Source organism: Carassius carassius, chromosome 46, assembly GCF_963082965.1.
Source record: "Carassius carassius chromosome 46, fCarCar2.1, whole genome shotgun sequence".
Taxonomy (NCBI): domain Eukaryota; kingdom Metazoa; phylum Chordata; class Actinopteri; order Cypriniformes; family Cyprinidae; genus Carassius; species Carassius carassius.
In genome coordinates this window covers 15,506,483-15,578,571 of record NC_081800.1, presented here as the reverse complement: position 1 = coordinate 15,578,571, position 72,089 = coordinate 15,506,483, and the positions used below count along the sequence as shown (strand labels likewise).

The 72,089-nt window shown below is 38.3% G+C and overlaps 2 protein-coding genes and 1 long non-coding RNA gene across 5 annotated transcripts; 2 read left to right on the top strand and 1 right to left on the bottom strand.

Moving 5' to 3' along the window:
* The first annotated feature begins 11,932 nt into the window (after positions 1 to 11,932).
* Positions 11,933 to 36,732, top strand: LOC132128835 (ephrin type-A receptor 2-like). Its single transcript, XM_059540198.1, has 17 exons — positions 11,933 to 12,075; positions 12,708 to 12,775; positions 14,047 to 14,695; positions 23,521 to 23,676; positions 23,848 to 24,183; positions 24,776 to 24,900; positions 25,012 to 25,195; positions 26,046 to 26,145; positions 26,630 to 26,685; positions 26,780 to 26,905; positions 27,687 to 27,872; positions 29,017 to 29,078; positions 29,235 to 29,444; positions 29,588 to 29,737; positions 29,828 to 30,021; positions 30,388 to 30,543; positions 34,283 to 36,732. Exons 1-17 carry the CDS (start codon positions 11,994 to 11,996, stop codon positions 34,389 to 34,391), a joined length of 2,949 nt encoding a protein of 982 aa, XP_059396181.1. The 5' UTR covers positions 11,933 to 11,993; the 3' UTR covers positions 34,392 to 36,732.
* Positions 36,733 to 52,700: 15,968 nt separating this feature from the next.
* Positions 52,701 to 62,926, top strand: LOC132129278 (protein FAM131C-like). The gene is made up of 7 exons (XM_059540806.1): positions 52,701 to 52,856; positions 52,956 to 53,023; positions 55,316 to 55,386; positions 55,638 to 55,728; positions 58,818 to 59,051; positions 61,498 to 61,596; positions 62,395 to 62,926. Exons 2-7 carry the CDS (start codon positions 52,993 to 52,995, stop codon positions 62,658 to 62,660), a joined length of 792 nt encoding a protein of 263 aa, XP_059396789.1. The 5' UTR covers positions 52,701 to 52,856; positions 52,956 to 52,992; the 3' UTR covers positions 62,661 to 62,926.
* LOC132129280 (uncharacterized) lies at positions 61,027 to 70,882 on the bottom strand. 3 transcript variants are annotated; one of them, XR_009428474.1, is made up of 5 exons: positions 70,816 to 70,882; positions 70,370 to 70,555; positions 65,929 to 66,077; positions 62,373 to 62,604; positions 61,027 to 61,557 (listed from the first exon to the last, which is right to left on the bottom strand). It is a non-coding gene; the product is annotated as an uncharacterized LOC132129280 (long non-coding RNA). The 3 variants fall into 3 exon arrangements; XR_009428472.1 differs by lacking the exon at positions 61,027 to 61,557 and having other exon boundaries at positions 61,603 to 62,604; XR_009428473.1 differs by lacking the exons at positions 61,027 to 61,557; positions 70,370 to 70,555 and having other exon boundaries at positions 61,603 to 62,604; positions 65,929 to 66,015.
* Between the last annotated feature and the right edge of the window lie 1,207 nt (positions 70,883 to 72,089).

Sequence of the window (72,089 nt, the reverse complement as noted above, 5' to 3'; positions counted from 1 at the left end):
CTTCTTTTGTGTTCTGCATAAGAATGAAATGTTTACAGGTGTGGAATGACATGACGTTATGTAAAATGACAGGACTTTTAATGGAACAATCCCTTTAAGGGCATTACTTTTATAGATACAGTTATTTTAATGTTTTGCTGCTTTCCAAAAAGTTAGCAAAATGTTGGCCAAGTATGCTTGTATGTAAGATGAATATAAACAATTAAGAATACATGTTTGTGCATTTGTAGGCCTATTTAGGTGTGTGTGATAGAGAGTAGGAAAGAGTTTTTTTTTTTTTTTTGTCCTGACCAGCTCTTGGTTTGATTTGCCTGATCCCGTATCAAATTTACAAACCCGCATGATGTTCCAAAGGGAATTCATAGAATTCCCAGGGGCCGTGTTTTGTGGTCATGCTGGCATGACCCTGAAGATCAGGAAATTTGTGAATGCTGTGAGCTGGAAGATGCATCACAGAGAAAATAGACTTAATTTATCTAATGATCCAAATGTTTTCCATCCCGACCACAGTGCACATTATTCAGGAATACTATCTTGCTCCAAAGCTGTGGCTTTTATGTCAGGTTTAATCATAGAATATATACATATTTTCAAATGTACTTTGGAATGGGAATGAAAGAAAGTTTAGCTGCATGTAAATCTGATAAACTTTGTACTATCTATAAATCTGAAAGACAAAATGAGGGGAAAGTTGGAGACAGGTTATGCCAAAGCCCTCAGACATATCACTCCGCTCATCTTTCTTTTCATCCCAGTAGGAAGAGGGTGTGATCATGAGGATAAAAAAAAGGTGAAGTATATAAGATTTACAATGCCATGACAGACCAGGAATGCTAATTGACACCCACTCCCAGCAAGCAGTGATGCATTTGCAGTAAGTGTGAATCTGGAGGGCCCAAAATAATGAAAGGATAGAAGCATCATCTATATTGTTCCTTTCCAGTTATAAACCTGGCCGATGGCAAATGTAACAGTAGAAAGTTAGGTATGTAGTAAAAACCACAGTTGGAGGACATTGCAACAAGAACAGGCATGTGAATATCTAGTTCATTCAAATTGCTGGGAGGGTTTTAAACTGCTTTATTGAGGCCATATGTCGGCGGCCGAGTACATGTGATATGATACTTAGATGGTATTTTTATAAACACATCAGATCACTTTAGAAAGATCTGTTTTGCATTTCTCCCTAAGCCTTTACTCATGAAAATCGGAGTACAAAAATATGAGAAGTATTCGCTTAGGACCACTATACAGTTATCCAGTTATACATAAATGCTTTTATTATTTTGTACTTATGGTACATGTAGGCATATATGTCTGTATACAGGTGCAGGAATGAATTGCAAAAATGTCTCTTCATGGCACGTGTTTGTACTGTCCTTCCTCTTTCTAGCTCTCTGTAATTCTATGGGGATGAACCACACTGACTTGGCTCCAAAAGACGAAATTAGAAAGAGAAGGAAAATGTTAAGAATGCTGAAAATACTGGGGTTGGCTTTTCTTTTTCTGATAAGTGTCCACTTTCCACTAGTCATCTGGGCACGCTAAACATCCTTGCGATTTAAATTATCTCACAAGCTGCTGAGCTGATGCATTCCTTATCAGAAATAGATTTACACGTGCAGTGTGTGCACACTCCTTTTGTTTCTTGAAAACCTATGCAATCATATATTTATTAACTATAACCTTCACATTTCAAATGAGATAACAGGGTGGGAGTTGATTGTGGAGAAATGTAACTTGCTCAAATGGTAGGCTAGGACTGAAACATGAAGGCATTCTGAGAATGTAACTGAGTTACTAGGTTTAGATACAATAAGAGTTCCCTGAAGCCCTAATGCAGAATATGCTATATAAATTGTATGTAACAGATCATTTACAGTCAGGCGGTCTAAAATAAAAACAAAAAACCTGAAAAATAAAGCACCACTCGCACAGCAGTCACTTACAGACTAAGCAGCTTTCGCCAACTTGAACACGAGCAACATCTGTGCAGGGAACAGGGAGTTTGATTGACAGGCGATCTGATCATAACGACGAATCTGCCATTTTTGTCCGACAATCAAACCAGACAGGAGAGTAGATTTGCATCGGTGGACTTGAACTTGAAAAATGGTGTGTATTTACGTTTTTCCGCGATTTAAACAAGTGACCTTCTGGTGTGCATTCATGCTTATTTTTTGCTGTAACTAGTAGTCTCAGCCTCAGCCGTCATGTCCACGGTCCGGTGGCTGAACGTCTAATGCGGCCAAAGTCCTTTTAGGCAAGTCATGCCACTCGGCCGCCATCTTGGCAACGCCTCCGGGCAGCTATTTCAGACTAACAAGACCAGGCTCCTATCTAAATGAATGGGCATAGAGTCAGAACTGCACTTTCACTGTTAACTGGGACATAAAAACTACATGTATAGAAACAGCAGTAAAATATGATAAAAGAGGCTGAAAAATGTTAATGACTTTCCCCAAAATGAGGTTTAAAACGCCTTTTTCCCCACATCTTATACTTTTACTACGCATGCGCAAGGGTTCCTCAACTGTGCGCATACATCAGTGGAACCAGACTATAGGCTTAAATGTTTCCCGGCTTGAGTGTTAAAAGCAGATGGTTGGCTTTCCAGCGGGAGGGGCAGGACATGTGAGGGACGGGACATGGGCATGTCTCTTATAAATTGTCTCTAATATGGCACACAAAAGTCATCGGATTGGTTGAATTCTACAGGATTTCCGGGCAATGAAAGCTGCCATAGATTCCAGACATTCAGTCTGAAGGTCTGGCTACGCGAGACTCTGTAACTTTGAACATTAAAGAGGAAGAGATCGGTTCACATATGAGGCGCTACAATGATTTGTCACTACATGTAAAATGCCACAAAACGTTTTCTATTGTTCGAATTTCTTACAAAATAACAAGATTTTAAAAGCTAAGACTTTAATACAGAAAAAAATAACCTGTTCTGTGTTGCCTGTTGGCGCGTTGTCAGTTTCCTCTTTGCTCCGCGAATCATTATTCACTGCGTGAGAAGAACATGATGTATGACGTGAGAGGCCATGGCTTGTCGGGCCTAGCAACAGTAACGAAGGGGGTCTTTGCGATGTGTTTGTGAAATTTTTTGTACTACTTTCACATTTCTCATATCGCTCCGCAATCAGTCACAGTTTAGGTGGTTTATTGAACATTCAAGTTGCCAAAGTCATGGCCTAATGGTTGGAGAGTCAGACTAGTAACCCAGAGGTTGCGGGTTCGAGTCTCAGGGAATGTAGGTGGAGGGATTGAATAACCAGTGCTCTCTTCCACTTTCAGTACCACAACTGAGGTGAGACCAAATCTCCAACTGCTATTTATTTTAAAAAAAAAATTTGTTAGACCCCCTCAGTGACAGGAGAGGTAAAAGCAATTTTATTGATATTGACAAATACACAAACATTGACAAATACACAAACATTGATATATTACATATCATTTAAAATATCTTTTACAGAGAAGAAAAGCTGCCGAAGACACTTTTGGACGATTAAACCTCTCTTTACAGTATTCCTCTTTTAATGTCACTCTTCTTACATCATGCTTAGACATTTGATAACATAAATATAGGCTGCTTTTATATAATCGCTTCACTTCAATGACATACTGTGTTTATCTGATATGAACCTCTTGCGTGATGGTAAATTCAAACCAGACGTCTTTTTGGGGCCCACTAAAGCTTCGTGTGAAGCTTCAACACAGTTTACTGTGAATAGCTGAATCAAAACAAAGCGACAATAAAATGTGTGAATATGAGCTCCTTCTGACCTTTCAGTTAGGGAAGACTCAAAAGAATCAGTTTGAATGGGCGATGTTCCATTTTTATCTCTGAATTAGTCATAAGAAAAAGGAGACCTCGCTGAAGATCACGCGAAAATGCTCTAACAGGTGACGTATGTCCAGAAGCCATGCTGTTGTGTCCCACTTGCTGGTAGAATAGTTTGAAGAAAGCTTTAGGATTTGATGCAGCTCTTCTTTTCATACCCAACACAATGGCCAGGATGTGTTCAGTGCTGGATCAAATAGCACTGGGGTCAGCTTGCTGTTTGCGTAGCAAAAGACTGGAAAAGGTCACTGCTGCTGTCATAGGATTCACCTGGTGACTAAAACCATGAAAACGTGTTACCTCCTCCTCCGCCTCCTCCGTGACATCATCTTCTCTTCTCTCAGGCAGAAATATAATCTCAGATTCAAGTAAAGATGGTCCTTGCACATAATTATATCTCACTGCAAAAATGTTTCTCTTTGGGTCAGTTTGGGCAGAGCTGGCATCAGATCAAGAAGGTATAGTGTTGGCTGGGATCTGGTTGTACTTTTTGAGATTGGTTTGGTTTTGCATCTCTCAGTTTGTGCCAGTCGTGATAACCACATGATATAATTTCGACTTGTTCCTTGTTTTTCTTTGAAAAATAGAAAAACCGAGGTTTCTGTAAGGTTCTTACAATGGAAGCGAATGCGAATGTTTTTGTTTAGTTTAGAGCATGCATGGATTCAACAAATCCAGAACTCCCACAATGCCTGCATGGGTTTTGGGTGAGGCAGTATTTGGGCATATCTGTTTGCCTGTGAATTTAATCCATTAAAGTCAATGGATTACACCAAGTTTGACTTGTTGAAATTGTTGAAACAACATAAGATGAATGCAGTCCCAGCAAGGATGTTTTATTTAGAGCGCTTGATTGATGTAGGCACATTTATCTGACTGGATGTTTTGATTAAAGGGAGTGAATTTCATGGCATACACTGTCAAGCGTTATTATTTATTATTTTTTGTCAAAATTGAAAATTGAATTTTGCATTTTTATATTATTAACTGCTGTATTGACAACAGCATTGCTGTTTCTTTATTTTTTTTCTCTAGTCATCTCAGTAGCAAAAAAACTTACAAAATACAATAAAAAATAAATAATGTATATATATATATATATATATATATATATATATATAAGAACGGTTCCTTGACTATCAAAATTAGCAACTAGCTGTTCGGGTGCAGTGGGCATTTGTGGTCTTGAAAGAATCATGCATGCAGGACGACAATGCAGCATTTCATATTGCATAAGTTGTTCCTGCCTATTGGAAGTCTCTCACACACACCCTACCAACACACCTGATTTATTTGTGGTTAAGGTGGAACTTTAGGGACATGTAAGAGCAAGCAGACGGAGCAGAGAAAAAGAAATATGGCATGAAAAAGAGGAAGAGAGATGCAGTATAGGAGTGCTGCAGTACTGGCACAAATTTAACTCTCACATGTACCGCACCATTGCCTAAAGCACTCCTAAGAGAAAGAGACACTTTCTGTAATATGACATAGTCTCTTCAGCTCCACACATTTGACAATCTGCATACTTATGTTCAGTGAGATACGTTTCGGTAAAACACTTTTGAAATGTTCTGAATCATCATAACCGATAGTCACTATGTCCAAACTAATTCAACAGACTGAAATAGAATAATGATTCAATATTAAAGTGCTCTCTTTTAGTGATTAATGGTTGAAGTAAACTGTTTTTGTTCACCTGTGGATTTTAGTGTGTACTTGTTGGGAAGGGGGTTGGGAGAGAGAGCATCTGTATCTTTAAATGGTCACCATGTGCCAATGTGTTTAAATTGAAGAGGGCTGCTGTCATCTGGAAAATCATTCCGAGGGTGGTGTTTAAGCCGGGCCATCAAGGACAGACATGTTCTCGTAAGCCCCCCATGAGAAGATTATGGGTCACAGATTCACAGCAGCGTGTAAGATGTGACACCTGTCAGCAAATTAAATGATTTGCAGTCTTTCTTTCCAAACCTTTTCTTACCTGTCAAAATAGAGGAGCTTTCTCTCTGCCCACCTGTCAGTGTGATAGGACTTCTTGTCTCAGTGAATTTATTTATCGTACTACTTACTAATTTATTAAACATTTAACCTTTATTAAAAATGCAGTTCATTAAAACAATGAATAGACCTTTTCTATGATGTATGTTTTAAATGTCTTTATTCTATTTGTACTTTTTTTTCCTGAGTGTGGAGTGACTCTCCAGAAATCAGCATTTTTGAATGAATAACTCATATTTATAAAACAAAAATTTGTTTTTACCTCGGAAAATATAAGTTTTTGAAAATGAATGAATAAGATTGGCTAATGTACTTATGACTTAGTAGCACATGAATTCAAGGTATAAGAAAATCGTATTTTTTGTAGGATGGTTACGACACATTACTTTTTTTTCTTTTTTTTTTTTTTAGAATCGCTAAATTAACATTTTCTTGAAAATGGTATAAAACATTTTCAAAGCCATATGAAACCAACGTAAATACAAAGAATACATTTCTAAAAACCTAGCATGTACTGTGTTTTAAACATCAAAAAAATGTAAAATTTCAACTTTATTTATTTTATTTAAATGTCATTGACTTTTAAAAGCTTCCCAGAACAAATATTTGCGTTGAAATTTTTTTGCTCATTTTTGTTTTGGGATTGGTTTTGTAAAAAAAGACGAAGTATTACTGACTTACAGTTTTTGTTTCAGCTTTGTGCACGACACACTACACAGTTCTTTGCTACACACCCAAACTGTCTCTCATTTGTTTTTGATTGTTATCGTTCCATTGATAATGAGGCTTATGTGACCTACATATCCATGCATCAAATCATGCCTAAGCTGCTACTTTGAAAATTAGGATCCCTCATTCTTATCAAGAAAATAACACATTTCCATCTGTTGTAATCCTTTTTATCTCATTTTTGACTAATTTCCACTTTGATCCTCCTCTTTCCTCCTTTTCCTTATGTGATACCACTACATTGTGAGTTTCCCCCTCCGTCAGTATTTGACACAGCTGCCTTCGACTCTCTCTTGGCTCTGGCCCCTTTGTAGGGCGAGGGAGGAAGGAAGGGCCAGTCAGCTGGTTTTGGGTGACATGCCTGACGTTCCTAATGCTTACCTCAATAAACCAATGTTAACCTCCTGGGGCTCAGACTGCTGGAACAGGTGCCTTATTGCCGTCTGCTCACTTATGACAGAGCAGTGAAGCTGTAACCCATTAACCACTAAGAATTCAATCACGCGGTTAGGTCACACAAACCTGTGCATATTATAAACTGCTCTTTTACTGCTGCCATGCTCATCTGATAGGACGCATGACTGAATACACTCAGTGTTGGGTGGGTCGTGAGCACTGAATCAACAGGTGGCCATTCAACAAGATTGGCATTAATACAGTAAGTAAGCCATGATGTAATTTATGCCAACTTAGTTTGAGTAAGTAAAACAAACCACTAAACTAACGATATTTGTATTCTCTCTCCATTTCTTAAGCACATACAAGTCTTCTCGCATAGATAACTTTGCTGAAGGATGAATTCCCCACTGACAAGGTCATTCACCTTCAATGAGCATCTAAAACATCGCTTTTGCTGGTCTTGTGTTAACTGAGCCTTGAGCATATCTAATTAAACAGGAGGTATATTGTTGTAAGTCAGAGCATTGGAATGTTGTTAAAAAAGGCCCTTGGTGCCCAGAGAGCATTTATTCATTCAAGTGAATATATGCTCTGCTTTAGGTAGTCTTATTATCACATGATTGCCCGGCTATCGGTGGCTGCTCATTTCCCTGCCGGTCTCGACTATTTGGTCTGTTTGTGTTAGGGTGTGTCAGTGAAATGATAAATGAGATTTATGATATCAAGAGCAATAATTAAAATTGCTGTAATTCACATGAATGTTGCATCAGGTTATCTATACTGTATCATATATAAAAGCATAATATAAAAAGCATAGTTCTGACTCTCAATTCAGATTGGATAAGACATATTCCTAGTTGGGAGATGACAGTACATGTGACAGCACATTCTATATTAAAGGGATAGTTCACTCCAAAATGAGAATTCTATGGTCATTTACTTAACTTAATGTCATTCCAAACCAGCATGACTTGCTTTCTTCTGTCAAACATAAAATAAGATTTTTTTTTAAAAACTCAACCATATTTTAAATCCAAACCATCTTGGTTACCATTGTTATCTATTGTAAAAAAAAAATAAAAAATAAAAAATAAACACTGACACATGCTTTTGTGTTCCACAGAAGACAAAATGAATCATAATGAGATAAATTACACCCACACACACACACACACACACACACAATTTGGTGTATAGAAACAGGAATGAAAATGAATGACAAGTAACACATTGAATTGAACAGGAAAAAGGTTTGAAGTAGAAAGACTGAAATAGTATTTTCTTGTAAAACAGTTCAATGATCTTCGTTTTATTTACAACTGAAAAATATTTTTTTACATTTAGTCTAAATCAGTCAACATTTATTTGTCATCTTGTTTACAGTATAAATAAGTGAAATGTTGGATAGTTATGCATTAAATATGTTTTTTTTTTTGTTGTTTGTTTTTTTACTTGTAAACACTCTTTACTGTATGCAGCTCTTTATTGAACATTGGTGTTTTTTATATGGTGCTGTTGCCACAATGAGTCTGTGTTTGCGTAATATCTTTTCATGGTTAAGGTAGTTTTAGGCGTTCTGTTTTGTTTAAAATCACTGTAATGCATCTCTCATGGCTTATTACTTTAATATAACCTGATTAGTTATAATCATTTAATTGTCTTGATTACACAGTTGTGACTCTCTCTCTATACATTTGAAAATAAACATATGATCCACGAAGAAGATGTGATGCAAAGGAAAGCGTGAAGACCCCAACAGAACGGACTGCATTTCAGAGATGCTGAAGCATCGGAAAATTGGTCAGTGGAGTGGAATTTCTTTTTATGTCTCTTTCTTTTTCGGCCACACAGTTTTGCAGTAATTTTAGGGTTAGGGCTGCAGTGGCATCTCCTCTATTCCCATCATTATCTGTTTCTGCAACCACATACGGTAGAGTCTACACTGCAGCTCAACCAAAGATGCTGAAACTACATTTAAAGTGTTGGCTGTGTGAACTACATACAGTGAATACTCTCACTCCAGTTCAATCATTCAAACGTAGACTAGTCGTTGATCTGACTACCTAATTCTGTCTATCTTTAAGAGCTAAAGTGACCACACCTTATGTTTAGTGCCCTTCGTAGTTATCCTCATTCAAATTCTCTGTTTTATGATTACGTATGTTATCACTGAAGTCGCTTCATAAACATTCTGTGGTGATGGTTCCCAAGCGAAATCTCTGTTCAAGCCCCTTCATGTGGCTGTACTGTGTGTGTGTGGTCTTTCAGAATTGTGGCCCATGGTCTGTGATAGTCTGTTACAGTAAAATGAACTCTGACCATGATCAAAGTAATTATACTGCCAAGCACTTTGGGTCGCAATAAAAAAAAAAAAAAAAAGTAATTTGAACTTTTAACCACTTATGTTAATTTACCTGCTGATGACCCTTATCTTGTGGTGCAGTGTGCCGCTTCAATCGTTACCATAACAAACTGAAAGCCATATAAAATTCATACCCTATTCATTGTCAGTTTCAGTGTTGAAACGGAATATTCATTTAGGATTTCCCTTCATTATTAAGATATCACTGACAATGTTATTTTAGAGTGTTTGACATACTATTACAGCATATCCATTTTTCACTAATTATTTTTATATAATTTTTTTCTATTATTATTTGAATTTTAGTTAACGTTTAGTTGTTTTTTGTCATTTTTATACTATTACTAATTATTATTTGAATTATTCAGTTATAAAATTGTGCAATTTTTTTGTCATTTTTATTAAATATTTTATCAGATTATTTTACATATCTTTTTTAAATTTCAGTTTTATTTTAATCCGTTAAACGAAACAAATACAAATAATGTTGCCTTGTCAGCTAGCTGAAATAAATGTTTATTTTGTTTTAGGAGTATACATCATTAGCAAGACTTTAAAGGGATATTTAACACAAAAATAAAGATTCTGTCGATTTACGCACCCCCAGTCTTCAAAAAGAATATAAGTGTTTTTTATTTAGAAAAATGTACTTCTTTTGTTTTCTCCAGAGGAAAGGAAGTCCTAGGTTTGGAATGACGTGAGGGTGAGTATTTGATAGCAGATTTTTCATTATTGGGTGAACTGTTCCTTTAAGAGCAGGAAGTCCCAGTGTTTCCACAGAGGTGATACACTGAGATATACATTAGCTCACACATGCGTCCTTGAGCAACACTTGCTGCTGTATGTTGATGGGCTAAGTAACAAAAGACCTGTTGTTTAAGTGGACTACCACCTGTCCTCCAACAGCACTCTGATCAACTTCCCCCACACTTTCAAACCACTCTCCATCCATTCAGGACTTAAGTTTCAAGATTTACAAAGTTATTTCCACCTGGGTAACTAGTGTAGTTTAAGTGCTTTACATTTTAATCTCAAATTACTCTCATGTAAGAAAATAAACAGTTAAAAAGAATACAAAAGAAGAATACTGCTCTCATCATTCACATAAAGGCCTTAAAATTTAATAAATATAACTATATTCCAAAATATGTTGCAAAAGAAGTGCAAGAGTAGCTAGTTCTACATTTTAATTCTGCATTTGCTTTTTCAAATCAATCTCTTCAATTCATATGCATGTGTGACAATGGGTGTGAGGTGAGAATAGTGCTGTGGGGAAGTTCATGAGATGCCATTGTTAACTAATCAAATCTGTGAAATGTTGGGAGCAGCCCCTGGTGTGAAAGATTCTGTGGATATGGTGTCGTCAGAGGTGTGGAAAGTGGATATTTTCACAAGAGCAGTGCAATGCAGCAATGTACTCCCCAAAAAGGGGTTGCACATAATTTTCAGCGTTTGTTCATTTCAGTAAGAAAGACGGTTTGAAAAACAGATCTCTATTTATGAGTTTGAGTAATTTTGAAAATAATATATCAGTTATGTGCAAAGAAAAAAATAAAAAATCCCTATTATAGCCATTTGTTGCTGTTTTTAATGAATTGTACAGAAAGTAGGGTGATTGTCATAAACTGTTCTCTGTCAAATTAACTGTGCGGCTGTCAGTGGAGCAGCTAAGGGGTCTCAAACACAGGGAGCTTGACTCCTAAATTCCTAAGAGTTACTATGGGACACTTTGGGTCATGATTTAAGTATTGTACTCAAGCTCTAGTTCTGCTTTTCCAACCATACAGCAACTTTCATTATACATTTTTTAACCAATAAACATCAAATAAATGTAAAAATTTTTATTTTAGTGTTTCATATAACATTATATGTTTTATTAATATTTTGAATTCTTTTTTCTTTATATTTTCCATTATCATTTTAATTTTAGTTCACATTTTAGTAATTTTCTTTATGTTTCGGTAGTTTTTATTTTTTACTTAAGAAAAAAACTATGTATATTTTCTATTAGTTTTAGTTATTTATAACACTAAATATATTGCCTTGGAAAGTAGCCTAATAAGATAAATTACAAAATAAGTTAAGTTTTATTTCAGTCTGATTTTTATTTTTAAGGTTTCTTTTATTTCAAGTAAAATAGTTTTGGTTTTAGTTTTAATCAACAATAATACCCTGGTCCCAGATAGACTATATAACATGTCATAATTTAAAAAAGGAGATGGGGTTATTTATGAACTGAAAGTAATAAGTTTTTTTTTAAACAATAAACATGACATAAATTGTTTAAATAAATTAAAGACATTACACAGAAGTTTATTACTATAATGCATTGGAAATCAGTTTAAAATATAATGTAAAATGATGGCATTTGTTGTATGGTTTTAATTTGATGTATTAAAAGTTAAACATTTGGCCTAAGTTACTGTAAACTTTACAGGTAATCTACACTCTGAAAGAAAGGTCCGAGGCGGGGTCCCAACAGGGAACTCATACATGTGTGTGCCCCCTGACCACCTCCTTCCTATAAAGACGTCGATCAGCTTCCAGCAGGCGGGGTTCATGAAGCTCCGCTCTTCTCAATGAGTCTGACTCTGTCGAGAGCGCAGCTGGAACAGCAACTGGCTTGAGTGTGGAGCAGCCGACATCACTGTCCACTCCAAAATGGATTACAGACGGATTAAGCGTACTTTATTTGTCAGTGTATTTATGAACTTTGTATTTATTTCTCTTCAGAAAAAGGAAGGTAGGCTACGTGGAATTTACCCTTCGAACCTTTCTAAAACTTAAATCTCAGGTTCACACACACATGGTTTAAACTGTGTTAAAGTTCTGTGCTAAATGTCTCTGTGGAGATAACGTGCGTTGTTTTATTGCCAATGTTTGGCATCGTGTTAAATCAATCTGCGCGAGAGAAAAAAAAGTGATTTACTAACTAGACTACTAGCTTCGTCGATCTGGTGTAAGTTTGTGCATCGAATTTCATTTTAAATGTGACTATGCTACCTCGTATCGTTAAAATTATTAAAAATATATTGCATGGCTTAAATAGGCTGTTTTAGATATAAATTTAATAACATTTGATGCAGCCTATCACACGCGAACGTAAAACAAACTCTAGTTTTGAAGTAAATATATAAGCGAAGTGTGAAAGTTACTTAGCGACGAAACAACTGGACCAGGTCTTTCTATGAATTGTTAATTTTTATTTAATTATTATTATTATGGATATTTTTTAAATGAGTAGTATCAGACATAATTTCCACGTTTGTTTCTAATATAAATGTTCTTGAATGAATCATTGGTTATAAATTTCTGCTATGTATCCTGACAAAAATATTTAATATGCATTTTTTTATTTGTTGCGTTATGTCACAGAGGTGCTGTTGGATATGGTGGCTTCGGGAGCAGAGCTGGGTTGGTTGACATCTCCTGTTGAGCACGCGGTGAGTTTACTGTAGCCTACTTCTAGTTCTACCGTAAGAACCTTCGAAGTTCTGCTGGCTGTATGTCGTTTCGTTTGTTTCAAGCGATTTTTGAATAAATAGGTTTTTCGTTATTGGATACGGATAATTCCGTGTTTACACTCAAAACATTCCTGGAAAAGTTTATAGCATTGCACATACTTTGCCTGCTGAACACTTGTAGTCCCGTGCGATTTTAAAGCCCCGTGTTAGCGACTGTAAAAGTGCGGGTGCAACTTTTAAAGGACGGCGCATATGGTGCTTTTTGTGACGTGAGCTGAGGCTATAATGTTAACTAGAATTTAGAAGCGTAATTGGTTTTGAAATCAAAAGGATGTGTTTTAAAATATGGTAGCCGGTTTCTAACTGGTAGACAAATTTGGACCAGCAAAAAACTATACTGGTCATAGAATCTTAGGGTAGTCAAGCTGGGTATTGAAGAATTATAGCTGGTTGACAAGTTTAGATCAGCTATGTATTTTTAAACTATGTTCCAAAAGAGTTACTGGGTTTTCCAGCAGGGAATGATCTGGATGGCAAGTACAGACTTAAGTATATATATATATATATATATATATATATATATATATATATATATATATATATATATATATAACCTACCAATACCTACCAATGTCCAGTCTAAAACCGAAGATGTTTTATCTACCTTAATATGTGGAAAAAGTAAATGTTCAAAGTAATTCAATCTAAAGCATTTTACTTCAGACCGTAATGGAAAAAGCTGAGATATTAAGAATGTGAACAAAATGTCAGCATGCTCAGCTTTATAGAAAGTTAACTGAAGCCTTAATGAGCTGCTGTTTATTTAAAGAGTTCAATGTCTTTCAAATGTATGCAATGCTTTAAACCACAAAGTTCCTTTTTTATGGAAGCATTAGTTGCAGATACAGTTTTACTGCTGTGCCACACACTACGAAAACAATGCACCTCTCCTGTAATTAATATCATGGTGCACATGAAATTAGAGCTAAGAACACACATGTACACTGCATGTGAACAGATATGTTTCAGCGTACATCAGTCATGCAAAAGAAAGACTGCTGCATTGTTCCTTGCCAGAAGTTGGTACATGGGTAATTGACCAGCATCCTTACTACTACTTAAAATTCCACGGTCAGGACATTTTGTGTTATTTTTGTCCTCGGCATTCACTGGCATCTTTTATTGAATTGTTTTTGTCCACAATCTTGGTTTTGACTTTTTTGCTAACATCCTTTTTTTTCACATTGTAGTGGGAGATAGGCCAGTGGGCTGTGAATGGCTCTCTGTTGTATAACTATTATATATGTAACGTGGAGGAACGAGAACAAGACAACTGGCTTCGTACTACGTTCATCCAGCGCAACCCCACCGCTTCTCGGGTCTTCGTGGAGCTGCAATTCGTAGTCCGTGACTGCAACTCTTTCAATGCAGACTCGCTTACCTGCAAGGAGACCTTTAACTTGTATGCCTCTGAGGCTGATGCAGACATTGGCACAGCTTTCCGCAAGGGCCAGTTCCGCAAAGTGGCCACCATTGCTCCAGATGAAATATCCAGCCTTGGGGAAATGAAGATGAACATTGAGACAAAAGTAGTGGATAATCTTTCTCACAAGGGCTTCTACTTGGCCTTCCAGGACATTGGGGCCTGCGTTGCCATCTACTCAGTCAGGGTTTACTATAAAACATGTCCAGCAACAGTGAAGAGCTTGGCAAAGTTCCCTGAGACTGTAGCAGGGGGAGAGAATCAAGCCCTGCGGGAGGTGACTGGAAGTTGCGTCTCAAATGCTGTAAGTGAGGACCAACCTCGCATTTATTGCACCACAGATGGGGAATGGGTCGTGCCTATGAGCCAGTGCCAGTGCAGACCTGGGTTTGAAGCAATGAACAATGCATGCCGAGGTAAGACATAAGTTTCTTTGTTTGGTTTCCACAGATTGAGGCCAGCACCAGCTGTTGTCACTTAAGATCTCTGGTTTAAGTCAGGAATTTGAATATTGATTAGACTTCCACAAAGATTATGATTAGCAATTTGGTTGTAGGATATCATTATTAGGGATGGGATGGTGTGAAAATGTAATATCACGATTATAGTGACTAAAATTATCACGATTATCAATATTATCACGGTTTTGTTGAAACAAGATGAAAGTGTTCAAAAATAGTTGATGCTCACACTGAAAACATTTCAGCAAGTTTTATATTTAATAATCAACAAACAACTAATAAAACAAGCAAATATATGCACTTAATTTAAAGAAAGATTAATTCCTTCCATTCCTTCTCGAAAAAAAAAACAAAAAAACATTGTGTGCTGCGCTTGCGTCAGACTGTTGCTGGCTGGACATGATTTAATAGCGAGTTATTAAAACCGCGTGTACAAACACGGTTTTAATGATACTTCATTTTTAAACGATATTACTAACCTTCAGCACATTTTATCACGGTTATCAATAAAACCGGTTATCGTCCCATCCCTAATCATTATATGAATTACAGATTTTTTTTGTGAATTTTGTTTATCCTTACCATACATGCTTGTGGCTTGCGATAATTTTTTTTGCGTTATATATAATATATATATATAATTTTTTACCTTTATACCTCTATATTTTACACATTTTAAGTTGCTCGTCAGCTGTTTTATAAATGCTGTTACTTTTAAAATTTCACGTGCTTTGAAACCTGTTTACTTTTCTACACTGTACTTTTGACTCCCATAACCCCCAGCATTCTTTAAAACACCAGTTTAGACATCAACGACTTTTGCAAACCTACTGTGCTTAAGGCAGAACGTTTCAATGACTGCTTTAAATCTCACATTGAGGATGTGACAATTTTGTATGTCACAGTCACCTGTTTTTCTTATCTTCTTCTCTTGTGTTCTCGTCCCTGCCACACCAGAGCAAGATCAGTCACGTGACAGTCCTAAAGTGCTTTGCGATTATAGAAATGAGAGAACTGGCATGTTGGGGCTTGTTTAGAGTAGGCCTAATTCTGTTTTAAACGTCCTCTAACCTCAACACTTTAACATATTTCCACAATTCAGCCACATGCAGTGACAGGTAAAATACAGGCAAATGAAACTCAAAAAAAGCAAAGGCAAAGCGATTACACATTACAGTTGCCAAGCTCATGCCCATGCATTTTTTTGGTTTGCTCACATTCCTTGTTTTACAGACCTGGAATTGTGGGAATAGGTGTGTATGTGGATGGTTTAGAATGGGAAAAGATAAAGTGTCAGACTTTGGAGAGGGAGGAGATTGTATTGGAAAGGTGGAGAATGGCATGTAAAGGTAGCAGAACAATGTAGTGCTGTGTTCAGAGACAAACCCCCCTCCGCATTCCCCCCCCAAGCACCTCTTTCACTTGGCTGATGCATTCTTGCTAGGTTTATTAAGGAGCCTTCCCAACTACTGCCGGCCTGAGGAATCCCCTGAGGAGAGCTCCAGGCAAAAGCTGACTCACGTTGATGGATGTACTGTTGATTAAAGGCAATCATTGTCAAATAGCCAGATCAGGGAACTTTGAGTTAACCGTTCATTCTCTAAAAAGGATGGCAAAGTATCCTTCGGTGGTGAAATTTTTAACAATATGTATATTAGACATGTACGCAGCACTGCACTTTAACCGGTATTGATGCTGACACAGTTTTCCAATAATAAAACACAAAATTTTTCAGACATAATGAATAAAAGAGTGCATACCTTTGTTGACCACACAGAGACGTGCTGCCTGACCTATGCTAGATTGCACTAGGAATTCATGCCCACACCCTGTCACTCGCAGTGAACCGAGGTTGCCAGAGTTGGATAGCTATAGTTTCTGGAATGTATCAAAGTGCTATTGGCCTCCCTATTGTTGATCTATAGGAACAATATGACACTGATGATGAAGCCGGATGGTCTTGAATCTTTTACAGTTGCATATTTCAGGACAAAAATCCTTGTGCTTTTCCTGCACTGGAACATGTTAAGCCGAGAGTTATGGGTGACAAAGTTAGAGTTTTGTGCATATAATGTGTGGTGAGTGACTGGCTGGGTAGTAATTGACTTGGGTGTGTGTCCTCAAGAGCCATAAGTACTGGTTTTGGATAGATCTTCTTCCTATCCTGTTACTCTTGTCTTTTCTTTCTTTTTTGCTTTCTTGTTTTCTTGTTCTTAGTTTCACAGTTTTATATGCACTCCCAAACTGATCGTGATCCCTAGAGTTTTCCCAAATTAAACCAACTAGGCATGGGTTTTTTATTTATTGTCATTAACTGTTGCAATGACAATATGTTGTCTTTGGCATTGACTGCAGGTCTTGGAAGTGATATGTACTAAAAAAAGTTTAAACATCCACTTTCACACGGCCCTGTAAACACTGTTGAAGCTCTTCTTGGAGATTTCAATTGGTGTCTTGTAAATAAACAAGTTTCTTATCCCCATCTGTCACCCAGAGACAAATAGATGCTTTTAGGTCATCCCTAGTTTACATGCAAAAACATTTTGAATAAACGTTAGCTCTGACTCACATACATGTATGTTTACGATCAAAAGGTTGTCAAATTTTGGATTTCCTTGCTTGAGAAAGTGCACAGAGCACTCGGATACCTCAAGTCATTGGGTGACAGTGCAGAAAGGGAATAAAGAAATCATCCAAAAGTGAGATATCAGAGTTTGCTGGGCTACAAGTAAACAAAATGAAAAATTAGACGTTTAGCTAAAATATGAGCAGTTGAACAAGCTTAAAATTAGCGCTTAAATAGTTCAGCAGTATTCCACCAGAATAGAGCTGATGAAAGCTGTGATAATCTGTACCCTGAGGTGTAATTATTCTCTGCTTTATGTGATGCTAATGCCCTCTTCTTTTGGCTTATTTAATTCTTGTATACCCGTTAAGCCACAGAAACCATTTATCTCCACCTATGGAATTCTTAATCTTACTTAACTAGCAAGCAAACACAACAATTCATTACCGGTTCTTTCCATTGCGGTACCATTTGCCTGGGCAAGTTTAGATAATGATGAGCACTTCCAAATGGGTTTGGTTGACTTAGATCCTCTGTCAACCTCATGTGCCAACATCAGATGAAACGAGAGTGGATGACGTGTTTGTTCTGATCATTTCAGGATAATGACTGCTGAAACATACAGATTAAATTAAACTATGCTCACTGGGACTCAAAATGTTTGCGTTGTCATGTAGGAGGAGGTGAGCAAATGATAAAGTGAGTCACCATATAAGGAGGGATTTCTGTGGCCATTTTTGCGTATATAATTTTGTTACTTTTTTGAGTTCACTGACATATTCGGTCCACCAGTGAGGTGGAATATTTAGATTTGACGCTCCAAATACACTGCGGCTCATACATGACAGGAAATAAGTTTAGGATTGTGTGCATGTGCTGAGTGTATTGTGCCGCTAGTATGTGAGATCAGCAGTTTCCTGACTCCGAATCAGCAATGTGTCCCCCGAAACAGGACAAGCTATAGCGGAAACCGGAGGCCTGCTAATCCTTGCTGACCCTTCAATTCATCCGCTCAGGGATTTCTATGGTCACTCTCAGTCACTGGCTCCATTAATTTATTCACTTCCCACTTAAGGAATGTTGTTTATGCCTTTGCTTAACATTTTTGGCCTTAACCAGACATTTCCCATCTGTGTTGCCATCTCAAAGTTTGGACAATGGGCTGATGTTTTGTAAAGGCCAGAGCAAGAGCAAACCCGAGCACTAGTTGTGCTCATTCAGTGGAGAGCTTGTTTTTGGGGTTTTATCATAGTGTTTTTAGGTTTCTTAGTTAACTCCTTTCTTAATGAACAAATATTTCTGGATGAGTCTCAGTGTTTGTGTCCTTTTGGGTTCTGTCATCTCTTCCTCTTGCCCTCTTTCCTTTAGAATGAGTGAAAGGTGTGAAAAGAGAGGGATTAGAGCATTTATTGTGCGTGTTAAGGACTAGATGAAAGAGTGAGTGCAATTGTAAAGCGTAGATGTAATTCTCTTACAACTTTTCCATTGGGTTGATAATCCCTTGCACTAATGCTCTCACCACACCTAGAGACCATTCTCTCCCCGCTGGCTTCATGTTACCACTGCATCCCCCCTATACATACAAACACACACACACAAACACACTCACAGCTCTGGCTTTGTCCTGTCTGACCATAAGAACCATTCCACTGACCATTCAGAGATCTTTTAATATGCACAATCCTTCCAGCACACCTCAAATCTGGTAAAATCAAAAATATTTAGAATTGAACTGATTTTAAAACACTAGCCGATAATAACAACCTGAATTTATTTTAATATTTAGTATTTTATTTTCATGTCTGATAGTACTGACTATTTTAGTTTTTAGCTGGTGTCTTTTTTTGACATTAAATCAATGTTATGTTAAGTGAATTAAGTAATCCCAAAATATAAATTACATTTGTGTATGTATTTCAAAAATAAGTACTCCTGAAAACTGACAGAAAATCTAATAAAATCTAATAATGCATCCCTTAAAAAAAAGTTAATTTTGTTTATTTGTTAAAAATGAAACAATTACCCTGTGTATACATAAATATATAAACACACACCTATAAATAAATGTTTTTATACATAAATATATAAACATTTACACACAAACATGTTAATATATATACTTTTTACACTGTTTATAATATACATCCTTTTTATAATATTAATATAATATATATTGTTTATGCTTTATTTATGTATATAGATATATGTGCACACGCACATCTTCATTTTCTAATGCGTGTGGGTTGTATTTGTTCTGTGGCTCTGTGTCTGAATTGAACCTCTTCCCCTGTGAAACTATCCCCTGGCCGCTGTCCGCACTCACTCTGCTCTGGTGTTTGTTTTACTTGGCCATCAACTCCTGGCGGAGCAGCACACTTTAACTCAACTCTGCCTGGGGCTACATGTAAGCCCCTCCGTGCCTAGGTTTAAATGACTAGGCCTTTTGTTTTTCTTTCCTTTTTCTCATTTGAAACCCCCTCCGTCAAACTCTTGTCCTGGAGGGGTTTGCGCTGTCCCGCTGCCATGTAAACACTCATTCATTCAGGCCTCCTTCCCCTCCTCTGTCGACCCATCCATCCATACATCCGTCCATTAACGTCACCCTCTCATCAGTCTTCGCTTTGACCGCTCCACTCAACCCACATGGCTCACAGACCCCAGTAGGTCATCGGCGAGCAGGATCCAGCTACTCTCACAATAAACAAACAGTCACTCAGAGGCTCTTATGGCCTGGGTACTTGGTGCCAGATAGCGATACAGGGCCCATGAAAGGCGGCCGACACATCCTTGCAGCTCAGCTGGGAAATTTGTATTACATAAATGTAACCAGTGTTCCTCAAAAGCCATAAGTTGTGGTTCGCCTCTGACCTCTCGCTATGATTTTTGCGAATGAGCCTGTTTCTCCTTTCTAGAGCGTAGGGATGGGACGGTATGAAAATTTAATATCACGATTATAGTGACTAAAATTATCACGATTATCAATATTATCACGGTTTTGTTGAAACGAGATGAAAGTGTTCAAAAATAGTTGATGCTCACACTGAAAACATTTCAGCAAGTTTTATATTTAATAATCAACAAACAACTAATAAAACAAGCAACTCTATGCACTTAATTTAAAGAAAGATTAAATTCTGTGGCATTTCCTTCCTTACAATGAAAAGTGTAGAAGCATAGAAAAGCATAGAAAAGTCACTGACTTTCGCCATTCCTTCTCGAAAAAAAAACAAAAAAACATTGTGCGCTGCGCTTGCGTCAGACTGTTGCTGGCTGGACATGATTTAATAGCGAGTTATTAAAACCGCGATAATCAAACACGGTTTTAATGATAATTCATTTTTAAACGATATTACTAACCTTCAGCACATTTTATCACGGTTATCAATAAAACCGGTTATCGTCCCATCCCTACTAGAGCGTGTCTAACATTCGCCTTCTCTGTTCATGCATGCTTTGATTGGCTGCTTTAGGAAGGAAGCTACGTGTCAGCCTTGTGCTTCCTGTTGTGTCCAAAATGTGAATACAAAGCTCCTCATGCTGAACCACATTCCTGCTGTATTTTGGAAAGTGAAACGTTGGCTAAAATTACCACATAAGCTTTAGAATTCAATCAACTATTTAATTCAGTGTGTTACTTGCATTTTCTTTGTAACCAATTTAGTTTTTTTTCATTAATTTAATGCAGATAAATAAAAAATCAATACTATTTTTTTCTGAAAAACAAACAAACAAACAAACAGTTGATCTTAGTTCTGAGTTTTTGTGTCAAGTCAATGTTGTTAAGTGAATTTAGGAATCACAAAACAACCACAACATTTATTAGTTATTTTGTTGATTAAAAAAAATCTAAAAATGGGAAGAAACACACCATCCTAAATTATATATCCATTTTTTTTATTAGTGAAATATCCTAGCAATTTTTAAGTGAAAGTAGTTCCAAAGTAAATCCTACACCACATTTATTTCAGTGTGACTTGAAAAGTTTGATTCGTTATACACCAAGTATTTTGAATAAGTTTTGAGTCTTTTGTAAACTTTTTGTATAAAAGGATTAAAGCAGCCCTGCAAACACTGTCAGGTTTTTGTCTGTGGCTGTTAAGAAGCCAGCCAGCGGATTAATGTGTCATGTGGCATCTACACTGTTCAAAACAAGTGTTTTCTCTCTCGCTGCCCTGAGTGGCATTCCGTGCCTGTTGTCCAGACTAAATGGGCCGTCCAATGTTGTGCTAGACGCTTGCATGTGGCAATGCGGCAAGCAAGGGGACTTAAGAATTTGGAGATTACGAGTGGCGAGCCGAGAGGGGGGCGATATGAAATGGGGTTCGCAGCAGCAGCTGTTTGGCCCCCTTTGCTGTGAATAGGACAATTCTTTTTCTTCCCCTACTCCCCCCTTTCCTTTCAAATCCCACCAGGACTCGTTATCCCTCGCTGTCTCTCCCTCAGTCCCCCTGTCTCTCGCACTATCCCCACCTCCGCAGAGGGGCGCGTTAATGAGTTGCAGTAAAGTCCCCACAACAGCTGGCACAGAAACAAGACGAGGAGTCAACTTGAAAGAAGGAATAAATAACACATTGGCCCAATCTTCGCTGCCACGCTGAATTCTTTTCATGCTGCGAGTTTTCTTTTGAAATAAGAGAATGCATGCTCTCAAATATTAGAGGTAATGGATACTACCGTTAACCCCCTTCCTGTGAGGGAGAGCAAGTGGCTCAACCCAAAACAAGGCCTCAATTGATACAAAGCATTCAGGAAGAAGGAAGCACCCTACTCTGTAATTATAACTGTTTGGCAAATCTTCGGATAACAAACCATTACAAAATGGAAACAATGATTTGGTATGTGGTCACTGTGCTACTGAAATACAATGACTGCAAAAAGTGTTTTTTTTTTCTTAATTTTATTATAATTCTATATTTATTGTCTTAGTCTGTTTTTATCTACATTATTTTCTAATATGATTATAATGATTACAAATAAATATAGATATATTTTAAAATTATTATTTTTTTAATATTATATTATAACAGTATATCTAATAACGTGACTTATTTTACGCTAAGTTATAACAATAATAGTATTAAAATCTTATTAAGAAAAAAAAATACAATTAAGAAAAAAACGTGGAGAAACTTCAAAAACAATCAATTCAGAAAATCAAATGCAGTACCATATGTCATTATACTGATAGACTTCCTCAACATAGGTATATGTTTTGCACTTCTTTGAAATGTCCTAATACTGAATTATTTTTTTTTTTGGCAAATATCTATAATCATCTCTCTACTAGTATTACACAATCTTTAACTCACACAGATACAGATATTTCTCCTGATCAGACACTTGGTGTACATGGTTGTGTAATGTTGCAACCAATAATCTAAGCCTTGCGTGTGTCTGAGCTTGTCTGTTGACTGATAAAGCTTGCACTTGAAACTGAAAACGAGATATCACAGCACATCATTGTGAAGATGAATAAATGGTCCTGTATATGGCTGCTCCAAGAAATGAAAGAGCCAGATTCAGAACGGAAGCAGTGTCTGTTTGTGTGTGCTTAGGGTGGTGGTGGATTGTGAATGGATAGTGGAAGGACATGAGCTGGGCATGTTAGAATGTTTCTAGACAGATTCCTAGGACAAAAATCTTTTTCTTAATGTTTTTTTTTTATTAATCACCAATATTTTGTTAAATAATGCAAAGATTTTCTTGTATTTTTAAGTGTGGCTTAGTGGTCCAAAGACATTTAGGGACCATTGTATGTCTATATGTATAATGTCTGTATGTATAATATCTACTGGACTTAGTTGACAGCAACATTCTTCTTCTTTACTGAATTCTTAGTTAGATGTAGCAATCAACTTGTATGTTGTTTTTATGCATTTTGTTCTGTTTTCTCTCGTGGTGGAATTTTGAGAGCCAGAGGTCCCGTGCTGGAATGTGGGATGACTGGTCTTGTTTGTAGAGAATTGGGGGGATGGTTCACACAGGATGAGTAGGAGTGTGCTTAGTCTTGCTCTGTCAACTTTGCGCACTCTTGCACAGGCCTTCAAAAAAAAAAAGAAAAAGAAAAAAAAAAGCTGTACAGAGAGAGAGGGGGAAAAAACATCTTCAAAGGAGTTTAATTTAGTGCTTTCATATGTAGATGATCACTTGATATATATACTGTGAGCAGTTTAATGGCACAGTTTGCTAATCTTACATGTGCTTTTGTATGCAGAATGTCAGCCTGGCTTCTTCAAACCTTCAGTGTCTAGTGAGACCTGCAAACCCTGTCCAGAAAACACCCAGCCCTCGGGTTCTGGCGCCATCAGCTGCACCTGCAAGGACGGCTTTTATCGAGCACCTGAAGACCCCGAAACAGCCGCTTGCTCTGGTGAGAAGCTGCCTCCCTTAAACTTGTACATCTCACCTGTCATGAGCTAGTTGCTGTCATTTTGTATTTACATACAACATACTTTCTCAGTCACTCTTTTCTGTCGGGATTAACTGAACCAGTACAGGTGAATGGGTTAATAAAAGGCTTTTCTGCTCTTTGTCTGTTCAGGTTTACCCTCCGCTCCTCAGGATCTGGTGGCCACCACAGCTCAGATGTCAATAGGCAGGCTTCAATTGTCATGGAAGCCCTCTGCAGACACCGGTGGGCGCAGTGATATCAGATACACTGTGGTTTGCGAACGGTGCGAGGGGAGCGCATGTCAGCCTTGTGGCGAGAAAGTGCGTTTCGATCCAAGCAACACTGACCTGAAGGAGACCAGAGTCACTGTTAGTGAACTGGAGCCCCATTTGAACTACACCTTCACCGTGGAGGCACGGAGCGGAGTGTCCCAGTTCAGCAATAAGAGAGCCACGAACAGCATCATCACTGCTCTACCCTATACAAGTCAGTGCTCTAACTGATCACTATAATTACAATATTACTGTTTTTACTGTATTCTTTTGATCAAATAAATGCCGCCTTGATGAGAAACCTTTAAACAATAGTGCTTTTTTAATTCTCATTTCATTTTCAATCTCTCATTTTCAGCTCTCTTTCATTTCATTTTCACATTTTTTTTGGGGGGGGGGGGGGGGGTGAATTGTATCAGTAGGCTTTAATATAGGCATTGTTTAAACATGGAACAGAAATCAAATCCTTTTAGTTTTTGCAGTATAAACAGCAAATACACAATCACAAAGATGTTTACCAACCTGATTCAAACCGCATCCATTTGTGGTTTGAAATCCAATTAAATCTGATATTTTGAGAATTATAATCTGTACGGTGATTACAGTCAGATCATATTTCAGTTTTTTTTTTACCTCAAAGAAAGTACAGTGTTTACTGGGACGGTTTCCAATTACACTCAATTTTCCTCTCACTCTAGTGAACCATGTGACATTCACAAAAGATTGGATTTAAAACTTTTGGGTCTACAATATTAACAAACTCATATACTTCAGAGACTCAAACTTAACTGCTGTTTTACCTCCAGGTCCCATAAAAGTGACTGCCATGTATGTTGTGGACAGGAGCTCCACCAGTCTGTCGCTTCAGTGGTCTGTTTCTCATCTTTCCAAGCCAGTTGCCACACGTTATGAATTGATGTTTCGCAAAAAGGTCAGTTGCAATATCCATTTCAGCCTTAATACGTAACTGCAAATCTTGATCCATGATAGTGGCGCTGTTATTCTCCATTTCATCATCTTCCCTTCATTGTCATGTCTACAGGAAAATGATGAGGAGATCACTGGAAAGGTCACTACCTACACTGTGCTGGTGCTGGAAAAGAACTCTGTTCAGATCAGTGATCTGTCTCCTTCCACCGTCTACTTGTTTAAAGTTCAAGCTCTCAACCCAGAGGAAAACCCAGGGAGCTACAGCTTGGAAAAGGAGTTTTCAACACTCCCCGAAGGTGAACAAAGTTAAAATGTTTGCTTTTATTTTAAGACCCTACAAAATCAAAATGATATTTTTATGGGTTTCAGTTCTCTGGTTTTAAGGCCATTTATATGCTCACACACACCTAAACATTGACAAAATTTACTATTAAAAATCTACAGCCTATTTTTAATACTGATGATGACTCATTCTGCACTACACAGATATTTGTACATAGTCCAATCAAATGTTCTCTAGAATTAGAATGTCCCGCCCCTAATACCACCAGCAAGACAAGTTCATGGCTGTTTAAAATCAGTGTCAGAATGTGTTTTTCTTTGTAATAACCTATTTGTTGTGAAGTAACAGATAATGTTTCTTTGCTATGGAAGCCCGTTTCCGCCACTGAATAATTATTATTATTATTTTCTTTTCTAAAAAAAATTCACAAACAAAATTGCGAGTTATAAAGTCAGAATTGCGAGATTTAAACTCGCAATTCTGAGAAAAAAAGTAAAAAAAAAAGTTTTATTCTTTATTCAGTGGCAGACATAAAATTTTTAAGTTCATATCTTGCAATTCTGACTTTATAACATGCAATTGAGAGTAATAAAGTCAAAATTGCGAGTTATCAAGTCAGAATTGAGAGATATAACCTCGCAATTCTTACTGTTTCTCATAATTGCAAGTTTATATCTCGTAATTTTGACTTTTCTCAGAACTTGGAGTTATAAAGTCAGAATGGTGATATAAAAATTTGCAATTACCTTGTTTATTTTTTATTTAGTGGCAGAAAGGGGCTTCCGTCCTTTGCTCTTTTTAGTTATGTTGTGTGTTTTATTCTTGAATGACTTATTTGCTTGGCTGTGTTGTTGTTTTCCCAGCTTCTCAAAAAACAGGAAACACAGCAGTGATCCTCGGGGCCGCGATCGGAGGAGGCATCATGCTTTTCATCGTGGTAGTGGTCCTGCTTCTGCGAAAACGGTTAGGAACAAGCACTTCACACACACACACCCGGCTTTGTACCTCTCCCCCATTCAGTCCTTCAAGCCAATCCTTTTCTTTCTCCTTAAAAACCATTCAGTGCTTCCTTTTCACCGCTCTCACACTCTTTCTGAAACGGCGCCTTACCACTTTTGAGGAAGAATCGATTCGCTGACTGTCCACTGACTGCTCACTAAGTGTATCTTAACAAGAGGCATGTTTGAAAGGAGATGAATCAGAGAGGCATTTTGTGTATAAGATAAGAAGCAAAAGGATTGTAAGAGGTTCTGTGAGGGCGACGTGAGCCCCTCATGGTTCCCTGTGATAACCCAGACCTCTGTCACCACTTGGCAAACACGGATGCTTTTTTTTTTCTCTAAGCACTCCTCAACTACTCAACCTCACTCTTCAAATTCAAGTCTCAAAAGAAATGTGTCGGTTTGCTGAAAAGTAGAGTACTCATTGAGTTGTTTTTCTTCTACAGGCGAAGAAACTCTCACACCAGACAAGGGCCAGAGGACACCTATTTCTCCAGCCCAGGTTAGTGGCGTTGAATTTCATTTGGTGGCGCTCTTCTTTTACAACCCTGTCCCTTTCCTTCTCTTAAATCCTCCCTGAATTCTCTTCATTCCAGACCAGTTGAAGCCATTGAAGACCTACGTTGATCCTCACACGTATGAAGACCCCAACACGGCAGTGCTCAAGTTTGCCAGCGAGATCCATCCTAGTCACATCACCAAGCAGAAGGTCATCGGAGCAGGTTGGTAGATCCATGGCAGTTTGACAAGCCACTGTGGGGCTGTTTTGAATTCATTCTGGGGGAAGGGAGTTTCAACACTCATTGATTTGAAGTTATGTTACAGTTCATTGAAAGTGACAGCTTTTTTACAGTTCATTGGAGTGACAGCTTAAAAAAGGCACACACCAGAAATTATCTGATTCGAGCTTTACATGTTAGAGCTGGAATATTTTTAGTGTAGTGATTCTTTCCCTCCAGAGATGTTTTTTTCCCCTCCCAATGTCATTCAAATTGAATTAGTGTTGTTTTCTTAACCCGCTCTGGAGCATTATTTCATGTCCCACATGGAGGAGTACTGCTTTAAAAAAACCTGAGTTAATTAATCATGACTGAAAAATAAAGCAAACAACCGCTAAATTAGTTCTAAGTCCTAAAGTGTTTATAGGCTGTATATCAAACGGCAAATTTAAATGAGAAGATCAGTGCACCGTGGTTGTGTTTCCCCTCTCAAAACGCCCACAGGACATGGCCCTTGTCTACTTTCTGTCTGCTTGTTGTACACAGATTCTCATGCCCCCTCTGACCCCACACACACATGAATCAACTCAATAACGTTCATAGGCTTCTCCATGCCATAGCACCAGATGCATGCTGCTTATCATTTCAAAGCACCTCCTTCATGTTTTTAAATAACCCATATATGACATGAGGCACGATTAAAGCATTGTCATTTGGTATGTGGCTTATCTGATCTGATGCCTGTATGCCTCTACCTTTGGTGGTTTGTGTTGCTGTGCTGTAGGTGAGTTTGGAGAGGTGTATCGAGGAATTCTGAAAGTTTCCAGTCGGAAGGAAACAGCGGTAGCAATAAAGACACTGAAGCCAGGATACACAGAGAAACAGAGGCAGGACTTCCTAAGTGAGGCCAGTATCATGGGACAGTTCTCACATCAGAACATCATCCGATTGGAGGGGGTGGTCACCAAATGTGAGTGCCCTATAAATTGTAGTCTACACCTAGTTTTATAACAAATGTGCAATTCTTCTAAAGACAAATATGTCATTGTGTATTAGATAATAAATAATTTGATTTATGATTACATAGTCAAGTAGATGTAAAAAAAAAACCAAATATATATATATGTATGAATATATATAAAATGTGCACATACACGTGTTCATGGACCTTTTTATTTGATTCAAGAAAATAAGGAATAAAATATAAACTTTATAGTATATGTAAAAAGTGTGTATATAATTTTTTTATTATAGTTTTTATTATTTTTATACAACTTTTATTTAATTCAAGAAAAAAAATAGTTTATTTATAGTATAAATAATATATTTTATAGATTTTTATAATGAAAAATATTACATTTATAGTATTCAATTATTTATAGTAATAAATATATATTTCTTTAAATACAGACATACTATATATTTTTTTTATTTAATTCGAGAAACTAAGGAATAAAATATTAATTTTGTTTTACTTTATAGTATATATGAGTGTATATATATATATACACACACACACACACACACACACACACACACACACACACACACACACACGCGCACTTATTATTATATGCCTCATTATTATTACACACTTAATTCAATAATCTAAAAATCCACCTTATTTTCTTTTTAACGCTTATTTTGTGTGAAACTTCATGTTCATTAGCTGCTGTAGTGAAATAACAAGAATAAGAATAACTCAGTAAATGGTAAAACTGTTTGCACTACAAACCAGTGTATTCATAATTAAGAAAACGCATTAAAACAATATGGTAAGACACCCCAGTTTACAATATCAAGCAGCAAAACGATCTATACAGCTAAAGATAGCTGGAAGCGGATGACACCTGAAGCCAGACACTTTAAATTTACAAATGGCCACGCCCACACTTACGGGAAATATAAAAATATTTGTATTAAATGTATAGTAATGTAAATAACCATTTAAATAAAACATGCAGTGTGTTAGTATGTGTGTGTGTGTGTATAAGAAAAAAAAAAAACTGTATATGTATTATTATATTAATAGGTGTTTTTGTTGAATGAGAACTTCTATTTATTTATACTTTTCGTTTTGTAAAGCTGCTTTGTCTTTGTCTGTTTCTTTTCAGTCAAGCATGCCATGATTATTACTGAGTACATGGAAAATGGAGCTCTTGACAAATACCTGAAGGTAGGTTTGTCAAATTCATTGCTCAGGCAGAAAAATGATGACAGATGATACTGACATACTTGCATAGTGATTTAACATAGCAAATCATTTACTCAAGAATTCCCTTGTGCGGTTTTCCTTTCACTAGAAAAACTTGAAACTCTTACTTCTTCACAGGACCATGACGGTGAGATGTCATCCTTCCAGTTGGTTGGTATGCTCCGTGGCATTGCGGCTGGAATGAAGTATCTCTCAGACATGAGCTATGTACACAGGGATCTGGCTGCCAGAAACATCTTGGTCAACAGCAATCTGGAGTGCAAGGTGTCTGACTTTGGTTTGTCGCGTGTTTTGGAAGATGACCCTGAAGGAACCTACACCACCAGCGTAAGTTTGCATAGCAAATAAATGTGCGGTTAACTCCAGATCTCTTTATTTTACCATTACTACAACCTGGTTATTATTTCAGGATTTTCGGAAATTACATGGGATTGCCTGACACTTGTTTAAATGTTCTTTTATTCCTACAGGGAGGTAAAATTCCTATTCGCTGGACTGCTCCAGAGGCCATAGCTTACAGGAAATTCACGTCAGCAAGTGATGTGTGGAGTTTTGGCATTGTCATGTGGGAAGTCATGGCCTTTGGAGAGAGGCCTTATTGGGACATGAGTAACCATGAGGTATGGACTGGCCTCACCACATCGGCTATGAATGATTACTCTGCTGTCCTTTGAGCAGAATGTCTTATCTGACTACTTTTGTCTCTCTAGGTAATGAAGGCCATTAATGAGGCTTTCCGCCTTCCTGCTCCAATGGACTGCCCCTCTGCCATCTATCAGCTGATGTTACAGTGCTGGCTGCAAGATCGCTCCAAACGGCCCCGCTTTGGTGACATTGTCAGCATAATAGACAAACTCCTCAAGAGCCCAGATTCTCTGAAGGCCATTGCAGATTTTGACCCTCGGTAAGAGCTCAACACATACTTTGAATTCTTAAAAGGCTCGTATGAAGCATCACAAGACGTGAACGGCAGAGAGAAGTCGAGGCATGTACTGTCTGTTACAGAGTTTTGCACAAGAATGTCATGTGGCAGTTCAAACAAAGCCATTCCTTGGTAAAGTTAAGACATGCAGCTCATACCAGTAGTGCCGCTGAATGATTTGACATCTTCTGATGTTTATCACATTGTATGCGTGCAAGAGGGAAAAATCGGACAGTTACGTATCTACAGTTACTTATTCTTGAACCTGATAAAAACCTGTCTGTTTCCCATCCAACAACTGCAAAAAAGTGTGGTTTGTTGAATGTATTTGTGTTCTGTCTTTGTTAGGGTTTCCATTCGGCTTCCCAGCACCAGTGGCTCAGATGGCTCTCCCTTCAGGTCTGTGGCCGAGTGGCTGGAGTCCATCAAGATGAGCCAGTACAGTGAAAACTTCAGCAAAGCTGGAATCATCGGCATGGAGCAGGTGCTGCAGATGAAGAGCGAGTGAGTAACGCTAAGTGCCCCTCATTCTGGACCTTTAGCACGCTATACAAGGGAAGCGTGGTTGTGAACAATCAGATGAGATCACGCCAACTGTCCAAAGTGCATTTCTGCAGAACTGATCTCTGCTTTACTCAGTGTGTCATATCCTGATGTCCAGATAAATGGAATGATTAACTTTTTTAATTTTACCGGAACCAGCTAACATCTAGGGTTTTCAGTAGATTAAAGTTATATATTTGTCTATAGTTAATTTAGTCTCTAAACATATAGAGACTAAAGTCATAAAAAGTATTTTTCTTGTTCTGTTATCATTACTATTTGCCCATAAATGGTGTTTCTGGCATGCAAAGACCGCAAATTACCATACTTTTTTTAAACATCTTATTAATTTAATTTATAAATGTTATAATAGAAAAAAGAAGTAAATGAACAAATACAATTATACATTTTGAATCTTTATTGTTATTATTTAATAACTATAACATATTAAAACAAGAACAAAATCGAATAATATTAATAAAAGAATAATAATAATGAAAATTATCATTATTATCTCACTATTCAAATATGGAATTTTGTTCATATTTATGTGTTTTATTATTATCATACATTTTTCCTCTAACATAATACAAAATTAGTATTAAGTATAGTAAAGTAGTCCTTTGAATAAAATGGCCCCAGATGAACACAATTTGAGAGTTCCGGGAATCTGTGAAGGAATTCGGAGTGTTTGGAGAGCTTCCTTTCCTGCGGCATACAGCCTACACTGAGGCTGATTGGTCAGGACAAAATCATATTTAAATAAGATGGTATCTTTAAACTTTTAATAATTCCTAGAACATATAAATATTTTCCATATTTTTGTTTTAGGGCTCTGGTAATTGAATGTGGCTTACATTCATGCTTTGGTTGCAAGGATAATCTCGCACAACCGCAGACCATTTTTGATTTACTGTATCTGGCGAGCTCGGAAACCACATAAATTGTAATAACTATTTAAATTTGTTAAGACTTATAATCGAGTCAAGTGATAACTTTTTACATAAAAACATAAAAACCTTTCAGCGTCTTCTCAGCAAACACCTTAAAATGCTACTCATTGATTCAAGTTTGAATGTAACACTGTGGCAACAGAGAAAGAGTAGACTTGGTTTTTAGTGGCCTGGATGTGGTGAATTGTGGCATGCTGTTCCCCCTCCCCTCTCCTGCCATCCATCCCTCCCTTCCTCCCACTGTTTCGGTAGACTCTCTCTTCCCTCCCATTCCCAACAGAGCTAGTCAAAGCCTGTGCTTTCACTGTAGCCAGGAACCACTGTTTCTGCCTGCTGGGGCCATGAGGCTATGCGGCTGCTCCCCTCACATTAACACGATTGGACTTAAAAGCCAGGACATGAGATGAAAGAGTGTAGTGGTGGTGAACGAGAGAGCTGATGAAGATGTGGAGGTAAAGACGACAGCGCTGGACCTCACAGAGGAGGCAGTGTGACTGATGAAGGGGTTGGGAGTGTAGTAACAGCCTAGCTCCAAGACCTCTGGCTCTGCTCCCGTGGGTGTTTTTAGCTTAGAAGCTCGCTGAACTTTGTGTGGAGGACCAGAAATGTCTTTGATGTGTTTGTCTTTTATTTTATGGCCGACTGTTCCATCTGGTGTCATCTGGTAGCACTCTTTAAAACCAGAAAGTCCTCCGCCGCCTGTGCCGGTCAGCTCTGATTCATGGTGGGGGAATCCTTTTTAAAAGCATCAAGGCGCTAATTTAAAATGTAATTATGACTCTGATAATCTTTCAAACGCTTCCTCAGAGTGACTTTTTGAAAGACATGATTATGTATCATTTTAAAGCACCCTACCATCTTTGAAAACTAACTAAAATTTTATAGAAATAAATAAATAAATGAATTAGTTAATTAAAAGAAAATAAAACTTAAGTGGGAAAACTAAAATAAAAAAATACGTATGATTCAAAAGTCTAATTAAAATGTAGCGAAAATGAAAAAACAAAATTCTGAGTTTTAGTTTAAGATTTATGGTATATATATATATATATATATATATATATATATATATATATATATATATATATATATATATATATATACTGCTCAAAAAAATAAAGGGAACACTTAAACAGCACAATGTAGCTCCAAAGTATTTAATAACACCATTTCATTCATTCAGATCTAGGATGTGTTGCTTAAGTGTTCCCTTTATTTTTTTGAGCAGAATATATATAGAGTCATGCCCAAAAATATGGACACCCTTGGTAAATATGATCAAAGAAGGCTGTGAAAATTAATCTGCATTGTTAATCCTTTGATCTTTTATTTCAAATTCACAAAAATCTAACCTTTCATTGGATAATATCATTATAAAATAAATGTTTTTCTCTAATACACATTGGCCAGAATTAAGGACACCCTTTTATTGAATTATTTTTTAAACCTCCATTTGCCAGTTTAACAGCTCTAAATTTTCTCCTTGAATGCCTGATGAGGTTAGAGAACACCTGACAAGAAATCACAGACCATTCCTTCATCCATGTTGGTGCTTCTCCTCTTCAGTTCACTCCTCTCATTTTCTATAGGGTTCAGGTCAGAGGACTGGAATGGCTATAGCAGAAGCTTGGTTTTGTGCCCAGTGACCCATTTTTGTGTTGTTTTTGAGGTTTGAGTTTGGGTTACTGTACAGTTGGAAGATCCAAACATGGCCCATTATAAGATTTTTAACAGATTTTTCACTTTTTTATTTTTTTATCTGTTGGTATTTGATAGAATCAAAGATGCCATGTATCTAAACAAGATGTCCAGGACCTCCAGCAGAAATATAGGCCCACAACATCAAAAATACAGCAGTATATTTCATTGTACACATGGGGTACTTTTTAGCCCTGTTTCCACCAAACCCATCTTGAGTGTTTGCTGCTAACTCAGCCACTTAAACTGAGCTCCTCACCTTGCATTAGGACGATACAGACACACATCCTCTTCCAGGCAGTTTCGTAACATTTTCTGTTGATTGGAAATTCTTAATTATTGCCCTGATGGTGGAAACGGGAATTTTCACTGCTCTGGCAAAATTGTGAATATGAATGGGAATATACTTAAGAGTTATTTTACACATAAGAATTTCTAGGGGTGTCCTTAATTGTGGCCAATGTGTATTAGAGAAAAACATTTATTTCATAATGATATCCCCCCATCCCCCAATTTAAATAGTTATTATCCAATTAAAGGTTAGATTTTTGTGATTTAAAAAAAAATAAAAGATCAAAATGATTAACAAGCAGATTATTTTTTGCTCATATTTGCTGACACAATACAATGATGGTGTATTATAAAACTTTAACTCCTATTATAAAACTATAAAAAGCATTTGCATGGAATGTTATATGTTGCTAAAACAATATAAAAACTAAGACTAAACTCAAACAGAAACTAAAGAATAAATATTTTTAAAATAAATAAACGAAAATAAGGAAAACAACTTGGCAAAACTGAAAATAAGCTAAAATACATTTTTATGACTCCCAAGATAAAATAAACTAAAATCAAATCAAAATGGACATAGATTAAATTAAGATTTAGTTTTGGATACATGCTGTATTATGAAATTTAACGTATTAACTTTGGCTGAAATTAAGTAAAAAAATATTGCAAATAAAAATATAAACAAAATAAAAATGTCAAAACCTTAATAACCCTGCCCTCCCGTTCTCACACACTCTTCCTGTTCTGTTTCCCAGGGATATCCATAACATTGGCGTCCATCTGCCGGGCCATCTGAAGAGGATTGCCTACAGCATCTTGGGGCTTAAGGACCAGATGAGCACCCTGAGTGTGTTTGCAGTGTGAACTGTCTTTAAAATGCACCGAAGGGACCAAACCCTTTGGCTGTGGACTGAATAAACTCTCAGCTGCCTCGGGATTGGACTGCAGGGACAGCCCTTGAACTGGCCACAACCCTCCAGTCTAACAAGATGAGCTCTCACCGCTGTGGAGACGAGACGTGTAGCATTTGATGTACTTACCAAAAAATGGAGGAAGTGTAAAACAATCAAAGAGCTATTGATGTATGCATCAAACCTTGTATATTAGATCTATTTTTACCATAAGCATATGTTTATTTTTTTAGAGAAGATATAGTAATTTCTTTAGTTTTAGTTTTTTATTTTTGGTTTAGTTTCATATGCATGCTTAATTTTTGCCGGAGAGCGATCAATGCTAGTTAGCACTCACGTTATGCTCAGATCTTATGCGTTGCTCCTCCAATGCTGTTGGCACTGTATTGCTCTGTACTTGACTGAACGTTTCAGCAATACGAGAGAAAAGCAGACTCACAGGTCTTTTTCTACCAGAAATGTGGACTCAAAGCTGGCGGTTACTGGTTTAACGTAAGACTTGGCGACTTTCTGCTGAGATCAAGGTGATTGTAATACTCTCTGGTTTCTATCAAGCTTGAATTGGCCATGATTTGATGTCTCACGCGTTGACATTTCTTTACAATTGCACTCCCAGCGCTATATGCTTTGGACCATCAAGTTTAAGGTCTCTGGTTTAGATGAAACAGAGCAGCAAGGCGTTTCTTAAATCCTGTTTTCTCTGCAAACAAGAAGAGCGGAGGCACTGCTATGAAATAGCACTTAAATCAGAAATCTCAGCAGCTGTCTCATCCCTTATCATTATGAAAGGTTACAGCAATAATGACATTAAGGATCAAAAGGAACAAAGAGCTAGCAAAATGACAAAATGGAAGAAGAAAAAGCTTTCTGGAACAGATTGTCGGACTAAATCAAATGGGAAAATGCGATCCGGCGGTGTTCTGCAAACAAATGCACGGTTCTGATTTTCAGATATTTGCACCAAGTGACAGTCCTAGCAAACTAAGAAAATGATCAAACAGACAGTTATGTGGACCAGGATATGTGGATGATATACCAAAGTCTGTTATTCATTCTGTATCAGCAGATTAAAGTCGCCTGGAGCTGTGAATTGCGGAGACTCTCTTTAAAAAATCTGGTTTATGATTAACTGATTCAAGATATGCTGGGATGAAACATTCCTTGATTATTTCCTCAGACATATAGGACCGCAATATGATTTTTGATCACCTATCTTGGTTCTGACCTTTTACTAATCATTGAAATTTGAAATGCTTAGTACAAACACGTATTTCCAAACAAAAACCAGTTTGATTGGGTTTTGTACTTTATTTAATAGTCTATTTATTTTTTACTTTATTTATTGTTTTAACAACACTGATTTGGGATTTATTTGTAATGGAAGTTTGTCTTTCAGTCACAATAAAATCTTTGTAGCCTTTAAATTCAATGCCACTTTGACTTCTTTTCTTGTTTCTTCAACAATAAAAATGCATTATCGAATAGAAATGAAGTTGCTGCTCCTAATTACAGCTTCATTGTCATGCATTAAGTGCTGCCATCAATATAGCTCTGATGTACTCACAGATACCAAAAGCGTAGCATGACTGCATTATCTAATTGGTCAAAGCAGCCCCTATTTAATTAGTTGCAAGTTTGCAGTCCATTTTTAAACTATGACAGAAACCTATGAACCTTATAACCAGTGCAGGACAATTAACTTTGTATTTAGTTTGAAACCCTCCTGTCCTTAACCACATCTACACTGAACCCAAATTAAGAGAGGCTTTTGTCTGGTGCCCAGAGTATTGAATTTATTAGCAGCTGTTGAGTGATGCAGGTAACAAAGACACTAATGTACCCTTTTGATAAGGTGGAAAATGTCAAGGTTGGAATGTAAATATTTACATATGAAAATAATCGGACAGGGGAAGCTGGCTAAAGAACGAAATGCCATCATGGAAGGCAAGACAGGTAGAGAAGGGAAACCAAATGCCCCACATCCGTTTCTTTGACCTGCATTATGTCTGCATATCTGTCATTGTCTAAGGAGCTTCGTCTTCTTTTGTCCAGATGTTCTTGCACACATGGCCTGGGATTACTGTTGTACATGATATGTGCCTCATGTGGTTCAGTGTATGCTGTAAAAAAAATAAAAATAAAAATAGGGCACAATGTACTGCATTAATATGAAGTAATTAGATTTTCTACAGGTCTTTCACCAGTGTTTTGATTTTTGCACTTCATTGTGTTTCAAGGGCAACTGAATTGTCAGTAAAATTAATGTATGTTTGACTCAGAAGAATTAAAAAGAAGAAGAATGTTTTAACTTGCTTTCACACCTGAAAACACATTCATGTTCCTCTGATGTCACTTAGGTCACATGTGCTTTTACCTTTTTTTAGCCCCCAATACTAGTATATACAAAATATAAAGAGAGAACCAGTGAAAAGAAAGTGAATATCAGAGTCAGGTTGCTGTGAAAGTGAGGGGAAGACATTTTGAAAGCACTAACCAGAATATAGAAATTAAAGTACATTTACATAAGCATGTAAAAAGGACCATTCCTGTCTGTGAGCAGAAATGTCCCAGAATGTGGATTGTGGGAGGCACATTGCGTTAAATTACAGGCTACAATAGCATAGGTGAGGACTGTGTTGAAGGCTGTGCTGTGGTGCTTTATGCACTGTACACATGGTTTAACCTTAATGGTAAAATGTCCTGTGTGAGGCCTGTGGCTTTCATTTTAAGGTTTCCTCCGTCTTTACAGTGGCTTTGAAAATGTCCCTGCTGTTTAAAGAACTCCCTGTCACGGTTCGTGAATGCACCGTCTCCAGCGGTATGTCTGCCTATGTCTCATCCCCAGCCATAGAGCGGGAGAGAGACGGTTTTGAGGGAACTCGCCTGGTGGTTTTCCGGGGGACCAGGGGAGGTCGCCGAGGAGGGAGTGGTCAAGAGGAGACCCAGCATCACTCTCAACCATGGCCTCCCTTCGACCCGGGTCTCGTGTATGGGGAGACCACCTATTTGGTAAATCGTATTCTGGACTCTAGAAGGAGGGGACGCGGATTTCAGTACTTGGTGGACACGAGACCCGGGTCGAAGGGAGGCCATGGTTGAGAGTGATGCTGGGTCTCCTCTCGACCACTCCCTCCTCGGCGACCTCCCCTGGTCCCCCGGAAAACCACCAGGCGAGTTCCCTCAAAACCGTCTCTCTCCCGCTCTATGGCTGGGGATGAGACATAGGCAGACATACTGCTGGAGACGGTGCATTCACGAACCGTGACAGTACCCCTCCTCCTAAGGACGCCTCCTGGCGTCCCCAGAATCTCTTACCTGTCGATTGTAATCATCGATAAGGGAGTGATCCAGGATGTCCCTAGCAGGTACCCAACTTCTCTCCTCCGGACCGTAACCCTCCCAGTCCACCAAGTACTGAAATCCGCGTCCCCTCCTTCTAGAGTCCAGAATACGATTTACCAAATAGGTGGTCTCCCCATCTACGAGACGCGGCGGGGGAGGGACCGGGGTAGGCGGATTAATGGGAGAATGAAATACGGGCTTGATTTTGGACACATGAAAGGCGGGATGAATTCTCCTGTACGTAGGAGGGAGTTTAAATAGGCGGTTGGAATGAGATGCACCTGCCGCTGATCAGGCGATCAGTGGCAACACCCACATGAACCAATCAACATGACACACCGCTTATTTAAACTCCCTCCTACGTACAGGAGAATTCATCCCGCCTTTCATGTGTCCAAAATCAAGCCCGTATTTCATTCTCCCATTAATCCGCCTACCCCGGTCCCTCCCCCGCCGCGTCTCGTAGATGGGGAGACCACCTATTTGGTAAATCGTATTCTGGACTCTAGAAGGAGGGGACGCGGATTTCAGTACTTGGTGGACTGGGAGGGTTACGGTCCGGAGGAGAGAAGTTGGGTACCTGCTAGGGACATCCTGGATCACTCCCTTATCGATGATTACAATCGACAGGTAAGAGATTCTGGGGACGCCAGGAGGCGTCCTTAGGAGGAGGGGTACTGTCACGGTTCGTGAATGCACCGTCTCCAGCGGTATGTCTGCCTATGTCTCATCCCCAGCCATAGAGCGGGAGAGAGACGGTTTTGAGGGAACTCGCCTGGTGGTTTTCCGGGGGACCAGGGGAGGTCGCCGAGGAGGGAGTGGTCCACCAAGTACTGAAATCCGCATCCCCTCCTTCTAGAGTCCAGAATACGATTTACCAAATAGGTGGTCTCCCCATACACGAGACCCGGGTCGAAGGGAGGCCATGGTTGAGAGTGATGCTGGGTCTCCTCTCGACCACTCCCTCCTCGGCGACCTCCCCTGGTCCCCCGGAAAACCACCAGGCGAGTTCCCTCAAAACCGTCTCTCTCCCACTCTATGGCTGGGGATGAGACATAGGCAGACATACCGCTGGAGACGGTGCATTCACGAACCGTGACAGTACCCCTCCTCCTAAGGACGCCTCCTGGCGTCCCCAGAATCTCTTACCTGTCGATTGTAATCATCGATAAGGGAGTGATCCAGGATGTCCCTAGCAGGTACTCAACTTCTCTCCTCCGGACCGTAACCCTCCCAGTCCACCAAGTACTGAAATCCGCGTCCCCTCCTTCTAGAGTCCAGAATACGATTTACCAAATAGGTGGTCTCCCCATACACGAGACCCGGGTCGAAGGGAGGCCATGGTTGAGAGTGATGCTGGGTCTCCTCTCGACCACTCCCTCCTCGGCGACCTCCCCTGGTCCCCCGGAAAACCACCAGGCGAGTTCCCTCAAAACCGTCTCTCTCCCGCTCTATGGCTGGGGATGAGACATAGGCAGACATACCGCTGGAGACGGTGCATTCACGAACCGTGACACTCCCATTGTAAAAATCATCATCATACAGTTCAAGTAAGAGTTTATTTCTTGTCTTTTCCATTGCCCTCTTTTTCATCTGAGCACACAAAGCCAGAAGCGTTATGGAATTTACATCCCTGGCTAATTTTAGGGATGGGTTTCTGACCATAAAACACATCCTCCAATTTGGGGCTATACTGGTCTTCGTCCCTCAGTTTTTCTTTCCTTACTTATCCTCACTCTCTTCAAGGCATTCTGTTTGTCTTCATGACTTTTCCACTTTTTTAGGCTTTGTTACCGCACTCACCAACTTTTTCTCTTCATAATTGGTGTTTTTGGTAACTTGCGCTCAACCATGCGGTCCTCAAAGTTGTTTAAGGGAGAAAATTTTGCACTGAGCATTTAAGTAAATCCAGTTTTAAAATGGTTTGATACACAAAAGAGAACAAAGTGTTCTCAAGTCAAACATTACAATGTATTAACATTGGACTGCATAAACCCAACAATGTGCAAAATGACAATGACAGTTCTCGGTTTTTAAATGTCTTTTTAATTTCGATGGTTTCATGCTTTCTGCAGTGCGCAGCCAATAATTAACCACACAAAACACACTGTACTCAGAACAAAACCACCATTTATCATTGCCACATGTGAACCTGTATTTAATGTGGGTTTGGGTTATATATGTATATAACCTTAGTTTTGTTCATGAATTTCAAGTATGAAAACTTGTCACTCAACCATCCATCTTCCTAATTTTCCAGTTGAATTGTCACCAAAATACTGATTGTCAGTAATACTGAATACTGATACTGACTGATGTAAGGTTTTTAACCAGTTTTGTAAGGTCTGTGCCACTGCTGCTCTTAACTAACTGTACTATTGAAATAATTTTTAGCTCTCTGTTAGTCCTACAATATGTGTAAGCTTTTTAGTTACAGTAGTAAGCTATTTTTAATGCTATAATATAATCATTGTGTTATCTGTGAAAGAAAGGCAGAAAACAATTAAGTGCTTTATAGTGTTTTTTTTTATTCAGATTTTAATTCAGTCAAAAAGTACATAAACAATGCCAGCAAGCATGTGAGCTGTTATCAAAGGCAAAGGAGGCCGTTTTTGTTATTATGTGAATAAATGCTATTTAGTTATTTTAGTGTGTTATTTGTCCAAAAATGACAATAAAATTTTTAGAATAATTGTTTTTGACAGATTCCTAAAATATTTTTGTTTTGTTTTATGACAGCTGGTCTAATAAACTGTATGTTTTCACAGCATTCAGTTGGCACATTTGTTTTTTGTCAGTAAAATTAAGATAAAGAAAATAATCAGATTCATCAAAAAAATAATCGGCACTAATCGGTTATCAAAATAATCGTTAGTTGCAGCCCTTGTAACCCACCAATTGAGAACCACTGGTTTAAGTTATGTATGTCTTCATTACTATGTGACAACAACTTGCTTTTATAGGCTTTTTTTCCTGTAGTGTGTAAACACATGTGTATTGTGTATATGTGTAAAAACATATGTGGCCTGGGAAAAATGTAAGATGTCTTTTTTTTTTTTTAAACCTAGTTATATACAAAGGCCACAATGTTTGTTCTCAGCTCAATTAAAAACACTTTTGAATGTATATAGGGCAGCATGTGTTTGGCGAAAAGATATCCTTTCCTTCTACCCTAAAAATGTTAGTGTTTTTTGTGACGACTTTATGGAAACAGACTGAACTGTTTAACAATTGTGACACATATAAATTTGTTACAGTGCCTAATGCTGCTTTGTAATGGAAGTGTCCTTGATGTGTTTATCTTTAACACAGCTTATCTTATCAGCATTTTTACAATGTGCAGGAAAGTGTAGTTTGGTTAATTATGCTTACTAGACTGTAACTCATCTATCAGTATGCCTTAAATATGGTTCTTTAAGACCTTGACAGCTCGACAATGAAATGTGAACTTTTTCCCTTTGTTTCCCTCGTTACGCTTTAAAGAAGACAGCTGCAAGCGGCACAAAACTACCATGATTGCTTCCTGTGAAGTTTCTCTGTGTTGTTGTTGTACGTTTTCAGGTCACATAATTACCCGCTCGACAACACAAGCTCTATTTTCAGTTGTCTGTAGTATTCTTTCAATTAGATCTGTTTTGCCTTGTCCCTGAGTGGCCATGACAGTCCTTTCAAACTTTATCGACTCTCTTTCTGCTGGAGTTCTTCAGCAGTTCCCTTCTCTTCAGCTCCTGTCTGCATGTGTTTTTGAAGCCATTAATCGTTCCTGCCTGCAAATTGTGAACCCCTGTAGATAATTACAGTAATTAAACCAATTAGGCAGCATATGGAACGAGAGTTAACATGCCCTGAGGACACTGAGGTCTGCTCTTCATCCCCTGCATGAGCCTCTGCTGAGGTGGTCCCTGTATCTGGCACTGCTTAAGGAAGGGGCCGGGGAAATTGCTTCAACCCAATTTTGGATTAAAGCAATTTCCTTTTAGCTGAGCCTTGAATACAGTGCTGCAGATGTATGCTGCTAGCCTGCTGCAAGATAGGACTTCAAACAAAGGAGGACAACTTAAAGACAACCGATAAAAAGATACATGAAACAGCACCATTATTCTGTATTGGGAACTAATGTGTTTTATTTGTCCCCCCTTATTAGTCATGAAGAGTTTTCAACATCATTTTTTGTTTATGCTTCCTGCTCTGATAAATGTTTGTTTTATTATATTACTCTACATGATCTTACCATTTCTTATAGAAAGATCGGATCATAGTAAAATGAATTGCGGGACTCTCGCAAAATAGAAATATAAAAACATAAAATATATAATATATAATTACAAATAAAATGTTATTCATCTATTGCATGAAAGCAATCGGAACCCAGGGAAACACAGGAGACGAGAGATCCAAATGCAGTGTGGTTTTAATGGGTAATCCAAATCAGAATCCAACAAGCAGGGGTCAAAACCAGAAATCAATCCAAAACAAACAACAACAGGGATAGGAACAGGAATAGGAACTGGAACAGGAAACTCGGAAGACGAGGAAACTCGGAAGGCGAGGAAACTGGGTGACGGAATGAAAGGACTCCATGAAAACAAATGGAAACAGACCGGATTAATATAGGCAGGGTAATGACTATCAAGTGAAGACACCTGAGTGCAATTAACAGGAGTGCAATTACTGTGATGAAGGGACAAGGCTTTGTGGGAATTGTAGTGCCTACGGTGAGGTGCCTATGGGGAAGTGAGACCACTAGTGGAGACTCAGGGAAAGATAGACCAGACAGCGTGACATTACCCCCTCCTCCACGGAGCAGCTACCAGATGCTCCACCTGAACACAAGAAGAGACCAAGGAACACAGAGACCAGGAGGGAGGCGGAGGACCAGGGGGAGGGACGGAGGGCCAGGTAAAATGGGGAAACAGAGAGAAAAACAAAAACAAGGAGCCCAGGAGGGAGGTGGACCGGCAGAGGATCAGGGGGAGGGACGGAGGGCCAGGTCCATAGAGAGAAACAGAGAGAAAAACAAGGAGCCCAGGAGGGAGGTGGACCGGCGGAGGATCAGGGGGAGGGATGGAGGGCCAGGTCCATAGAGGGAAACAGAGAGAAGAAGAGCAAAAAACTAAAACAAAACAACAAAACACAAGTCCAGGAAGGAACATAACGTTCCGTGGCCCAGGGCCGAACCGACAGGGCAGGAATCCAGAGAGGAGCAAGGTGGAATTGGAGCCATGCAGTCGAGACATAAGCCCACCAGGGCGGCGCAGAAGACCACCGCATCCGAGAGGTCGAGACAGAAGCCCACCAGGGCGGTGCAGAAGACCACCACATCTGTGTGGTTGAGACAGAAGCCCACCCGGGCGGCGCAGAAGACCACCACATCCATGCGGTCGAGACAGAAGCCCACCCAGGTGGCGCAGAAGACCACCGCATCTGTGCGGTCGAGACAGAAGCCCACCAGGGCGGCGCAGAAGACCACCACATCCGTGCAGCCGAGACAGAAGCACACCTCCCGGGTGGCGCAGAAGACCACCACAGTGGGATCGATGACACAGTAGAGCAAGTCTGGTTAGGAAAGTCTGAAACAGAGAACATGAACAAGTTAAGGGTGCCCTCCGTGGCCACGACAGGATCAGTCGAGCGCTCAGAGAGTTCGGCTGAGATGTGACGAGGCTCTGGAAGTTCCGCAGAGACGAGGAGAGGCTCTGGTATTTCATCAGAGACGAGGAGAGGCTCTGGTAGTTCAGCCGAGACGAGGAGAGGCTCTTGTAGTTCAGCCAAAACGTGGAGAGGCTCTGGTAGTTCAGCCGAGACGTGGAGAGGCTCTGGTAGTTCAGACGAGATGTGGAGAAGCTCTGGTAGTTCAGCCGAGACATGGAGAGGCTCTGGTAGTTCAGCTGAGACGTGGAGAGGCTCTGGTAGTTCAGACGAGATGTGGAGAAGCTCTGGTAGTTCAGCCGAGACATGGAGTGGCTCTGGTAGTTCAGCCGAGACGTGGAGAGGCTCTGGTAGTTCAGACGAGATGTGGAGAAGCTCTGGTAGTTCAGCCGAGACGTGGAGAGGCTCTGGTAGTTCAGACGAGACGTGGAGAAGCTCTGGTAGTTCAGCAGAACTCTGCTTGACTCTGCTCATGAAGATCATTGGTGACATGACTCTGCTCATGAAGATCAATGGTGACTTGCATTTGTTCATGAAGATCAATGGTGACTTGACTTTGCCCATGAAGATCAATAGTGACTTGCCTTTGTCCATGAAGGTCAACGGTGAGTTGCCCTGACTCAACTCCGGAGGGTCAACGGGAACCTGACTCGACTCTGGAGGGTCAACGGGAACCTGACTCGACTCTGGAGGGTCAACGGGAACCTGACTCGACTCCGGAGGGTCAACGGGAACCTGACTCGACTCCGGAGGGTCAACGGGAACCTGACTCGACTCCTGAGGGTCAACGGGAACCTGACTCGACTCCGGAGGGTCAACGGGAACCTGAATCGACTCTGGAGGGTCAACTGTGGCTGTCATCTTGTGCAGAGGCACTGGGCCGGCGGCCATCTTGGGCAATTAACAGGAGTGCAATTACTGTGATGGCTTTGTGGGAATTGTAGTGCCTACGGTGAGGTGCCTATGGGGAAGTAAGACCACAGGTGGAGACTCAGGGAAACAGAGACCAGACAGCGTGACAGATCTCGATGAACTCAGATGCAAGCTTAGTGATTATAAAAAGAGAGCGCTCTTTTCTAGCATTTTGTCATGCCAAACCATGCCAAACCACAGTTCCTTTTCAGGAACTCGAGCTGCGTCGAAACGCTTTTGGGGAACGTCCTTGACGAGACCGACTCTGAATATCGTGTGCAATCAGTCCATCGGAAAGGCGTGACGTCTAAAGGCGGCCATAGCTGCTTTCCATGTCCCTTTCAATGGTCAGTCAGTGGGTAGACACCCCCTAGTTACACGTTTCCTCCGCGGTGCGCTGAGGCTGAGACCTCCAGTACGATCCTGTGTTCCCCCCTGGGATTTGGTTGTGGTTCTAGAGGCTCTTTGTAAAGCTCCATTCGAGCCAATACAAGATATCTCAGATAGACATCTGACACTTAAAACTGCCCTGTTACTGGCAATCACCTCACTAAAGAGAGTTGGAGATCTTCAGGCCCTTTCGGTGGCCCCTACTTACTTAGACTTTGCCCCTGGTATGGCCAAAGCATTCTTATACCCTCGAGCGGGTTATGTTCCGAAGGTTCCCTCTGTTACACCACAACCTATCTTACTGCAGGCCTTCTGTCCTCCTCCCTTTCGGGAGCCAGACCAAGAGAAGCTAAACTGTATGTGTCCAGTGCGAGCACTGGACGCATACGTCCACAGAGCTGCCCTGTGGAGAAAATCAGACCAATTGCTTGTTTGCTACGGTCCTTCTAACAAGGGTTCTCCTGCCACCAAGCAGACACTTAGTCGTTGGATAGTCGAGGCTATCAACGTCTCCTATGAGTCCTCTGGTCTTCCCCTTCCTTTGGGGGCCAAGGCTGACTCTACTCGGGGTATGGCGGCCTCCAAGGCCTTCTCAGCAGGTGTGTCCCTCTTGGACATCTGCAACACTGCGGGGTGGTCCACGCCCTGATTGCACACGATATTCAGAGTCGGTCTCGTCTGGGACGTTCCCCAAAAGCGTTTCGACCCAGCGTCTCGTTCCTTCAAGGAAATAGGGTTACATACGTAACCTTGAGACGTTATGTGTCTTTTTGGCTGGTTGCATCTTTATGCCAGTCTTTATTCGTGAGAATAATTTACTAAACTGATTCAGATTTATTAATGAATTAAACATATGAATATGAGTGAATCATTAAATCATTCTTAACTGTTTTGTTCAAAACACAAATTCATTCAGTAAAGTAATGAGCGAGTCATTGGATCACCTACACAATCGATTCATTCAAAACACTGATTCATTCAAGAACCAAACACCACCATTGTGTGTTTTGTGTGTACAGGCAACAGCTGATTCTGGTTTGGCTTCGTGTGAAACTTTTTTTTTTCTTTGCGCTGGCAGAACAAAAATACGTAAAGTAACTGGCAAAACTGCGTCTAACTGTAAGTTTAAGTTGACCCATATTAACCTAATGTTTGTTAAACTGTTGTATTCAGGCAATTGTTAAAGGGTACATAACATACACAGTTTCACCTAATCTCATGTTAATCTTGAGTACCTAAAGATTAGTACTGCATCCTTCATATATCCAAAAAAGTCTTTAGTTTTATCATATTTATAAAAGAAAAATACAGCTTTCCGATTCTTTCCAGAAAAAGCCGAGCTCCTGGAGGCGTGTCATGAGCGGAGCTATAATACTGATGTTTCGTGTTGTTTCCATTAACATACATTCACTTATGTGCTGATTTCCAACAAAAGACAGAAATCTGATGCAGTTGTACTGACATTAGTGGGGTGTTTTATCACAGGGACGGCTCCAAGTTTTAATAGCAAAAGATGTGCAAATCCAGCGTAGACTTGGGCCTTGTTTATAAAACATTCGTCATTCAAATGACCAGAACACACAAACACACTTGATACACACTGTTGCTTCCCTGGAAAAACAAACTGCATCCACTGTTTATGTAACGCTGGGTTCTTGGGGAAGCTTAACACGGAAAACTTTCCCTCACATCCAAAAATGCACTTATTTGGAGACATTCTCGAACAAATCCTATGCAGCCGCCGACGATTTCCCAATGAAGCGCATTGATGTGCGTGGTCTCGCTCTTCTCTGGTCAATGTGTGTGCGCGGGCGCGCTTTTCCGGGAGAAATGCTCATATAAGGAGTTCCGTTCTCGTCTATCTTATTAGATCCACGATCGAGAAAAACTGCCGAAACTTGTACCAAACCAGAAGTAAGATTTTTGGCACAGAAATTCTCAGTCATTCTTCTAAAAATTTTTTTAAAACTTTGGCCATGTTTAGCATGAGAATCCATCTCTTTAACATTGTGAACAACTCTGAATACATGAAACACCATTGAACCCCCCCCCCCCCCTTTAAGACCATTAGACTGTATATTTAAACGTTGCCACTGACATTCAGTCTAAGCTCAACTAGTTTGACTTCTTGTAGCAGTTAAGGTCTCCTTCTCAAACATAACAACAATAATAAACATATTTCATGCTAATTTACTTACTTATTTGGTACGTTGTTGTGAAATTAGTGGTATACTGTGCAGTTAGGCTGTCATTATTGTAAAACAAACCCCTTTAGGATGATACAAGACCTCAGCTTATCACGAGACACATGTAATGACTATTTTCACTTCATATTTGTTTTTATTGTGAAATGCATTAGTCAACACAGTTACACTTTTGTTTAACAATAATACACTGGCTTTCTTATGCTGATATTATGATCTTGATTCTTGCATGTATGAGCCTTGTGAGCTACATTTTTGTGGTGCTGCAGCACATTTGTCCTGAAGCATGCAAGCCCTCGCAAATAAGTTTTCTTATGTTTCAGTACAAGATTTACTGCAGTAAAAACAGTTTAGTTTAATGGTATTAGCCAAGAAACAGGAATGAACTGGAAACTAGATCCTTCCTCTGCTTCTTCTCTTCCTGACAGGCATTTGCAAGCACTGGACCAAACCTCTGAGGTGTTCAGCATCAGTAGAAATGACAAGAAATGCCACATGCAGAACATATCTGTGAATCCACCTTTCAGCATTTTCTTTGGAGCAGATAAAGAATGTGGAAGGTTTTCTCTTTGACGGCAAGTGGGGGGTCTCGGAGGATTTGCTGGCAGCAGCGGTTGAGGCGGGTGAGATTATCTTTGTCTTTAGTGTGAGAACAGCAGACAGTGGGAGGGAGTCAACAGTAGTGGGAACCTGCTGAGCTGGTGCTGTGGAGCAGGGATGTGCCTCTACAGCGAGAAAACACTGCACAGGAAGAGCAGATCAGGTTTCTTTTGAGTGCCGATGGATTGAAGATGTAAACGATTGAGATCATGATCAATAATGACTTCTGGCATATTGAAAATATGATACTAATGATTTGAACTAATGACATTGAATTTATGGGTTTGTGATGATTTATTACAGTAAGAGTGTGTTGTTTCACAGCACCAGCACTGGAAATCCCCTATACTGGCACAATGCAAGGATGTTGATGAATTGTAGTGACTTAAAATGTTCCATGTTTTAACATGCTCAGAAAAAGAAAAATAGGGCTTGTTAAACAGCTTCTTTGATCGTCATTATAAGCCTATTTGTATTGTCCTCATATGACTCAAAACTCAAAAAAACATTTTGGTGGCTTAATCATTAAATATCATCTTGCATGAGTCAAATTTTTGCTCGTGTCACCTGTTATCTGGTTATCAGGGGTAATAGTTTTGTTTTTAAAGATTTTGTTTTTTTAAAAGGACAGAAAATCCTGTCATCATTTATTCACCCTCCTTTTATTCAAAACTTGTATGACTTTCCTTTGTGAAACATGCAGTAATTTGTGTTTTATTTTTGTTAGTTTTTATGTTTTTAGTGCTTACAAGTTGAATCAGTGGTAACCAAAATGGTTTGGTAATCAACATTCTTCCAAAATATTTTCTTTTGTGTCCTGCAGAAGCAAGAAAGTCATATGAGTTTGGAACAACATGAGAGTGATCAAAAAATGGTGGAATAAATTGTCAATTTTGGGTGAACTATTGCTTTAATTACTCAAAAAAAAAGTATATATATATTAAAGTCAATTTATTATTATTTTGTTTAATGTGGTATTTTTAAAATATACTATTTTTTTTTAATTAAAGCTAGACTGCAGCAAATATTTAGACATTTTGAAAACGTCCCCTGATTTCATCTCTTCTTAAAGGAGTTAACCTTCTGTCCAAGGCCACTGAGTAAAGCGTTCAGTCTAGCCTCTCCAGGGCAATAACCACTGACAGCTCATAAAATGGATTATTGCTTTAGTTATGTTATTTATGGTGACAGAGGTATGTAAACTGTATGGAGACAGAGAGGAGAGAAAACACTCAACCAAAGACCTCCAAAGTCAGCAGCCAAAAATAAAATCTGCGGTGTTCACTGTGTTATTGTGAGCGACGGGATCAAACTGACAAGTCCCACGGGAAAAGGAGTTTTTTCATGAACCGAAGTGAACAAAACATTGCTTTTCGTAACAGGACCTTTTTTTTTTTAACGGGAAAGACTTCAAGAACTCTTTTAAAAGGAAAGAACAAGTAGCTTGAAATTATTCAAACAATATTAATTTAACAATATATAAATATTCAATTTACATGAAATAAGATTGTGACTGGTCGACCGCAAATTGATTTCATAATTATTTCTACTATTTGTTATACAATGTAAAACTTTGCAATGAAATCGCTGAATTTTAAAAGTCATCTTCAGAAAAAGGCCCTTCATTTTCTATATAACTCTCAAAAGAAAAACAATAGTTGGATTGACTTTTCACTCATACATCATCAAAAACTGTGCCTTTGTCCAATTTCAGTGTGCTGATGTCATTCTTTCATATACTTCTTAAAACCATTGCAGTGGCTAGTGTTACAATTAATTATTCAATATTCATGATAAATCTGATTACTTAGGAGAGATAATCAGAACACAGAGCGCAGATGTGGTGGAAGTTGTTGAGAAGATCCTGTGGAGTTGTTAGTTATACAAAGCCGCACACATACATTTGTTGTACCCTGTTCTTCAGTTATAATTAATCATTCATCTCTGTGTGTCATTTGCAAGATTATATTAGCAAATATCTAAGCGCCCAAAACAAAACCCTGAACACACAAAAACACACAATCCTCTCAGTCATCGTTCCCTTTATTAACCTCTTTAGTGACTGTTTGAGGCTTAGATTTTTTGCCCCAGGGATTTTAGGGAATTCAAACACACACACACACACACACACACACACACACACACACACACACACACACACACACACACACACACACACACACACACACACACACACACACACACACACATACACTATATTTATTATATATGTGTATATTTTTGGTGGAAATATTAAAAAAGATACTGTGGAAAAATATAAAATACATGTTAGATGGTAATAATATGTAATTTTTCCATGCTGTGATGAAGCTGAGAAATAGATAGAGCTGGTGTGAAAGAACAGGAAAATCTGTGGCAATAGTAAATGGATAGTTAAATGCAGAATGGAAATTTATGTGCCCACAGAAGTCAGAGACACATGTGCAACCTCAGAGAGGGATAGAAACACCCCTTTTGACATGGTGCAGTTAGTGTAAATCTTTAGTATTTTCACATATAAAAGTTTGAACCAAAATTCACTTAAATCATGTGCTATTTTGTGTGGGGAAAATGTGCACAGTGCGCGTACATTTGATTACCACAAGGTGTCAGACTTTCCTCAAGCTAAATTATAATTTCTTCTGGATTTGAGCTAATACTACAAAAGCATCAGACAAGTAGTTTTACTCGCGTATGTTATAGTAAGGTAAGCAAGAGATTAAGTTATGTTTGCATTATTTATTATATTATTTTCTTAGAGGCCCTCTTCTATTCACAGTGCCACTAGAAAAAAAAACACTGACTTGCCCATGTGCGAGAAAATGACTTGAGGTGATGTCAGTAAAAAACAATTTGAACAATGTTTGCTTACAGGATCACAGGTTTACAAGAGACAAAGAGAGTGAAAAGAATTTCTTTTTGAAGCCACAAGTTCAGACATGTGTCACTGCAAGCTCTGAGACATGGAAAAAATGAAGTGAGAGTGTAAAAATAAAACCCAAGATACATTTCCTTTCATGATTATATCTGAACCAGTACACAGAAATGACCAACACACATTCCTTGTTTAGTTAAATAAAGCTTTCAAAAATACTACTTTTACAAAAACTTGATCATATCAGGGAAAACCTGTATACAGTATATGGCAAGCTGCTTTAGCTTAAAATATTACTCATCATAATTGCATTTTAACTAGTAACAATTCCAATTAGAGAGCTATACAATTACATTTTTAATAGTCATATGTTTCCATTGACTTCCATTCATTTTTAATTGTGAGCTCTCTAATTCAGTTCTTACTAGTAACAATTATGAATTAAATCAGAGAGCTCTCTTATATTTTAATTATAACTATTAAAAATAGATTTAGAGAGCTCTCTAATTGGCATTGTTACTAGTAAGTTTAATTGTAGAGCTCTCTAATTGAATTTTTACTAGTAAAAATGCAATTACGACAGGTGGTATATTTTAAGCTAAAACGGCTTGCCATATGCATAGGATATAAAATACAGTTTTTTTGATAAATTAGGGTGCATTCAGTTAAATGATTAGCGTGCCATACAAACCAAAATGTTTTTGTTTTTTTTGTTGTGTTTACTCAGATTTAACAACATGTTTAAATGAGAATTGGTAATCAATTAAAATGTACTGTAGTTTGCTGTTTGCCAGCTTTTGCTGTCTTAATGAGCCCACATTCTGTATTTATTGACAGTGATATCTGTCTTGCATGAATTAAACAAGTAAATGTCAAAGAGTAAAAATAACTCATCTGCTGTAAATAAAAATAATAAGTTGTCTAATGTACATTACAGATCACCACTGTTCAGTCTTTTCAGATAACATTATTATTATTAATTATTAGAGTAGTTATTAGAGCAGCACCATAAGTATTTGAAAAACCATGCTAAGATCATTCTCAGTCCTTCCTCTTAACTATTCTGCAAGATTATATCCTCCGTCTGTTTAAGATCTACTGACCCCCTTAAAATGGCAACATAAATATTTTTAATACATTGCAGTAAATGGCATATAGATGTATAAATAAGCAAATCAATAAATATTTATATTTTCTACCATTCATACAACTTTACCTTTGAGACACTGGAGGGCAGTAGAAAGCTATAATCAAGGAAACCTTTTGTTCTCTTCTGCTTTTCTGGAAATTTCAGCTACCTTGAAGAACCTCACCTGAACAGATCTAATCACAAACACAACTTTAAATTCCATTTCATCTCTATAACAATCTATCTTTTTTTTCATCCTTTCATTTTCAGTCTTTTCTAGTTCCAATTTTCAGCGATGTAACCTAGTTGAATGGTACTGATATACCCATAACATATCAGTACCATATTAGAGATTTTTAACATATCGTTGCCTATTGATATTTAATTATGCTAATTAATAAATTAATGATTAGATATTTAATTATGTAAAAATGTGCATAGGATCTATTACATGTAGTTGAACTATGTTGATTTAGTTTTTTGTTTTGTTTTGATAAATGTCTTATTTATTGTCTAATTTAACCAATGTGTGGATGTTTGTCACGAAGTACCAATGATTCACATGCCATAAAAAACAAAATGTGTTCAAATGAGAATGTGTAATTGACTAAAATATATGGTTGTTTGCCAATGTTTTGCCATCTAAATGGTATATCAGTATAATATTGGTTATTGGCTGACATTAGATATTTATTTATGCTTATTGTCCCTATATTTATATGCATTTAAAATATATATATATTTTAAAACACTACTAATTTAATAAAAAAATATTTTTAGCCAATCACAAAATAATGATTAATTTTCACATTGTACATTAGAATATGTTGATGCCTATATTTGTTTGTAGCATTTAAAGTAATTGATTTGCATTTTGAAATGCACTTTGAAATGCAAATTTTAATATAATGTTATTATAAATATAATTTTATTATCAAAATCATTTTATTTCAGTATCAGACATTTATCAGTTATTAGTCATAAAATAAAACTAATTGTCAGCTTAATGCCCAAAATGTTAAATCAGTGCATGTAACCTCAATAAAAGGTAGTCATTTCAGTATGTAGATGGTGTAAAAGTTGGGTCTGAGAGAGAAAATGAGAGCAGAAGGGGGAGGAGAAGAGAAGAGAGGAGGGGAGGGACTGAGTGCATGTAGTCTCAGTGCTGTTTTCCCCACTTCTCTCTCTTTCCCTCTCCTCACTTCCATCCCCACATGAGAAACAGTGCTTCACTGTACCGGATGGACACCAGGTCCTTTTTCTCCTCCTCCTGGTCCAATATTTTTCCTTCCCTCTTTTCTCCACCTCTATCATCCAGTAGGCTCTCTCTGCTTTCTCCAGATCCCCTTCTTCTTCCAAACACGCACTCATCTCTTTCTCCCTGTTGCTAATTTTCCCCCGTCGCCCCCATCTCAGTCAGCATGGTGAACAGATAACTGCTAAGCTGTTGAACATGGGCTCCTGCCTCTGCAAAGGTCACCAAGGTCAGTCTGTTCCTGATTGTATCTGAGTTTGTCTGTCTCGGTCTGTCCTGTGTCCATCAGCTTAGCTGTTGGTCCGTCCGCGGTCTTCACTCTTATCTCGTTACCCACCTTTCTGCTTATCTTGAGCATTTGCATAAGGTATCAATGTGAAAAAAAAATCACAGCTTATTCAAATATAATGCAAAATGAGCACATGCAGTTGTGAGTGACTGAAAAAAGTGCAGTTTATATGAATAGATTGTTCTATTGTGTGCAGTTTCTATAGTTTTTGAAGCTGATGCACTTTATTTTCTCAGCAGCAAGAGTATGTTGCTGCTAAAATACCAATGCTTACATACTGCACTGTAATTAAATATTACGCAGCTTTCTGGAATATTTGATTCTGATTGGTCAATCATGCCACCCATGTTTCCTAATATTCACTGTAGTCCATGGCAACGCTGGATATCAGTTGGCTTCCCCCTTTTGATTGGGGAGTAAAGGCATTAATTCAAAATATATATAATAATAAAATGATTTAAATGAATATATATAATTACCTTAGGGGTCCTTGTTTTTAATACTGAATTAATAATACATATAATATGATTTTATATGTATTATTGTTGTATTATTATTTATATGTATATGCATTATTGTTGTTAAAATTTTGCAGTTTGTCTTGTAGGCTATTTGTTTTGGACATTATTATTGACTATTTTTCTTGGTGAAATGTTTAGAATACTTTACACGTAAGGTTATAAAATCATTCTCAAATCAAGATTGCATTTCCACATATTTATTTATTTTGTGAGTAGCTGTTTATTAACTGTTTAAACTTTCTCAGGATTTATTTATTTTGCTGTCAGTAGTTTCATCCCAATTTACATACTATAAAACTGTGCACTTAAACACTATGTACTTATGCATTATGAACTCAACCGTGTAGTTTATGAATTATATAAGGTTATTTTGTCATTAATGTCTGATAGCCCCTCCCCCTCTGCTATGTAATTAAAGCTGAGACAGTTGAGTGCCCAACATTCCACACTTTGTTTTTTTTTTTTTTTTTTTTTTTTGGTGTATCATCCAGGTAATTAAAAGTGCACTTTTACTTTTTGGAATTTCAGTGTGAACACACTACTTGCACTATTTATACAACAAAACGTCACAGAATAGTGCATAAGTACAGCAATAGGGACACATCTATACTGTACATTATCACTAACATAATAACTTTATAAATAATCATAACATTTTTCTCAAATTATAATTTCATAACTTATTATGCATATCGTGGATAGATGTTTATTTAGTGTATAAAGATTTATCAAATAGCTATGAAATAATTCTCATCAATATTTCATGTCCACGTATTTAGCGATTTTGTGAGGATCTGTGTACATTATCTCTTTCATAATGACTGTATTCCTACACTGAGGGATTTATTTAAGTTATCTGGCACAGAGTTCACAGGCCAAACAGAACCAGTTGTTAACTGTTGCTGGAACAGCACAGCTAATTCTGAGAAGTTTCCTCTGAGCGCCAGATGGAAATAATTCTGTTCTCATTTCTATCATACCATCTGAATATGACAAGTGTATTATGAATTGTAAGCCAGCGAGACAGCTCAATCTTGGTACACAGGTGTAGTGTCACAGTATTTACAAATGGAGTCTAAGGTAAGAAGTGACATTTCATCTTCAAGGTGTCCTCCAAGGAAATGGCACAGATGAAGTGGATGATTTGTAACTCCCAGAGAGTGGAGAGTAGTGTTTGTTTGTCTGAGCCCTGTGGGGGTTAGAAGGTCCTGGGCTCCGTAGCTAAGGCGGAGCATGGAGCGCGAAATGCCAGGTTCAAAGCTGATGTATAATGCATATGTGAGATGGATGGAGTTTCACGGTGATGAATGGGAGGTGGGTTGTAGAGGGGGAAACACGCACAACGTGTGACATTGTAAAGGTCACACATTGTCAGTTGATACCTGTTAGCAAATAACATGCTGGCGGGAACCTAAAGCTCAACAGGTCTGAGATTAGTTGTCCTCTTTGAGATCTAACCTCAATGAGATGCGGCCGGTGATGAAAAATGTGCTCTTGAACATTGGGGATCCCCAGGGTGGTGTTGTCAAGACAATCTCTTGTTGCTATGGAAACATGAGAGCATCAGGAGTGAGTCCCATCCATCCCCTCCAGAACAAACTCAATGCACTCTGCTACATGCACACTCACACTGTTATTTGACATTGAAAAACATATAAAATAAAGTGGCATAGTGGCATGCAATAACCAGGAACAAATTTTGTCTTTCTAGAGCTGCAAAGTGGCCAGCAGCACCCCATGGAAGAGCTTCACTCATATGCTGAGGGACAGCCAATCTTTAAGGTGTGTGTTATCACATAAAATCAAAAGTGGGAGACGTATGCAAGTTTATAAATCATTCAGAATTCAGTATATGAAAATGTATTTCAATGATACATGGGAGTGCTTTCACACTCTGAATGTGTAAGGTCTGGTAAAAGTGTCTTGTTAGGTGTAATTAGCACCTGTGATTCACTTGCAAATGTGATTTCTGAAAGGTTTTATTTGGTATGTTAGGCTGTCTTATGTGTTTCCCGTCTTGTCATGTTATTCAGGGTAACCATCAGTCCTACAATGGCAGCATGTCAGATAAAAGGAGCAGCAGCGGGTATGACATTGGAGAATTGGCTAATTCTTCCCTGATGGGTGAGGAGCAAAGAGTGCATGTTAGGCACTGTCACACTGTATGTTGTTTTGCTAGGTTCTGGCTATCGTTCAGAATCATTTGTTTGAATCAGAAGAGCAGTAGACTTTTACAGAATCTTGCTAATGTAATTTCCCTCTGCCTGCATATCTCTCATTTCTGAACAATCTCTCTCTCTCTTTCTCTAGTGCCTCTTTAGCCACCTGTTTCCTTTTTTTTTGCTTTACTTCTCCAGGCCCAGTCTTTTCAGAAAGTTAATTACAGAGACTAATAGTGTTTTATGGGTTTTTAAGTTTTTCAGAAAGAACATTTGGATAATTTCATTCTAATTCTAAATGCAGTCACCAGCTGATGAATATGTATAATAACGCAAAATAAAGAAATAAATAACCCACAAATCTTTGAAAAAAAAAAAACCCCTGCAAATGAACTGCTTTGGGGGAAAATAATTATGTCATGGGGAATAAAAATTATTGCTACTTCCAGTAATAGGTTTGTAAGGACTTTGCACGATAATTAGGCGCCCAGTTTGCAAATGTTCCTTTCCACTAATGCATTGGGAACAAAAAGTTCAACATTTAAAAATCTAGTTAAAAATGTATTTATAGTTTTGTAATTTACAATAAATATTACAATAAACATTAAACAAATAAATAAACATGCTAAAAGAATGGATAACATGATTGAAAATTAACCCTATATCACCCAGTATGGGTGATCAGTTTGAGACCAAATTTTGGTTTGTAATTATTATATTTCACCCAAAAATGAAAATTAACTTACCTCCAGGCCATCTAAAATGTAGATTACTTTTTTTTTCTTCTCAGCAGAATATAATATATTTATGTATGTGTGTGTGACCCTGGTCATAAGTGTCCATTTTTCAAAATTGAGATTTGTACATCATCTGAAAGCTGAAGAAATAAGCTTTCCATTGATGTATGGTTTGTTAGGATATGACAATTTTTGAAAATCTGGAATCTGAGGGTGCAAAAAAGCTAAATATTGAGAAATCACCTTGAAATATGCAAATGAAGATCTTTGCAATGCATATTACTAATCAAAAATTAAGTTTTAATATACAGGTGCATCTCAATAAATTAGAATGTCATGGAAAAGTTAATTTATTTCAGTTATTCAACTCAAAATGTGAAACTCATGTACAGTATTAAATAAATTCAATGCTCACAGACTGAAGTAGTTTAAGTCTTTGGTTCTTTTAATTGTGATGATTTTGGCTCACATTTAACAAAAACCTCAACAATATGCCAATCAGCTAATCAATCAAAACACCTTCAAAGGTTTCCTGAGCCTTCAAAATGTTCTCTCAGTTTGATTCACTAGGCTACACAATCATGGGGAAGACTGCTGATCTTACAATTGTCCAGAAGACAATCATTGACACCCTTCACAAGGAGGGTAACCACAAACATTCATTGCCAAAGAAGCTGGCTGTTCAGAGTGCTGTATCCAAGCATGCTAACAGAAAGTTGAGTGGAAGGAAAAAGTGTGGAGGAAAAGATGCACAACCAACCAAGAGAACCGCAGCGTTATGAGGATTGTCAAGTAAAATTGATTCAAGAATTTGAGTGAACTTGACAAGGAATGGACTGAGGCTGGGGTCAAGGCATCAAGAGCCACCACACACAGACGTGTCAAGGGATTTGCTGAACCACAGACAACATCAGTGGCATCTTATCTGGGCTAAGGAGAAGAAGAACTGGACTGTTGCCCAGTGGTCCAAAGTCCTATTTTCAGATAAGAACAAGTTTTGCATTTCATTTGGAATCCAAGGTTCTAGAGTCTGGAGGAAGGGTGGAGAAGCTCAAAGCCATTCAAATTGCTTGAAGTCCAGTGTTAAGTTTCCACAGTCTGTAATGATTTGGGGATGCAATGTCATCTGCTGGTGTTTGTGTGTGTTTTTTTATTGAAAACCGAAGTCACTGCACTCGCTTACCAAGGAATTTTGGAGCACTTCATGCTTCCTTCTGCTGACCAGCTTTTTGAAGATGCTGATTTCATTTTCCAGCAGGATTTGGCACCTGCCCACACTGCAAATGCACCAAAAGTTGGTTAAATGACCATGGTGTTGGTGTGCTTGACTGGCCAACAAACTCACCAAACCTGAACCCCACAGAGAATCTATGAGGTATTGTCAAGAAGAAAAAAGAGAAACAAGAGACCAAACAATGCAGATGAGCTGAAGGTCACTATCAAAGAAACCTGGGCTTCCATACCACCTCAGCAGTGCCACAAACTGATCACCTCCATGCCACGCCGAATTGAGGCAATAATTAATGCAAAAGGAGCCCCTACAAAGTATTGAGTACATGTACAGTAAATGAACAAACTTTCCAGAAGACCAACAATTCACAAATGTTTTGTAATTTCTTTTATTGGTCTAATGAAGTCTTCTAATTTGTTGAGATTGGTGGGCTTTTGTTAAATGTGAGCCAAAATCATCACAATTAAAAGGACCAAAAACTTTAGATTAATTAAAACTATTTCAATCTGTGTGCACTGAATTTATTTAATACACGAGTTTCACAATTTGAGTTTGAATTACTGAAATAAATGACCTTTTCCAAGACATTCTAATTTATTGAGATGCACCTGTATTTATGGTAGGACATAAATACAACAAAATGAAAATTAATTCAAAATTATGACATTTTTTTATGGTTTTAATTGAACACAATTGTGAGGTATTTCAAGCAGCCAAAATGACAATTTTAAGGGAAAAATACAGTTTAAATTTTCATTCTAGGCTGCTTCATAAATGTTCATTTCAAATAGCTAATATTTCTCAAAACATGGTATTTGTGACTCTACTGCTTTGAAATAAATGCTCCAAAGTGTAACCCACTGCAAAAGTTTTCTGGTCCCATGCTTTCAGACACTAATCCTTATAAGACTGTTTAGGTTTCAATGAGTTTGAAGAGAGTAAGTTTTAAGTCACCCCCCCCCAGACGATTTATCCATTCTCACTTTTACCACTCTTTAGCATCACCTCTTCATCACATCCTTCCTTCTTTTCATTTCCTTTATTTAATTTGATCTGTGCCAATGCTAATCCCTCCGATCTCCTCAGGACTGCTGGCCACTATTAAAGACCACATCACTAAGCCAACTGCAATGGCCCAGGGCCGAGTCGCCCACCTGATTGAGTGGAAGAGTTGGGGAGGGGAAGCGACGTCTGGAGGAGGCTGGTGTGGCTGGACGAGAGATGGTGGAGGATGGGGAGGTGTGGGAACCGCACTGCAGGAGGACGAGCAGCTCTACTCCCACCTCACTGATGAAATCAAAGAAGCACGATTTGCTGCGGGTGAGACAGCATTTATATATTTAACATTTAACTACCCAGGTTTAAGCTAATCTCTAAACCTTAGCCCTGCATAAAATAAGTATAAATACAGTAATACTTTGATCGTGATGTCTAATGAACCTCACAAGTTCAGTGCTGTGGTAAAATGGTATGATGGACAAGAACAGGAAGACAGGATTTTTCCATTAATTTTTTGCACACTGATGATAACTCTTGTATGTCTCATGTTGATGTGTTGATGCTCAAATCAGTACTGTAGCAACCAATGTAGATATACCAGATATTGATAACATCATGTACAATATGACATTGGGGGTGGTAAACAACTAAACAACCAACTAAAGAAACCACAACATGCTAAAAACAGGGCTTGGCATTGTTTTGTGACTTTGTTACTGTAAAAACTGCTAATATTTTATTCACAAGTGTACATTTCTACTCATCCACAGGCCTTCCAATATGTAGAGGAGTTTGTTTCTTCATAGGTACAGATTTGGAGAAATTTAGCATTACATCACTTGCTCGCCAATGGATCCTCTGCAGTGAATGGGGCTACTGTAGGTAGTTCGGTAGCGAGACATTTTAATAAATTATCGTTTGCGATTGACGATGCAATTGACAATATTGTGATAAATAGGCTGTACCAACTTTGTAACTCGTTACCCCCCCCCCACACACACACACACACACACACACACTGGACATAGCAGACCTATGTAGCGAATACAGGAAGCTATCAATCAAGAAGGTATCAGGATTATGAGTTATTTTTCATTTTTAGTTTTTGATTAATCACTTGGATTAATCATTCATTTTGACAGCACTATAATGTTTATTGTATATAGACAACCATGCAAGGGTAATTGTTTCTTAGCCTGCACCAATGTTCTTGTCCATTGCCCTTGCAGATTCCTGCAGCTAAGCGTGGATGTACATTTACATTCCATTAAAGCTTATTCATGACATGCCTTGAAGTTTGACTTTTTGCACCATGACAATACTTATAGGAAACTATAGGGTGACCATATGAGCCATTTTCCCAGGACACGTCCTAGCCAGGATTTTTATATTGCCTAAAATATCCAGATTTTGGCTGTTTGTGCTTTGCAGATCGATCATTGTATGGCATTCATAAGAGCTATAGAGAGCAGAGCAGACGGCTCTGCATTCAAATCACTCTCTTGGTACTTTGGTGTCATACAATGATTGGTGCGCAGCGATGCTTCAAGTTGAATGAACGAACAAACACCTAACATGTACGTGTATTTGCATTACTTTGATTGTTCTCTGTAGATCTCACCTTATCAAACGCCACAATTGGTTGATTATGTAACATACCTGCATGTTATTGGTCAAACTACTTTGGATGTTTTAGGTAATATAGAAATCCTGGCAAGGACGCGTCCTGGGAAAATGGCTTATATGGTCACCCTAGGCAACTAGTCATCATACTGTATCTCTAGTTCTTTAATGTATTTGCATTGTACTAAAGTGCGTTCATTTTCAATGGGCATATATGCGGCTGAAACAGGTGGAATAGTGCATCGCAAATTTTTCAACATGAACATTTGAATATAACATTATAGTCATTATGGCCTATGGCCTTAAGAAAAATTTTTTTTTGAGGAGGTGGGGTAGTGCACAATAGGCCCCTGTGGCGCAGCCTAAGCTTTTGTTCTTAATGGCATTTTTTCCCCTTACATTACTTTTACTTTTATACTTTAAGTAGTTTTTTAAACCAGTACTTTTACATTTTACTTGAGTAAAAAGCTTGAGTTGATACTTCAACTTCTACAAAAGTCTTTTTAAACCCTAGTATCTATACTACTCAAGTAATGAATGTCAATACTTTTGACACCACGTCTAAAACAGTTCTAAATAAGCCAGTGAATTTTATTGTGGGAGAACAACAGAGGATGGACGTTTTCAATGGAGGAAGAGTTATTATGGATTATGGACCAGTATTAGGGCCAAAAGCGACAGTTTAAAGTAAAAACGCCTTAAAGATAGATTTGTTTCTAAATATGCAGCTTTTCCCTTCACGGGACGTTAAATGATGGACTGAAGTCATGTTGATCACTTGGATTATTGTGATGTTTTATCAGCTATTTGGCACACTAATTCTGACAGCACCCATTCACTGCAGAGGATCCACAGGTGAGCAAGTGATGTAATGGTAAATTTCTACAGATCTGTTCTGATGAAGAAACAAACTCATATACATCTTGTATGGCTTGAGGGTGAATACATTTAAAAAATATTTTACCACTTTGGTCATGGTCATTTTTATGAATATTCATTTAAATGTTAAATGATTATTCATAAGACATAAGTGAGAAAAACAGAGTAGATATAAGTCCATATTTCTTATGGAAGTATACAGTGTTTTTTATTTCCTGGCACTCTGTGTATCTGTGAACTTTTATCTCTTTTTTTCCTCTCACAGGTGTGGCGGAGCAGTTTGCTCTGGCTGAGGCAGCGATGAATGCCTGGTCCACACACGATGCTGAAAATATAGCCACATCCAGTACAATTCCATTACAAGGTATTGCCCCCCAAAAAAAGTTGCAATTACCAAGAGATTTGATATTTTTGGTACCCCAGAGAACATTTTAGTGAACTGCAAAAATAACCAATTATTGTTTCTTAGCATAAAGAACATTTTCAAAATCTAAAGAACCTTTTTTTCCACTATAAAGAACCGTTTTTGCTATGGAAAGGTTCTTCGTGGAACCATAGATGCCAGAAAAGAACCTTCATTATAAGAGTGTAGACGTAACAATGCTAAAAAGATCAGCTTTGCTAGTCATCATAATGTTAGCTGTTCCATGTGAAATGTACTTACTACTGGTCTGATAGCAAGACCAGGTCTAAACTAGTTTGAATGGAAATAAGTCTTTATGAAGAAACTCTCACAACTTCCTTTCCCATATATTCTTAATTATATTATCTCATATATATTTTATTTATACATCTATTGAGAAAAAGTAGCACAGCACTTAGGGAGGTCACTCTGACCATCTGGTTCATCTCTTGCTGTCCCAGCTATAAAAATACTGTTATTTCATTACAAGGGGATGATAACCCATGTGTGGTAATAAGCCCAGTATAATGACAAATGGCCTGTTTACTTTAAGCCTTGCACACAAATAATTGACTGCAAAACAGAAATGTCTGAATGTGTCTGGGACACGATGACTCATGGATCGAGCAGATCAGACCGGGATATTGAGTTTGGATTTAATGGGCTTAATCATTTACGCTATAATTCTCATCCTAGAGGATGTGTGTGCATGAGGTCTTTTTAATTCCTGCTCTCACAATGATGACGATGTCTTCACAGACCCCGAGGGCCCTTATCTTTCTCAGTTCCTGTTGGATGGAGGGAGTTTGAGTGTTCCTCGGCACATGTACGGAATGCACATGGAAGCTGATGACACCAGCTCTCTAGCAACTTCTCATCCTCCTCAGTCTCATTCCCCCAGTCATTCTCATTCTCCGCTGGACACGGAGCGTCCACCGCAGGTGCAGAGGATCTCGCCTTTGGGAGGGTCTGTAAGACACGCAGACAGCATCTCCCTGTCGGAGGATGAAGTTTTTTATAACTGAAATGTTGATGACACAGTGGAACGAAAAGGTTCTTTGTGTTCACTGATGTGGGAGAGATGCAGATGAGGTTACGTCTGGGGTTATCACTTTACTGTTAAAGTATGTAATAGCCACAGCTGAGCCTCTTTGACAAGCAATGAACACAGGGATTATTGTACACACGGACATGTTATTTCCATATCATGTTGCCTTTTTGCAAATGAAAGCATCTCTGTTTGCGGTAATGATGATGGAGATTGGACTTTATGTTAACAGGGTCAGACCAATTACTGTATTTTTTGGACTATAAGTCGCACCTGAGTATAAGTCGCATCAGTCCAAAAATATGTCATGACGAGGGAAAAAACATATATAAGTCGCACTGGACTATAAGTCGCATTTATTTAAAACCAAGAACCAAGAGAAAACATTACCGTCTACAGCCACGAGAGGGCGCTCTATGCTTTCTTTGGTAGACTACAGGAGCACTGAGCAGCATAGAGCGCCCTCTCGCGGCTGTAAACGGGAATGTTTTCTCTTGGTTAATTTCTCTCGGTTCATGTCAAATTAATTTTGATAAATAAGTCGCACTAGACTGCAAGTAGCAGGACCAGCCAAACCAAGAAAAAAAGTGCGACTTATTGTCCGGAAAATACGGTACTTCTAGAAGTAGGTCATCATCGCACATGAATGCACATGAATCTAAAATGATACATTGACTGAAGTGAGATCAAGACCATCATGCCCTTTCACCTTCAACTGAGTGTTTGTAGATATTTGCAGCAGCCTTTCACAAAGAAGCGGAGAACTATTAGCACTATAGACTGAAGAAGAAAGCCAAAATAAAATGCGCTTTTATCTCCACAGACATTTTCCTGCTGCATTTCCACTAAGAACAGCTCAATGGGGCTGAATTGGATCCTTTTGTGAGGACTCTGGAGAGTGAAAGTGAATTATGCCTTTGGGCAAAGCTGCAGTCCTAACTTGGGACAGTGAAGTGGAGATTGTAATGATTTTTCATATTGCTAAATGTTTCCATGAAGATTTTGAGTATAAAATGTCCAACACAGCAAATGACTTCATGTATCCTCAAAGATGAAGTGTGTCATTTTAATAGCCTCACCAAACAGAATTGCTAGATATGAACTGTTTTCAAATACACTCTCATCATCTGCTATTGGTTGGAAAAAAGAAAGCCCGCCCCAAACTCACGCCATTGGTCAAGCCAGTGTCACTGGTTTGAATGCTTACAGATGAAATTGATCTACAAATGGCTAACTTATAGTAAAAATATTCTTAATATTAATAATATTCATATTATGAAGATGGAATACGTGATCTATAGACTTGCAGCAATTAATTGATTTATTAATATTATCTTAACATTAACTCACACTACATATGACTAACTTATTGAAAAAAAGTAAATTATTATTATTGAATAATGTTAATTACATTCATGTTACATGAATTATGAAATGAATCAAACTATGAATGGCTTACTTGCAGCAATTAATATTATTCGCATTTATATAAACTTTTAGTAATATTACACACTTCAAAAAAAAAAACTTCAACTTTGTTTTTGTTTTTAAAGGGTGTATGGTCACAGTTGCCACAGATTTATAAATCACATATGTAGTAACTGAAAAAAGTATTACCTAAGATACCTTTGAGTAACTTGCCTCCATGTTGTGTTAATTAATGTGTCAAGCATTTTGTGCAGTCTTTTGTAAGTGTAAATTATGATTTAATCTTTAAAAGATCTATTGCTGCAGAAATCGCTTGCTAACAAGAAAATTCTTGTGTGTTCTTGCGAGTGGCAGAGACAAAAGAGAGAGAGCTGGAATAACAAACGTCTGCCTTTTCTCCGTAATTAGCCCTATTCACACTCCACTGACGAAGAAAGGTGACAGAAAGAGAGAGATAGTGATGGATGAGGTAGAAGAGGGGAATCAGCGGTGGAGGGCATTTTAGTAAATGCAGAAGCAGGAGAGGACGAGAGAGGAAGGCGTTGGGAGGTGGAATGGTCAAGCGTTATCATGCTCCAGGGTCTTTTAATAGAAGTTTACACAGTGTGATCCTCGTGTGCAGTGTCAGATAATGTGTGTGACTGCTTTGGTGCTCCAGCGGAGGGTTTGAAATAGGAATTAATTGTGTTGATAGAGGCTCTGGGGCAGTGAGCAGAATTGAAATTGTGTTTTTAACTGGAATTCAATTTCAGCACAATATGTTTAGAAGCTATACACTGAATTTAAATGAATTCTTATAAAACCTTTTCTGTGAAAAATAGCACAAAGAATGAGTGAAATACAGAGAAAAGAGCAGAATTGGGATGGCTGAGAAATGAAACGAAGGTCATTTATTACTGAAGCCTTTGTTCTGTTCTTTTCTCTCTGCCTGAGGCTCATGAAGCTAACAAGCTGCATGAGGTTACAAACAGATATCTCATTTCAAAATCTAGACATGTACATCATATTACACAGGGTCAGTTTTATCGGATCAGTCCATACAGCATGACAACAGCAGGGTACGACAGGACTCTGAATTTCTCCCCTTTGTTTCTTCTGATCCTAAAGTGTAACGTTTTGAGAATATATATGAATATATATTTAACTATATTGAAAAGTGGTGCAGAAGCACAATTTGTGAAAATGAAATAATTAAAGAAGTTTGCTTTGATGTTTGCTTTTCACTCATTTGATGGTTAAGGAATAACTTGATTTAATCACCTTGATGAAAACTAAAACTCATTATTTAGAATTTCATTAGACCTATAAATCTGCAATTAAAAAAATAGTTGAAAACATGTTTTAAGGTAAATCAGTGTATCATAAAATTAACCTTCTGTCCAATTCTGTCATAAACAGATGTTCAGCAAAGGGTTCTGTTGGTGGTTTTGCTATTTTTGCTAAAAAAAATTAAATATAAATATAATTTACTTTGGAGGAACTTCACCCCTGTTGTACCCTATTAAGTTGCTGCTTCATTTCATAAGATTTCTTTATTGTTTCACAAGTTAAATTGCAAGCAGATGAAATGATTATCAAAATGGTAAGCACAAATTGATGCCTGTCCTGGGTGTGTGATATCTGATGTCTGAGTTAATTGTTCATACATCAGACTTCCTTTTTCATCTCTTCGCTTATTTTCTTCATCTGGAAGAAAAATCTAGTTTCATAAGAACATCCCTTTTACTATGCGTACATATAGTCAGTGTGAGTGGTGTATTTAGAAGTGTATTTGGTTCATGTATGGCTGTTGTCTTTGTGCAGGCTGCTCTTATCACCTCTTTCCATGTGATGACGCCACACAGCCGCCCACTCTCCGTTATAAACAGACGTTGCTCACCCGTGACACTCATGATGGAATGAGCCTGACAGAACACACACAAACACACATTATATAGAGGAACACAGAGAAAAAAAAAACATTCACCTAATGTGAAGTAAACCAGCTACCAGTTTTTTCTCACTGCACCTGCTTTACAGTGCTTTCAGGAATCCAATGTAGTCGCACAGATTGAATAGAACATGCTTCTTCTAGCTGTTTAAATAAACCCTGCAAGAAAAAAAGATTTAATTATGATAGGAAGCAGAAATGTTATGTTAATGCCTTAGATTTTTGAGCCGAGATGATTTTTAATGTAACTTTAAAAATAAGGTCCCATTAGTTAAATAACAATAACTAACGATGCTTTTTGTTGTAAAAAAGCATTGTTAGTTATTGATCTCCTTGCATACTATTTGAAAACACTAGAGCTTTGGGGTCTGTTCACATAGAACTGTTCACTTTTGTGTTCCACTGATAGTTCACCCAAAAATTAAAATTCTGTCATCATATAACGACCCTTGTGTCATTTTAAACATGTTTGACTTCATTTCTTTTAAGAGGATAATTGGAAGAATGTTGGTAACCACTGACTTCCTATGAAAAAAAAAAAGAGGCCAATTTTCTTTTTCCACCAAAGATAGTCATACAGGCTTGAAAAGACATGAGGTTGAGTAAATGATGACAAAATTTAAATTTTGGGGTGAACTATTCCTTTAGATTTGCACTAGATAGATGTTTTTGACCATTGCGGCTTGTCTCACTATACTTTCAGTCATGTGAAGAACTACTATTGCCCCGTTTCCACCACAGGAACTTTACCCAGGAACTAAGGACTTTGGCCTGGTACTCGGTGTATTTCCACCGCAGGAACCAGGAACTAAATAAAGTTCTGGGTAAAAAAATGCCCCTCAGAAAGTCCCTGCTGGCGAGGTGGTACTTTTTCAAAGTTCCTGAACTTTCGGGGGCGGGACTTGTCCGCTAAACATCCTGATTGGTTGAGTTCACGCAGCATTGGTTGAGTTCAACCACCATTTATTCGGATCAACATTTTCAAAATATTACTGTTATTGTGTCATGAAATGTAATTTTAAAAGTATTTCAGGCGAGAATGTAGTTGTTTAAAACTCAAATCTGTGGTTTATTTATAAAGACAGTGCCTATTTAAAAATGTGTTTCGCCGATCTCAGAGACGGTGAGCTCCACCCGACCAGCGGGAGCTCAGTCCTCATCTATCCACAGAGAAGCAGCCTCACCTCGGCTAGACCTTCTGATGTGTGCTGCTGGCTCTGATGTCTCTTTAGTGGTTAAGCATAAAATATAATTCGTTTTGGGTAAATCTATCAGGTTATCTTTGGTCTGTATTCAATTTATCTAGATGTTAAAATGAAAATAAAAAAGGCAAATCTATATAATATTTCGTTTCATTGTAATGGCTGTATATATACACATATCCCTGAACTAACGTTAAGTACATCTGTTATTATGCTTAAATGAAAACGAAAGGAGGCAGTGGTATTTGATATCCTATTTTGTTTTATTGTTAATATACAGAGAGGAAAATAGTAGCCATGGTCAGCTGACTGAAGTTATCAAGTATATGCTGCTGTTTGCAGATTTACTGGATTTGCGTCGTCGCGGACATCACACTCCCGAGTCGAATGCACAAAGTCTGCACTACCGAGAATGCACGTCCAAAATCAGCGCACTCTGTATTGAGAAACACGTGCAGACCAGTGCTCGAATTGAGGGGGGGCTGGGGGGATCCGGGACCCCCCATAAGGTATTAGGGACCCCCCATAAGAAGTAAAAAATAGAATTATGGGGGTCCCTCGGATATTTTTATTTTAGTAAAAATAATAATGACAAATCAAAATAAATGCATGCAAAGGATACAGTAAATATCGTGAATTGATTATTTACAATAATTTATTTTAAGTGTGTTTATAGGCTAGTTGTCATGTCTCTTTAAAATGTAAACGTCCCGCCTAAAGAGCGCTGTGCGCGCGCATGACATCGTCGACAGGACTGTTTGTTTGGCGCCGCTCCGGTGAAGCTAATTTTAGCTTTTAAAATATGGAGAAAAATAAACCTCCACTCGCAGTCGGGAAGAGAAAGCTTCTTACTGACTTTTTTGAGGGGTAATTGTCTCTCGCTATATATCTTTCTACTTTATATCTAACAGTTATCCACTCCATGTCGGGGCTTTTATATTCCTAGCATATATTGGAAACATTTAGGCTTACGTTACTATTTTTTTCATAATTAACAGTCCTGGTTCTACAGGAGTGCTAGTGCTAGAGATCTCGATGAAGATGGATAACAGATTTTTAGTAATTATAAAGGGAGCGCTCGTTGTGCGCTTTCTATGCTTTCTAATATCCATTCAGAATTTGTATTTATTTGTATATGACTTGTTTTTCATGCTGCTAGGACCAAAGGCTGTATAAACACGGCAAAGTTTTGGGAATTACATACGCATTTATGCGGGATTCACTCTTGAAATAGCAATGATTTATTTTGATTGCCATAGTATTGTTTGTTTATGAATAAAGCAGCCTTTTTCACTGAAATGGTTGAATAGTCTGCTGACTCACTCACTTATGACAGTGTTTTATCGCCACCTACTGGACGTAACTATTTAAAAATCGTATGTGCTGAAATAGTTGAAAAATCCCAACCAACACACAGGCTGACAGCATGTTTTGCCACAATTTATAATAAACAAGTTTCATGCATTTAATCAAGTCTTTTGGAACAAACATTATCACATTGTCACATCAATCATCCAGTTGTTTTTAGGGTAAATACTACATTGGTAAATAAAGCTAGAATCATTCTGTTGGATGTACACTATTCAAAAGTTCAAGAGTCTCTTCTGTTCACTAAGCCTGCATTGATTTGATCCAAAATACAGTAAAAACAGTAATATTGTGAAATATTATTACAATGTAAAATAATAATACAATAAAATATAATTTATTTCTGTGATCAAAGCTGAATTTTCACCATCGTTACTCCAAGTGTTCATCACATGATCCTTCAGAAATCTTTCTAATATGATGATTTGATGCTCAACAAACATTTATGATTAATATCAATGTTGAAAACCGTTATTTACAGTATTTTAAAAAAAAATTTAGTTTGATGAATAGAAAGTTTATCTGAAATATAAACTTTTGTAGCATTATACACTACCATTCAAAAGCTTGTGGTTAGAATTTATAAAAAAATGTTGGGAAAGAAATTAATACTTTTATTCAGTAGGTTGCATTTAATTGATCAAAAGTGACAGTAAAGACATGTATAATGTAACAGAAGATTCTGTTTCAAATAAATGCTGTTCTTTTGAACTTTCATTTCATCAAAAAATCCTGAAAAATAAAATGACTGACTGCTCTCTTTTCACTGCTTTCGGAGACATTATGAAATAATTATCCCTGTGCCACTGTTGAATCTGACAGTGATACCATCCAGTGAGACTGGAAGCCATCTGATTATTTTCTACTGTTTTTGAGACATTTCAATGTATTTTGAAGTCACTTGCTTTTACGGGTGTTCAAGTGCCTTAAATGTAGTGCCCTGGTATATTTGCCATAGCTGCCCTTTTGAGTCTGCTGCTTTGTCACCCTCTAAATCCATATTACTCAAGTAAGTAATTTAAAAGAAGATATATATATATATATATATATATATATATATATATATATATATATATATATATATATATATATATATGTATGTGAATTTAAGTGTTTTTAATAAATATATATATTTATGCATATTATGATCAAATATATTGTATATTTTGTATAAAGTGTATATTGCGAGACTAACCAACCCCCCGCCCAAAAAAACTTGGGGACCCCCCATAAGACTTGACTCAATTCGAGCACTGGTGCAGACTTACGTCAGTCTATTTGCCTAATCTTCCCGGTACTTTACACTGCGGTGGAAACGCAGAAAGCAACAGGTCTGGGGGGAAAAAAGTTCCTGGGAAAAAAAGTTCCTGGTACAAATGTTCCGGGTAATTTCGGTGGAAACGCGGCATTTGTTTCTGTGGGACCGTTCAAAAGTTAAGAGTTCACAAGAAAACTGAAAAATATTTTGTACTTTGTACTCTATTTTGTAGATTTTTTAAAAAGTTTTTTGGCCTATCTAATGAAAGTCAAGCTTTATATTTGCAAAAAACACTGAGGTGAAGTATGGGGTCACCGGAAAAACATGGCACTCGTGCAAGACACTAAAAATCTGTATAACTTTACACAATCAAAGACATCTATAGTGCACATTTACATAGGAAGAACTGATTAAAAAGCTCTGCAGTGGAATGCAAAAACACTTTGTGTGAACTGAAATTTTTTTTTCTTGTCTGCGACCCTTAAAAAAACAGCCTCAACTGAGAAACCAGCCTCTGAATTTACATACTTTAATTATTCTTTCATTATTTGTATCATTCTTTCAGTAACTGTGCACAGTTCTTGTTATGACCCAGCACATTATGGGTTCAATTACCTCATTTCTATGCTGATGCAGATGCTCCCGCAGCTGTGATTTGTTGATTGTACCTAGGTGAATGGGGGAGTCTGGGAGACAAGATAACAATTAAATGACATGCCAAAGCCAGAGCCTCAAACTGTCAGTCTCATTTCATTCAATAGCACCGTTATTGTACTGTATTGTGCAGTCTTGAGTATTTCTGTTCATCAGCAAGTAATCATTTGTCTTTGGCCCTTATTGGCACACATTTCATTGGCTTTCTCTTTCTTCTGTAAAGCACCAAGGTGCTATTACAGTCAAAGAGGTGCGATTGTGTCATTGAGCTGCTGATATTCGTTAGTCTCACCGTGAGAGTCCACTACAGGAAACTGGCCATCTGCCCAGTCGTTTAGGATGTGCTGCAGACTTGCCAGATTTCAGGAAACACAGGACGAGATGTAATGCATCCTTTTAAGTGCAAGCGCGTACAAGGAGAATATGCTTGACCTTGGCAGTGTAGTTGTCACAGTGAAGTTTTCAGGTGGGCATCCTTCCTTGATGGGTGGTCCGAGGGACACATCGTCAGTAGTACACCTCAAACTTCATAGGATCTTTCGGCCATTATAACTAGACATCCTCGGTTGAGGAAGGCCCTACGGGGGTGATCAATCCCCGCAGTGTATCCCCCCAATCACCCAATCAAGCTGGAGCCCAACAAGAGTCTTGTCTCTTTATCCACAGCCACTGGCTGCTTCTCTCAGCTGCCTCCGACATTGCTTTGATGGCCTGGCGCAGGCTCTGGCCTCTGATTCCCAGGTCTCCAAGCAGTCTGGTGGTAGACACTGCCACAAAACCTCTGCACCCCACCTCCACTGGACGGACTTCAGTTTTCCATCCACGATCTTGTGCTTCAGCAGCTAGCTCAGCATAGCGTAGTTTTTTTCGCTCGTATGCCTCGTCCACTGAGTCTTCCCAGGGTACAGTGAGTTCGATGATGAAGACCTTCTTCAGAGAGGGGGACCAGAGAACTATGTCAGGCCTAAGTGTGGTGATTGCAATCTCTGAAGGAAAAACTAGCCGCCGTCCAACATCCACTAACATCTTCCAATCACAGGCCCCTCGAAGTTGACCATGCTCCAGAGAAGTGGGCCTGCACCTGGCTGCCTTTGCCCCCATGCGGACAAAGTTGATCTGCAGTGGATTGGGTGCTGATGGTGGTGGTAAACAGTTGGAGGCAGTCCGTTTGTTTTCCAGGGTGGCTGCAAGGATCTTAAGGACTTGGTTATGATGCCACGTATAATGTCCCTGGGTAAGGCTGACTCCACATCCGGTCAGTATGTGCTTGAGAGAACCTGGCCTGGAGCAGAGGGCACATCCTGGATCTTCTCCCAACCACTGATGGAGATTGCTAGGTGTTGGAGGAACATCATATGTAGCCCTGATGATGAAGCTGATTCGCTTTGCTTCCATGCTCCACAACTCCTTCCAGCTGATCCTCCTTCTCTCTACACTCTCCCAGCGTGTCCACTGTCCCTGTTTACCAAGGGAAACTGCCTTGGCCCACCTTGCTGCTTCTTCCTGCCGGTGTATTTCCTCCACCACCAATTTCCTCCGTTCGTGTGCCGTGGCTGTATTCCAGGC

Bases quoted from the DNA above. Each gene is read 5' to 3' on its own strand.
- LOC132128835 (XM_059540198.1), top strand. From the start codon at position 11,994: ATGGATTACAGACGGATTAAGCGTACTTTATTTGTCAGTGTATTTATG. The intron at 14,696-23,520 runs GTAAGACATAAG...TTTTGTATGCAG, and splicing joins AATGAACAATGCATGCCGAG to AATGTCAGCCTGGCTTCTTC. The intron at 23,677-23,847 runs GTGAGAAGCTGC...TTGTCTGTTCAG, and splicing joins CGAAACAGCCGCTTGCTCTG to GTTTACCCTCCGCTCCTCAG.
- LOC132129278 (XM_059540806.1), top strand. From the start codon at position 52,993: ATGGGCTCCTGCCTCTGCAAAGGTCACCAAG. The intron at 53,024-55,315 runs GTCAGTCTGTTC...TTGTCTTTCTAG, and splicing joins CCTCTGCAAAGGTCACCAAG to AGCTGCAAAGTGGCCAGCAG. The intron at 59,052-61,497 runs GTGAGACAGCAT...TTCCTCTCACAG, and splicing joins AGAAGCACGATTTGCTGCGG to GTGTGGCGGAGCAGTTTGCT.